General features: G+C 39.0%; 1 long non-coding RNA gene across 1 annotated transcript; it reads right to left on the minus strand.

The window, feature by feature from the left end:
• Positions 1–5330: 5330 nt before the first annotated feature.
• On the minus strand, positions 5331–44578 carry LOC139710721 (uncharacterized). Its single transcript, XR_011709474.1, has 3 exons — positions 44451–44578; positions 25280–25400; positions 5331–5477 (listed from the first exon to the last, which is right to left on the minus strand). It is a non-coding gene; the product is annotated as an uncharacterized lncRNA (long non-coding RNA).
• Between the last annotated feature and the right edge of the window lie 27511 nt (positions 44579–72089).

Raw genomic sequence — 72089 nt, forward strand, 5'->3', positions numbered from 1 at the left:
TGAGCCCTTCTGAGAACATGCACCCTTTCACTCACAATTAGAATTGCATATCGTTCAAGATGTACATGTGCTTGGAAAAAATATTGACAGTGCAGCCGTCGACTGAAAGAATCAGGTGCTCAACAAGTCTACATGTATTTCAAGACGTTCTTGTTTTTATATGCTCTTTAAATTTACATTAAGAAACCCCAATGAATAAAAATCGCAACAAAAACTTTTACTATTTTGCAGATGGCACGTCTCAAGTATAGTGTACAAATAGAACAAACATAATACTCAGAGTATAGGCACACTTTAAAAACATACTGTCCCATAGATATTCAAAAGCATATTGTAGACATGTATACAGATGTATAAATTTCCTTGACAACCGAAACTCAGCTTTGATTAGATGCAATGTTAACACAGTGTTGTGTAAACTATCTTTGCTATCAAACTCCAGGAAGGAAATGTGCATTTAGCAGACTTAGGGGAAAGGAGGAGTTCACGGAGCTATGCATTATTCGGTCAAATTTTTTTGGAGGGAAATTCAGGGGTGGTATCTAAACCCCAATGCTCACTGGATAACTCCAAACGATTTGACCTTGCAGGCGGGGAAGAGATAACACTTAAGATCAGAGAGCAATGCGGGTGTAATAGCTCAGATGGAGGGCGAGCTTTAAGTTCCGACACCACAAAGATTGAAATCGGAGATGGGGAAAGCCCCTGGGGATCTCATGGGATAGGATCCACATAGAAGGGAAGAGGGAGGAGGGGTTTACGGAAAGGCGGAAATAACGGCTCGGTCGACGCCATTCGAACTCCGATGACTCCGTTCCATCATTTTCCAACAAGATACTTCGAGCCTCAAAAAGCACAGTCAAGAGAAAAAAATTGATGGGAAAAGATCAGACGGGTCTGAGAAGACCAAGGCAAAACCTGCTCAGTTTTCACAAGGTGATTCTCTCTTCTTACCATTATCAGAGGGAGTTCGGATGAAATACTAACTCAATAAGTCATATTAGCTAAAATATTTGCCAAATGAAAATGCCTCAGGTTTCTTCAAAGTATGGGCATGCTTTTAATAGTCACTGAACATCTATATTTTGATTTCAGTAGATTTATTTTCAATAATGTGTGATTGATAAGACTTTATTTCCAAACACCTACCACAAAAAAAGAAAAAATGTGGGTTCATATTTGCTGAATTGTTCATAATGCTTAATTGTTAAACCAATCTTGTTGTGTATCATCTAATAGATTTTAGTACACTGTAGTCCTGCCTTACAAGACCTGCATATACATGTCTCTGTCAAATTATCATGATGGTTATATGATATCAGAGCAAAGTCATGCGGAATATATAATATTAGTTGAAACTAGACAAACTTCAGTAATTAAAAATAAATGCACATCTTAAATCTTGTCTTTTCCACTTTGAATGCACCAAATTTCTTTCAGTTGCCCATAGATGTGTCACTGGGCATCAAATGTACATTGGGAGAGTTTACATACCGTAACCTTGGAAGATTTTCATATTTTAGTAACATTTCTGAGAGACCCCTATTGACTATACAATGGTATCTCATGAGGGATAGAAACTAACACCATGGTGATGAACCAGTCATTTTAACTGGACAGATCAAAATGTAACAATTGGATAAGTTGCAAAAAAGGTATTATTACTTTAGACTCTGAAGCCCTACAAATGATGAACTAAATTGTGCACAAATGAATGTACATCAATGGCCATAACTGATGAAGGATTAAATATTTCCAAAGCTGGGTTGATATGCAAGGATCATTTTTTTTTTCTCACTTTAATTATCACGAAATGATAGGTATGCATGAACATTGTACACATAGTACAGGTTATTATAAGAATAGAGATTAATACTTTTACATGTATGAGTATTACATGCATACTGCATCATATAGATGTGATGTAATACATAACCGTGTTCTATCTTCATATTTTTAAGGCCTAGATCACCTGTCAAGACTGGATGCATACTGATGCAAATTCTTGTTGACAATATAACTGATTTGAAAAACAATTATTAGAAAAATTAATGTACATAATGTCTGTTACTTTCTCTATCAATGTGGGACATTTACAATTAAAGGGGAAACTAGTAATGACAGAATCGACAGAAAAAGGAGACATTAGTCCAGAAAAAAAATGGCAGGTGGTAACACAGACAGAAACAACTGTCCGATACGATGATCAAATTTAACACTATATTCAGGCATCCATAGTCCGTACTCACGTTAAGGCGTACTACTGCATTACTTTTCTTTGCTCCATTTTTTAACTCGCAAGTCACATTCTATACACACGAAGCCACAACTCTCCTGTGGCTAAAACACCCACATGCCCTGAAGAGGTGAGGTGAGTACAATAGCAATTGTCCAAAAGTGCCCATACCAGGGGGGAATCAGTTACATAACAGTACCCCTCACTGATTACCCCACCCCAAACAAGAAAGAAAAAAGGCAAATTGGCCCTGATATCCCCACTCCTGTAGTGCCCAGCTACTCTAAATCATTGACTAACAATCTTTTGTTGGCACTTCATAGAAGAATCAGTATCAATAGAATACTCTAAGGGTTTCCATTAAGGGATCAGTATTACCACGGTACATGATTATCCATAAGGCAAGCTTTGGTGAGCAGATCCCCATGAGGCATCATCGATGGAGGTACAATAGCAGTAGCAGACTAGTACGCCTTGTTTGCAAACAAGACAGGCTGGGGCTTTCAAAACAACTTTTGACACTATTTGAGGGAAATTTGTCAAACCCCTGAATCGCATATGGCCAGGGCCATAAAGCCGATTTGACTCTAAATCCCCTGCCGAGGAACCTGTGAATCATTTAATGAAATTGTGAACTGTTTTGCTATTTCTTAATACTTGTTTGGATTTCTTGTTACAGGATTTTGGAAGTGTTCAGTTTGCCTTTGACTGTTTTGGAGACTTTTAGTAAAGTTTCCATGGATTATCATATTTTGAGAGAAACACCAGATCCAAATGTCCAGTTTCCTAGATTAACGATGTTTTGTTATTCATAAACACTGAAGACAAAATCCAAATTACCACATAAATGTCTTGCTAAACATAAAGTACAGCACATAACACCTGACATAAATCTTTGTTGTCCCTGGCCAATGCAAGGGTGTGTTCGAGAACTCTCTAAAAGTGTGATGTACCATATCATACCCATGCCAGAGGAGTGCTCAAAGGCTTCCAAAGTGTACCACACTGTACCATACTGTGCTAAAAGTGGACCACCTACAATGTAAAAGCATATCGTACCATATTGTTGTCCTGTGTCAATGAATGCTTGAATGCAAACTTGTCCAAATGCGCAATGTACCAGGAGTTCGCATATGAAGAAGAATGTGGGTAACGCACACTACTTCATAATACAAAGGTGTGATTCTCTTTAAAATGGACAAGTGTACATACAACATGTATGTATAAGAACATAAAGTGAATGACCCCCACTGCTACAAAACATGTGACCCCTCTGACTTGAGTCCAAAAATAACTCATGAGGTACTGTATACGCTATAATTTTCGCGTACATAAATTTTCGTGAATTGCCGCTTTCACACATTTTCGCGAGTGGTTAAATTCGCGATTGAGGGACCAGAGAAAATATGAAGTGGCAGAGAAAATAAGAATGATACTAGTTATACACTGCATGAAAAAAAAACTCACCAAACGCTGCGAACTAGTAAGTTAGAATTCAACATTTTTGAAGTGGTTAAGTCCTTCGCGCTAGATTTCTGATGAGTGGTCCCCTTGCGATAATGGATTGGCTCTCTACAGAATTCGTAAGTAGACGTGGACGTGCGGAAATGAGCTTTTAATAGCCAGTATGGTCTGTTCGTAAAGCCATGACATGGTATACTAGTACTGAAATGTTCGTATCATCAAGGCAAGGGATTCATTTTGGAAGGTAATATTTTCGCGTGTTGTTAATTTCGCGAATAGCTCCCGACTCGCGAAATTCGCGAAAAATAAAACCCCTGTGAAATGTATAGCGTATACAGTACACTACAAGTGTCTCCACAGAGTGCTTGAATGTTTCCAATCTGGCATGATATGGCATGGTACAGCATGGTACAGTACAGTACGAAACAAAACCCAAGATGGCAGCACTTTCAGATGCATAGAGGATAGGAATATCTAATCAGCTCCACTGAATGAGAAAATTAACACACCAAAAAAAGAAAAAAAAAGAAAAAAGCAATAAACAATTTCTCAAACACGACTGCCATATGGAAATGTAACCACTATCATGCACGACTGGCTTCCAGGATGGCAATCTAATTATGAACATTCATACATAACATCCTTGTCTTCCAGTTTTTTGAGCACCAAAGCAGTACTTCATTAAGCTGTAATTTGCATTCATACACTGGTAAAATGTACCTAGGACTCTTGCGGAAGAATGTGTGGCATAAATGCATGTATATCAGATGTATTAGAAATACGGTACCAAAAAGCACAGAGACCTATAAAAATATATGCTGTGAAAACAAACATGCTGTGAATACACTTTGAACATATGCTGTGAATACAAATATTTAAAAGAAAATCATACACAGTACAAGATGATTAAATGTATAGTGCATTCCAGGGCAACTATGGGCATTCATGCTGCTGGTCTTAAATTCTTGTGAATATTGGAAGAACAAATGCTAATGAACTACAATTTGAGTTAAAAGATATTGAGATTGGCCTTTGCAATTTCACCATCCTAGCACAAAGGTACAAATGAAGATCTTAAAACTGAATATCTCTCTGCACAGCATGGATAGAAATATAATTTGACATACAGTGCTAGTTGCTTCCTTATTTCTATGCTGCAGATTCCTTGGATACTTTCAATGCAATGGCAGTAGCTATATATCTGTCACTGTGCATGAATACACCTACACTTTAATATACACATGACACCTGTCATGAGGAACCAGCATCTTGTAAAAATGTTGAAAACATGAAAGAGACAGATCGTACATTTGTATTAAAGGAAATTGGGTGTATGATATGACAGTTTCATCCGACTGATTACATGCACTTAAAAGCTAACATCGCTTGCTCTCTCTGCATATTTCTAAATGCAGCAGCTCATATGGTTTTTGATTTGATAATGTATTTAGCAGACTTTGGTTTAAGCTCGGCAAAGCATGTATGAGGCGAGCAGAGTCTGTAGATATTGTCAGGTAAAAAAAAGCCCTGCAGTTTCCCCCAGATGCAATTAAGTGACTGTGACAGAAATGATCGCACGACAAGCTGGAGCGCTCCGACACTTGATATCGCTTTCAGGTGGGTAGTCGGGAACTCTGGCGCCTAATCATTTCCGACTGATGCAGGAGCAGAGATTACGCTCCAGCGCTACTATTCTCACCTTCATTCAGAGCAGCGAGGAACAGCTGTCGAGGGCAGCACACACACAACAGACGGCCACCACATCGTGCAGGTTGGCCTGGAAATGAGAACGAAAATTAAGAGAGCTAGGTCAGATGGTGAGGGATGGCTAGTTGGTTTTGGGGTAACACAGCTCACCCACATTATGAAGAAATGATCCCTCTGCTCTTAATAGAACATGCAGTAACTGGCCGTTTTCATTAACCATAAAGTTAGAAACAGCATTTTTGGTCTCACATCAACAAATGCTCCATGAGATTCACAATTATATCATGAATGTTGGCCTGGAAATGAGAACGAAAATAAAGAGAGCTACACTCTGTATGTGAGATGGTGAGGGATGGCTAGTTGGTTTTTGGGTAACACAGTGCACGCGCAGAATGAGGAAATCATCCCGCTACTCTTAATAGAGCATACAGTTAGTGGCTGTTTTCATTAACCATAAAATTGAAACAGCATTTTAGGTCTCACATCAACAAATGCTCCATGAGATACACAATTATATCATGCAGGTTGGCCTGAAAATGAGAACGAAAATTAAGAGAGCTACAGTTGTAGGTGAGATGGTGAGGGATGGCTAGTTGGTTTTGCGTAACACAGCGCACCCACAGAATGAGGAAATCATCCCTCTACTCTTAATAGAGTATGCAGTTAGTGGCTGTTTTCATTAACCATAAAATTGAAACAGCGTTTCTGGTCTCACATCAACATGTTTCCATGAGATACACTATCATAGTTTGATGATGATTCATTTGAATACAAATGCCCCCTCAAAAGAGTAATAATACACAGAGAATAGAATAGAAGTATGTTACAAAGTGCAGCACTAGGTCAATTTGAAATAGTGTGTCTGATTTTCTGGGTTGCACACTGCACTTTAAGGTAAAACTACCCTGTAGTTCTCCTATGCCAGCAGAAACAGTTGATTTTTGCACTAAACTGGACACACATATATATGCACAAATATGTGTGAAATAATGCTACAATACGATTTCTCAGTTGGGTAACAATGAAAATGTGAATTTTTTGCCGAAAAGGTACGCCAACAATATTGTACATTTGTAATCTGAAAACATATCTGATCATGGTTGGTACTTAATGTTTTATTTGGAATCAATTACAGTGTAAATCACTAGTGGACAAACCAAGCCACAGCTGCATCCATCAATCTTCCACACAAGAGTGAATGGCACTAGAAGGGGCTAGAGTGGTAACCTGGCTTGAATGTCCCACAGGGAGAAGAATGGGTTTACACTGAGTCATCATCGTTACCACATTATTTTCATAACCCTCATTATATTACATAATTACTAATAACATGATTAGCATGTATCATCATCATAATCATTATCATTACCATCGGATCATCATCCTCATTATTTTGTATTATATTATTTTCATTATTAATGTCATTATTTCATTATCATCATTTTGATACCCATCATTACAATTATCATCATCATCATTGCTAACTTTCTTTCTTAATTGTTAATTTTTAACATGGCTACCAGTTATATCACGATTATCATCAACATCATTACATTTTAACTATCATTTACTAATTTTAAATCATTTTTGTTACTACACAAACAAATCAAGATATCCTATGACATTGACAGACTCAAACTCTTTAGGCGCGGTCAGACTGGCAAAAGATCAAGAAGTTTAAAATCGCGAAGTTTGGGCCATTGGTACGCGCGCAAGAAAGAGTGCGCCGTCCGATGGCTAGTGATTGTGAAGTAACAATGCACATCTGTACATGACAATGGTCTCGCGCTTCGGAGACACCGGCCGCAAACAGATCGAGAAGTTTGGCGAGAAGTTTTGCGGGAAGTTTGCGGTCACACTGGCAAAACTTCGAGATCTTAAAGATCGCGATCTTAAACTTCTCGATCTTTTGCCAGTCTGACCACGTCTTTTGTGACCCATTTGGAAGGAATTTGGACTGAACTAGGATTCACTGCTGTATCATTTGCTTTTGAGAATACAGGCCTAACGGCAGAATGGATTGCATTCTGTCTATGGCAGTAAGTTCTCATCTCCAGTAGATTTCAAGGTTGTCTGCCATTACAGTGACAACAAAAACAAACCTATGAGAATCCAGCAATATCAAGCAGAAACTATCCTGCAAATTGTAAAGAAAAAATCATGAACTGGATTAAAAAGAAATTGTCATCTATTTTAAACAAGAATTGGTAGAAAGCATGAATTTAAAAACCTCCCAGCAGCCAGGAGCCAATAGTTGCTGGTTTTATTTGCACATAAACACAGTCCACAAATACCGGTAAAGATCTTTTCTTTTTTCTTTTTTTTTTCTTTCTGTATGTATTGAAGTTATACAATGTATATAAACATCAGTAAAGATCTGTCATAAATACACATGGATGAAGTAAACAGTGCAAGTCAGTTATCACAGCAGATCCTAAAACTTAACTGAACATATCTTGCAATGTACAGATATGAACAGGACAACCTTATTTGTACCTGGAATAATAAACAGTAATAGGGTATCCACTATAAAAGCCTTTGCAGGGGCCTAATTCTCGGCTTTTGTAGGTCATATAAGTGACAGACAAACAGTGACTGTTTTTCTTTCGCTTCATAAAAATGTTTGAGATGTCTGACCCACACACACAGACATGACTAAACACAAGCACATGGACACGACTCCCCTGCATACCTCTACGGTAGGCCGACGGGAACTGTTAAAATACATTTAGCGCCCATGATTTATTTCTATCAAGTTACGATTTCGCCTCCTGCATTCCCTGCGTCTCCCTGCGGTTTGGTTCGCCGAGCGGCCAGAATGCGGCAGCAAAACAGGAGAGGGGAATACATTCCTGGCCCGGCAAGATTTATTTAGAAGCTCGCCAAATGGCCCACACCGGATCTTTACCACTGCAATGACAACTACACAATGTCATATTTAGGAGAAAGACAAGATGGCTGACGTCAGAAAGGAGGACAGTTTCTCAGTACCATCACTAGAAACATTTCAAAGAATAGAGACTGTGAAAGTCCATTGCTGAGACGCACATTTCAATAAAAACAAAAAAGGAAAGCCATCTCAAAGAGAAAGTTTCTTTTGAAATCTTCTCTATTGAAAGAAGATGAAACACTGAGCTGACATTTAATGAAATTCAATGCCAGTATGATAATCATCACATTTTTGTGTCCATTTGGACAAACTTCAAATTTCCAATGAACATCATGGGCCATTTACTGCAATTTTTTTTTTTTACAACCAGAACACAAACTTTAACATTTCAATGGATAGAAATTCTCAGTATCACTGCTAGAAACATTTCATAGAATAGAGACTCAAACTTAAAGAAATGCCATTGCAATGCACACTTCCACAACAAAAAAAGAAGAAAAGCCAAATCAAAAGGAGGTTTACTTTTGAAATCTCTATTGAAAGAGGATGAATTAAACTGACCTTACATTTTATGACTTCAATGATAGTATGATAAATCATTGGACAAACTTCAAAATTTCCAGTGAACATCAGCCATTGCAATGCAATTTTTTGTTGTCATTTTTTACCATAGCACAGAACCCTTTACATCTCAGTTGAATTTTTCACAGCATGAATGAAATATCACCCCATCCAAAATGTTATCAATCCTGCTTTTTGATATTCCCTTGACACTAGCATAGCCACTTGCCGGTCAGAAATATCTAATATACACCGCGGTGCAATGTTACCAGCGTCAGGGCTCTCATGCTTTCAGAAAGTGATGTGCTCAATCACAGAGGATTTGCTCGGAGATTGCTAGATAGTTTCCTTGCGTTGTGTCGAGACGTTCATGCTTCTTCTGGTCTTGGAGAAATATGATATCACTTTCTGTCGGACCGAGGGCCGGAGATGTCACCCCCCTGAGTTTAGGGGGGGAAGAGCTGAAGGTGTCGGGTAATCCACACCTGGCCGAGATCAGATTTGATTGGCAATACTGACAGCCTTAAAGTAAGGTATTATCTGAATAATCATACACTTTCACCTGAAGACTGCCTCCAGTTAAAGAGTCCCCCCTTTAAGATTAAACAGCATTCCTGGAACTCTCCCATCTTTCTTCCACCTTCCGACCCCCCCCCCTTCTTCCAACCTCATTTTATGGTATGCTGACAAGAACTGAAATACCTTATGGAATGTCTGTGAAGTGATTATTGGCAACACAGGAAAAACATTTCGAAAATTGTATTAAATGTTTGACTACTTAAATATTTAGAGTTAATAAAAAAACAACAACAACAACTATAACATATTTTGGTACATTTTCTATCACCGTGTCTTCTTATTATCTCCAAAATGCATCTTGGTCATGTGACTTTAAGGGTCACCTGATACAAATCCCTCATCTGTTGTGTTCATAAAATGTAATTTACTTCTTTGCTTCTCAAAATTGTAATTTCATTTGAAAACACATTGTATGAGATTTGCCAAGAACACTGCCCTTATACATGCTACTAGATCATAAGAATCAAATTTCGTTCAGCAGAAGACTACAACTCACATATTTCTAGCCTTTCACACTGTGTGAGGACAAAAAGGCAATTTAGTATTATTTGATGCAAGATAGATGTCACATTCAGTACATAAAATCATGGAAGCTACTTCAGCATGCTCATAAAGACCTTCTAATCACATAGATCCCTGATCAGTTTCACATATTTCAAATTTCCATTAACTGGTTGCTTCCATCACCTGACCTCTTACATCTTTCTCTTGCAAAGCCTTAGTCTAAAAGCTTCTCCATTATTGATAACAAGAAGTTTCAGTTTTAAGAAATGAATATTTCACAAGCTGCAAACAGCAAGGCAAGATTGAAAATAAAACTTAGAGCCTCATTACAGATCAGTGTCTTCTTTCTCCCGTCTCCCATCCAGATATAAAAAATACATCAGGATAAATTATTAATGTGAACAGGGCAGTGTAGAACATTAGTTATGACTGCAGTTGTATGATTGATGATGTGTCAAGCATGTGAACAGTTGTACTCAATCATACCACGGCGAAGGGATGCATTAATCCTTTGTTTGCTTTTGGTGCCAATTGACACAGAGAAGCCCATAGCATTGTACACACTGTCCAAAATCCATTGCACAGAAACATTAATGTTCTGAAGCTTTACTGGAAATAAGAGTTGCATTGAATTGTACAGAAAACTTTCATCAGTTGGAAAAAGGGTTGTACTTATAGGGACTGTACAGTACTGGTTGAGGTGGGGATTCATGTTTTGAACATTTCTATGTGAGATAACGAGAAACCTTGAATGAGATATGAAAAAGCATGTAATTTGAAGAAGGATTCAGTGTTTATTTGATGAAAATTGGTTTTCAAATGGCTGAGATATCCCAAAAAAAAGTGATAACGATAAAAGGCGACAGGCCACGCCTTTTATTAAGATCTCTTTGTTTCACCTTGTTTTTGGATATCTCAGCCATTTCAAAGCCGATTTTCATCAAATAAACTTTTGATACCCCTTAGAATTGCATGCGCTTTGACATCTCATAGAGTGGTTTCTGAATATCTCGCAAAACGTTAAAAGCTAAATCCTCACCTCGACTAGAACTGTACACACTCTTTAAAGATATGAAACAAAATGCTAACAACAAGCCAGAAAAAGGTGGCAAAACAACAGTCCTCTGCAAACTCCTTGCAATCATTTTGATTTAAGACCTGCACTGGACTAGATTAACTATAGTGCTGCTCTTATCGCCAAAACTGTTGAAATTTAGGTAGCACAGAGTCAAGTCTTTTTGATTCAGCATTCTCTCTATAAGAAAAGAATTCACAACTTTTTGGGTCATGATTAGTAGCAAAAGAGCTAACCTGCGCATGTTATGAATGGTGTGCTTACTAGTCTACATCTCAAGGTCAATTCAATATACTGCAGTGCCCCATAGCATGGTAAAAATAGCAAGGAGTAGCATGTGCGGTGCATTGTGGGATATAACATTTCTTTTTTTCTTTTTTTTTTGCAGTCACCATTCTCACTGAAAAACTGCTGGTCTTTTTGCAAAAAAAATGGACAAATTTCTATGGCAACCCACATTTTGCAAAAAAAAAAAAATCTATCCTCAGCGTAAAAATTTCAATATTTAGATCGTACCCTGAAAAAAAGTGCTACTCTTAGTGCAATGAGAATAGTACATGACAAACTAAATGAACACAAAAGGGCATAATCTACACTGAACTATCCCATCTATTCAGCCATTGCTGAGCATTCCATTGATACCGGCACAACATTCCGTGGGATGATGTCCACATAATTGACTCAAGACACATTGATATTTATGGTCAAGGAATTTCAAAGAGGAGATAGAGACTTTGGATTATATGTGTTGTAACCACTGATCTCTACACTGCAAAAAGTCCGGTGTTAAATAGTGAACACCGAGCTGGTGTTAAATTTTCGGTGCTCATTTATGGTGTTAAATTAACACCTCCGGGTGTCATTTCAAAATATAAAACTGTTTTTTGAAGAGTTTCTTAGTAACTGCACTTCTTGTTGATTTTTAATTTAAACAAGACAATCAAGAATTTTACATTAAAATGCTAGATTTTTGAAAAAATGTGAAAATAAATTTACACCACAGTAACACCAGCTGGTGTGGTCTCTTATTGAAGCTGGACGGGTGTTAAACCATTGATATTAACACCAACAAATATCAAATCAACACCATGTGGTGTCATTTTTGAATTAACACCAGTACAGTGTCAAAATAACACCAGGTACAGTGTCAAATTAACACCACGAGGTGTCAGGTGAACACTTTTCAACATCATCACAGTGCATTTTCTACACCTGTGGGTGTGGTCCTCTATTGAAGTTTGATCGGTGTTAGATTTAACACCCATGGTGTTAAATCTAACACCGATGTTTTTACTGTGTACCCTGAATATATGCCCCAGTGATCTCAAAGGGCCTCAATACAAGTGTTCACAATACATTGGGTCCAAGTACCTTTTAATAGCTAAGCTGTGAAAATGCAGACTGTCGAAACTTTGATAAACAAAATGACATCATCCCCCTCCCCTTTCAGACAGAAGAAAAACCGCTCTTGTAATCATGATTGTAATCTGTATTTCCGGAATTATGGTCATAATGGAGATGTTTCAAGCAAATTGAGGTCCGCAGGTATTTTCAAATCTTGATTGGCTAAATTCAAGTGGTGCACTTACTGTCTGAAAGGCTTGACCTCAAAAACATGATTGAGGAGGCTTGGCTTGACCATCTATTTCTTAAAGATAATAAAAAGTTTTGGTACCTCAAAAGTTTCCTTGAATTTCCTTGTCTTAGTTTGTGTTTCAGGTTAAAGTACCTTTCATATAACTAACACTGTGAGACTTACTCGCCCCAAAGTGCTCTCATTCATGCAATTAACTGCGACCAGCAGCCCCATACGCATAGCGACCAGCAGTCCCATACGCATAGCGTAATCGGGCTTCGCATTGTAGCATTCAGGATCATGACAGAATTAGTATCGCAGGATAAATATCAACTTAAAATCCCAACAATTCTTCAATTTGAAGACTTACCAATTAAGGTGAAGTATTGAAAACAGGCTTCGGGCAACGTTTGGTTCTGCCTATAGTCCCTTTCTGTTCGAATTGATGACTGAATGTGATTCGGTCGAGAGGACCTTGGGAGAGCTACCATACACTGAATACTACAGCCAGTGCATGCGAACACATCACATGCGCACAAATTTCAAATCCATCAACGGATAAGATGTTTGTGTGCACATGCGCTGGCCGTAGTAGTCAGTGTAGTAGCTCTCCCAATGTCCTCTCGACCGAGTCACTTTCAGTCATCAATTCGAAAAGAAAGGGACTATTGGCAGAACCAAACATTGTTCGAAGCCTGTTTTCAATACTTCAACTTAATTGGTAAGTCTTCAAATCGAAGAAATTTTTGGATTTTAAGTTGCCATTTACCCGCGATACTAATTCTGTCATGATCCTGGATGCTACAATGCGAAGCCCCATTACGCTATGCGTATGGGGCTGCTCTGGTCGCAGTTAGCTATACGTACAATGGGCTGCACGCTGCTGGTCGCAGTCAGTGGTTTCGTACAATATTTATCGACGCCGTACGGCGACGGCTCTGGTACGAAACCATTATTGCATGATTACTAAGACATGAGAGCACTTTGGGGCGAGTAATTCTCACAGACAACGTACTTTAACGTGAAACACAAACCAAGACAAGGAAATTCAGGGAAACTTTTTAGGTACCAAAACTTTTTATTATCTTTAAATACTTATGCCCATAGCCAGTGCTAGATGTAATGCAAATCGTAAAGTATGCACTACCTAGTGCATACATGTACTTTACGAGTTTGACTGACAGGTCAGGACACATACATGTGCCTCCAAAACTCAAATCAACATTACAATCAAGATTCATACACATAATTACAAGAGATTTTTCTATTAAGTCGGAAAGAGCTCTCTCTTCTTTTTTTTCTTTTAATTCGAGCATCTGACCATTCTGTAACTCTAATCAAGATCACTTTCACAATTCATAGGTTATGACATGGTTACAAGGGAGATTTTTTCATTGGATGAAAGTTATCTCTATTTTCTTTCTTTATTTTTTTTTTACATCTGAAAATTCCACGACTCAAAGCCAAGATCACAATCACGATTCATGCACATGTTGTAAGACAGATTTTTCATCGTCTGAAAGAGTTTATGAAGAGATGTTTAATACTTTGATTCATCCAAAAGATCAACAGAGATTTCATTCGAGGCAATCCTAGCATTTCCCACAGCACAACTACTGACAGCTCTACAAGAAGCTCAATATGAAACTAAAGTCACAGTTGCCACACTTCTTCAAGAAAAGCAATTGTACAGAACAAACAATATATTCACAAAAAAGATAGTAATCTTACTAGACTAATATGAAACATAAGTAGGATACATTCACATTACTCACAATCTATATTAAGAAATCACCCTCCAAGATCTTACCAAGATCTTTTTGAATGCTGACAAAGGCAAGTCAACTTTCACATACTTTCATGTTCTGTGGACTCACCCTTTAATTTTTCCATTCAATAGGTGATGATTAGTTCACAGTACAAAAGTATATCAACGTCTTGTATGAGACAGAAACTGTCTAATGTTAAGTTGTGGTAGGCAGACTAAATAAGAACAAAGTTAATCACTTCATGTACAAATACTAGACACCAATTAGTAGAGACCAGACTGTGGTCACTACTTCCTTGTTTTAAATACTTGACTCACAATAGCGGCTGAACATCAGGCTAATGAGCGCTCATATTTGGGACTAGTCTGCCACTTATCAATGCGGTATAAAGTTGAACTGTTCACTTAAAAAGAAAAGAAGTGAATATGTAAACTGTTCTATTGTCACGTATCAAACTTAGCAGTGAAACTTCCTCCCCATCATAACAGAGACAATCTGGAAACTAAGAGCAGCTCTGTTGTAGAAAGCAGTTACCTGGCATACATTGTACCTCTGCCTTTTCATGCAACTGCTAGGTGTATCAATTCAAATTTACACCTCCTGAAGTTTGAACTTTGACCCTTTTGGATGGCTATCACTAATATATTGTGCATCCTTCAAACTACTGTAAAACATGAAGTATATTCGCGGCATGAATTTTTCGCGAATTCGAGCCGACGGCCTTTTTTGCGGCATGAAATTTTCGCGAACTGCCACTGGCATTCAACGCATATAGTGTAGACAAGAACTTTCGCGTGCATTTTAATTTCGCGAATCTTTCCGCTCGCGAAATTCGCGAAATTGAAATGCACGTGAACATTCCTCGTTTTACAGTACATTCCCACGACTTATTCCTGCGGAAGTTATGACCGTGAGATGATGATGTGAGCCAAACTTCTGACACTTTTGACATTACACTACAATCTCGCATTCTTGGTTGTGGCTGGAAAATGAAACTACTGGTAAAAGTATGGTGATCCTGTCTTTCAATTCCAATAGTATTCCAATTCCAATTCCAATAATTCCAAAAGTACATGCCTGCATAGATTATTGTCTAATTTGTATTCTATTACTGCTATAACTCCAAATTAACATTGGGCATTCATTATAGGATTACTGCAGTTATGGCTGGAAAATGTCATTAAAGGCCAATGCACTGCGATAACAAGATCTGGGTGTATAGATGGACAGTAAATAGACCCTTCAACACAGTCATTGAGCAAAAGCTTAATCAAGCAGCATCATGGTTCTGCATGGGGGGGGGTAATTATGTCATCACCTTGGCAACCTGCTTATGTACAAATGTCAGTGACAATTTGGGTTTACTAGAAGTAAAGTAATAATCTTCACTTTTGTACATCCTTCTTCTTTTTAGGCAGACTTCAATGGTGCAGTGTGCAGTTGACAACAGTCTTGTCATCCTTACATCATACCCACTTCCTTTGTCTGTTTTTGCTATGAAAAATAAATTGTTTACTGCAATATTTCTTCTCCCACTTCTCCGTGCGCGTGTATGCATGTGTATGTATGTGTGTCTTTGTGTGTGTGTGTTGGGGGGGGGGGAGACATGGTAAAGGTGTATAGCATGTGAAAATGTGTGTAATTCTCTGCCTATTTCAGCCCAAAATAGTGTACAATTTGCTACTTCCTTCAGTGGCAGAAGTCACCAGTATTGCTAGAAACATCAGGGTGGCAAAGAAAGAAAACCTCGATACCTCTTTTTCATTTCAGTTTGTGTTATCTTCTTCTTCTTCTTTATCTTCTTCTTCTTCTTCTTTATCTTCTTCTTCTTCTTCTTTATCTTCTTGTTCTTGTTCTTGTTCTTCATCTTCATCTTCATCTTATTCTTCTTTTTTTTCTCCTTCTTCTTCTTTATCTTTATTTTCTTCTTCTTCTTCTTCTTCTTCATCTTTTTCTTTTTCTTTTTCTTCTTTTTTTTTCTTCTTCTTCTTCTTCTTCTTCTTCTTCTTCTTCTTCTTCTTCATGTCTCTCTCTTCCAAACTGTTACATGGATTTCTGGTCATTTCACATTCCGGAAGAGCTGAATTTCTCCGGGAGTGGGGTGATAAATACATTGCATCAGGCATTCCAAACGGACAGGGAAGGGAAGAGAGCAGGCAGGAACCAACAAGAACGAGAGCCACATGTCACGTTTGATTTGAATTTCAGTTTTGTGGGAGTGGGTGAATGATAGATCAAACTCAAATACAAACCTGCAGTGCTATAAATTCCATCAAACTTCACTGATAGATCCCCATGTGTAGTCATAATCTAGCAGTAAGTTTGTGTGTATATTCAAATTCAATCCTACATTGTACCATTACATGCTAGTGCTTTAAAGGGATCGTATAGTTTTGGTTGAGACCTAATTTCAGGTTTCTAACATTTTTTGGTGAGATGATGAGAAACGTCTTGTGAAATATGAAAGAGCGTGTAATTCCACGAGGAATTCAACGTTTATTTGATGAAAATTTGTTTTGAAATGGCTGAGATATCCAAAACAGAGCGATTCCAGTAAAGTGTGGGACCCACACTTTATTACGATCGCTTTGTTTTACTTTGTTTTTGGATGTTTCAGTCATTCCAAACCCGATTTTCATCGAATAAACTTTGAATTCCTCCTAAAATGGTATGCACTGTACTATTTCGTAAGTGTTCTCTTGGTATCTTGCAAAAAGTTAAAAGCCCAGTTCTCATCTCCACCAATACTGTACCATCCCTTTAAATAAAGAGGAAAATGGTCTTCTGCAGTCTAATCCTATTGAACAGGCAAAAATTCCATGAGCCTCTGAAATGCACAAGATGTGTGTGTGAGCAGAAGAGGGGGGGGGGGGGGTGTACCAAATGTATACGTGCAGTCCTCTACATGGGCTTACTGCAGTGTGACATGTTTATCGACATGTGCTGCCCTGATCAGAACAATATATCTTATGAATGATTATATTTTTACACATATCGCAGCATCTAGATGATAACTCTGAACTTTTGGTGAGGTGATTATATCTGGGGAAATTTCACAATGCACTGAATACAATGTATCTACAATGTAATGCACATTACATGTAAATCCCACAGATTATTGGACAGAATGTTTCTGGGGCTAGTGACACCCTAAGAATTCATGAAGAAGCCTGTCCTTCTAATAAAAGAGGAAATGATATGTTCACTTTCTTCTTTGGTATCTCTTTAGTGCACTACTGAGAGCAATTTCCAGAGTCAATTGCATTCCCACTACCTTTCCTTTAATATTTCGGCTACATAAAAAGGATAGTACTGCCTTATCTACAACATAACTTTGCACTTATGGGACTAAGATGCATAGCAGGGACCTCATCCCAGAAAGATACCAGGCACTGATATGGTGATTATCTTAGAACAAAAGACTTCATCAAAGTGACTGAGGAAAAAATCAATCTCATACAATCTACACATCATTACGGCAGTAGGTTTTGCACTCCAGCCTGAATATGTCACTATTTCCCAAACATACAACACATAATTCACATGCATACTTCAATCGCTTTCTAAACTCTTTCAGTGGTTTGGAAGTTCATGCAGCATCTTTTGCAATATCTCCTTCAGCTCAATCAAGTGTGATGTGGAATAATAATAATAATAATAATAATAATCAAAAATTTTATCTTGGAATGTTCCCTATGCGCTTTACAATATCATAATAAAACATACAATTAACAAATTACTTTCAATACACACACAGGAATGCTGTAATATTTCCAGTGAAAATAACTTTCTTTCAAAATGCTGGATATCACTAACTTTTTTCAAGACTACAATGTATGTGTGCTACTAACCCTTTTAGTACGTAAACACTGCCACTGCCATATTTCACGAATTATTCAGATCTCAGCCAAGCATATTTCACCCAATGAAATGTCTTCATTGCAATGAATACTACATCTAGTCAATTTAGACAGCCCTGAAAAGGCTTCAAGACTGTCATGAAAAAGAAAGAAATTGACAATCATATTTTTATCTTGTTCTCCTTTAATCTACATACACAGTGTTCCAGACTGTAAAAATCTATTCTTAAATGTGGCTGATTCAATGCAAAGGCAAATGTTGTACAATTGAATGAGGGAAAATTAAGAATGGTGCTACTATACAGGATACAAGCGTGTATGTGCACATAAAACAAAATTACACTTAAGCCTCAAGCATTCAAGCACTCACCATGACTTCAAACTGCATAAAATCCAAAGAAGCTGCTATCTTAACAAAGGACTTGAAAATATTCAAGAGAGATAGAAAAAGAAACAACGTTATACATGTCACTTCTTCCATGGTACATTGTAGCCGCAGAGAATTGAATACCCATGCAACAGCAAAAACCATCTGACATTGCTGATACAAGAACTGACATAGTAAAACCACACTTCTAAGGCTTCATGTGACGCATAACACAGCAAAAGTCTTTGTCATTACTCCTGAACACAAGAACTTCAGGATACTACTGTAACATTGTGACACACTGCAGTCTGTAGATCAAAGGAAGCCATGCAACATTCACCGCAAAATGCCCCATCTGGGCCCTGTCTCCATGGCAACCCTCTGTAGTTTCTCACCCAAGTTCCACTATCTGGAAGGACTCACAGTTTCTGCTGTCTGCAACTTGCTGTGTTCATTGAAGGGAATTTTGTTGCAAATTTAGCTCTTGACTAATCCTGCATATTCTTTTTTTCTGGGTCAAGGATAAATGCAGCCAAGTGCCTGTGGCAATGTTGCTTTCACAGTGCCAATCACTTCAGAAGTCATTCACACAAGTTCACTAGAGGCTCAAAATTTAACAAAGGATTCAATGATATTTCCCTCTCTTTTTAATATTCCAAGGAATTAGCAATAAATCTATGGTTTGAATCTGCTCTAAAACTAAGCATCATTATGAAGTTTCAATACAAAATGTGACAGTGTCCCGTGTTTATATTACAGATTTACATCTTTATGGATTCATCATTTTAATTACATGGAAATGTAAGGATTCGATTCAGATTGACTAGGAACAAAATTTTCGGTCAGCAGAGATCAAGCAAGAACAATTTTGTAAAAATTAAACAGACCCTCACTCTGACCAAAATAAGTGTTATCTATATTCTGATTTACTAAGTCTCCACCAACTGATTTTTTTTTTTTCACATTTCACACATTTTATAATGTTGAACTTTATGCACCTAACCACTAAAAAGAAAATTTTGGTCATGTTCCCTCAAAAATACTGTGTTCAAATCAACCTCAAACTGTATCAAATTAAATCCCGTAACATGCAAGTGATTGTCAGGGTATAATGAAATCTGATTTACTTAAAATCAACATCATATCTTTCGAGGTGTCAGTCACACAAGATAGAAGAAAAAGAGGAGATGAAATTTTGAATTTCATTTTTCACTATTTTGAGAAAAATACAATGATAATTGCTTTATATATCTTGTTGAAATTCAATACTATTCTACGAAAAATACTAGGGTGATTGCTTTAAACTTCTTGTCCGCCACACCTCCTTGACGTTGCTAAGAATTATCAAAGTTTTGATTGGGATCTTGTCCAGAATCACTTTTTCTTTCAGTTCTTTAACACAAAACTATTGAAGTCACAGTTTCCTTGTTCATGCTGCACGCAATGCTCAGGAAACAACAATGACAGATACATGTACAGTTCGACATTGATTCCGGCCACGTCGGGACCAGCGCTCATCCGGATAAGCGAATTGGCCGGATATGGGAGACACAATGTCAATGTACTAGTATATAGCTGCCGTCCAAGCTGCCGTCCCAGTGCACTGGCAGCTAGGCAGGTAGCGTACCCCGCAACGGTGGTGTAATCTATGCTAGCCTGCGCAAAATTGTAGTACCTTCTTCACAAAAATAAAGTATATCTTTATCTGAAAATCATACATGTTTACCTCATTAGATATTGAGAAACCTATCATGCACATCTTATGAAATTAGTGAAATATATCCATGAGCTGCTTTTTCTCAATTTTTGGATGAAAAAAAAAAAAGTCCTTCAATGCGTGAACGCGTCCGGATAATAGAGATTTCCGGATAAAAGGAGGCCGGATAATCGAGGTCGAACTGTATTTAAAAAAACATTGCACCGATTTACTGCTTTTGTTTTCACTTTATCCTGGTTTCAAGTAGTAGAGAACTATTTTTGTTGCTAGATGATACATGTAATTTTGATCTATAGGGAGAGTGCTCTGAATGACTGTAAATAGTACAACACTAAAACTCCCATCTTTTGTAATTCCATTTTTCTCTCTTCTTACTGAAATCTCGATCATATATCATACATCAGTTTCAGTATTCTTACAATGTTCACATCTATTAAAATATAAACACCAATGATATTTGGAAATACTCCATATTTGATAGGTATTTCAGTTTCACATTGTTTCATCTCTCCACTTAAATATGAAATCATTATTGCTCATCAGCTGCAATTCTTCTCTCAATATCTATAGATACAATTGTATATCAATCTATGTATTCATAAACCTCCCTACAACATCACAGACTATTTTTTTTTCTATCTTATCACCATATATGATTCATCTGTCCATCTATCCATCTATTTTTATGCATGTACAATTGTGTTTACATGTACCATGTATCCATTCATTCACACAGTATCCACTAACTCCAAAACCTCTTTGTTGTTGTTTCTTCTTCTTCTTTTTTTTTTTTTTTTGGGGGGGGGGCAGTCAATGTTGGGTTTATCATTGTGTATAAAAATGGGGGCAGTATTCACATTCAGACTTCCTTCTGCCAATCAGTGACTAATATGTACGCACTGCAAATTTTGTCGCAGCATAAAGTAAACTGCTCATTTTCTGTGTATCACAGCAAACTCCTCCTGCATATATGCTGGGATAAAGACTAGGAGAATTACTGTTGTACAGTTGATGGAAATCTTAACATTTTCTGAAAAACTGCTGCCCATGCTACTTAGATTTGCTAAGTGTTGTAAGAAACAACCGCCCCCCCCCAAAAAAAAAAAAAATAAAAAAAAAACACAACAACAACAACAACAACAACAACACGAAAAAATGTGATTAAGTGAAGCCTGACGAAAAGCAGAATAGTAATATCAAAGAGCCTGGTACAAAGACTACTAGTCGAACTTCAAGGACTGTCGGTCATTATGGCCGTTAATTGGACCATCTGCCAGACACCTTAAATCAATCTGTGCGTTTAGTTCCTTCACAACAGATAGTCATCAAATCCCCGCCTAATCTATCCTGCCTGTAGTAACAACGTGTCAGGATTTAATTTGGAGATGTATGAGAAAACAAGTCCTCCGTTATCTCATGGAAGATGTCCAAAGTGAGAGGTGAAGAGTTCATGATCATGACACCATTACCACGTTCACACAGGACTCTGTCTTCGTGATTTATACCCTGAACTGGGATTGTTCTATCTCTTCAGTGCAGTGTGAACACAATTTGCAAATACTGTTCAAGGAGCTGGTAGTGGACAGCTCCACCTTTTGTACAGCACCAAATTCATCTGTTTCATTCCATGGGCTACAGGAGTCTTGGCAGATTTTAATAGACATGTGAAAAGAAAGTTTGGGCCATTCCAGTTTCATAAGCAAATCTGCAGTGAGGATAGTGAACTACTGTGGAAGTGGAAATTTTCATGATGTGGAAACTTTTTCGCATTTCCTGCTACCAGACACTAGCAAGAAAGTAAAAGCTTGCAAGTGAATATTTTTGCATGTCATATATATGTTCCAGTAAATAAGGTCCTGATTCCGTGGAATTAAAACATGCAAAATTAATCTTACCTAGCTGAGCACTAGAATATCCACTTTTACAGTATGCCCACATCATATGGTCTCTTTCATGTGCATGAAACCCCTCAGCATTTTAAACCAGGATCTGGCGAATGCATACCAGACCTCCCAACCTTTCTGACTGAAAAATAGGGATGATTTGGCTCAAAAGACATAGCTATTCCCAAAGGAGTGTGTGGTAAAATTGTAAAGAAAAATGGGAAACTCAGGACTATTGAAACAAGAGGTGGGAAAGGTCAAAATTTGGATTCTTCTGTCCAAATTCATAACAGCTGGCAGGTCTGCAAATGATACTAAACGAGATAGAACTCTGTTACCGGGCAGTCTGGGTGGACTCAGACAGCATTAGACAACTTCAATCATTTCATGAGAGTTGGAAACCACTGGGCACTTCAAGTTTGTAGCACCACTAAGGTACATTCCTCACAAGAGACCCTGCATCACAGAATCTGAAAAAAGTTGCCTGACATGGATTCTGAAAGAGCAGACTCTTCAGGCTTTAAAATGACAAATACAGTAATTCAATACAAATGGGCTTTCCAAACCCATCTAAATAATGAAAAGAATGTACACACTCAGAACCAAGTGTTTACTGAGAAAAAGAGGCTTTAAAGTTTAGGGTCTAGCTAAGTGCTCAATTTCACCACACTCTCTGCAATGAATGGAACAAAGAATAGGATATAAAAATCCATGGCAACCACTATTAAGAGATAATTAAACTAAACTGAAAGTTTGCACATCATGAAGTACATTCAATTCATGACTGCCACGTAAACCTCCAACACAATAGCATCATTCTTGCACAAGTTATTAGAGTTGAAAGTAAAAAGTGTTTGAAGGGTTTATAATGCTCCAAATTCACAAATGCAAATAAGGCTAATCAGACTGAAACAAAAAGTTTGAATTTCTTTTTTATAAAACCCAGGCAAAAAGACAATTTCCCATTCAAACTTCAGGAATACATTGAAAAGGAATTGCTCTTTCAGGAAATATTTATTAAAAAAAGAACAAGAAATGACCAGTTTTTCCCTTGTCACCTATTTTGAGCTTCGTAGAAAAGCAGGTCATGCAACTTTTGAAGATTTTGTGATGCACGGACACATTAAGTTACATGTATGTACCCAAGTTATTTACAACTGCTTGAAACTATGAAATAAATTTTTCTCAAGCCCCTGAAAACACACAGAAAGTGGTTAACAGATGGTGTTTCTTTATATCATCATTTTATTCATTCATTGTTAGCATTTCATTAGGCAGGGTAACAAATATACATCTTTCATGACAGTCTTTCACTGTTCATAGTCACAGGATATCCTTAGATTAAAGAATTTCAAAAGCCTGCAACATGCTGAATTTAAAACTGGTTCTTAAATTGGCAACATATTTGTAAAGATTTAATGGCAGTAACATTTCTCCCTCAAATTGGTAAATTTTTTGAAACTCCCTTAATTGTGATTCTGAGTGTAATGCATTGAAATTCCACAGTGTCACTTCAATTCATGATGACAACATGATAATTTCTTTAAAAAAGATAGTTTAGTATTGGTGGAGTTGACGATTGGGCTTTTAACTTTTTACGAGATACCAAGAAAACACTAATGAAATAGTACAGAGCATACCATTTTAATAATAATAATAATAATAGTGTATACTTTTATAGCACAACAGTCCATCAAAAGATGCTCATGGCGCTTTCAGTCCTAAGTTTAGGAGAAGGAAGAAAGACAGAAAGAAAGAAAAAAAAAAGAAGAAGAAATGAAATTATGTGACATCTTCACTTTTTTGTTTCCTAGCAACATATTGAACAGATATGAGGAATTCAAAGTTTATTTGATGAAAATCGGGTTTGGAATGACTAAAACATCCAAAAACAAAGTACAACAAAGCAATCGTAATAAAAGGTAGGTCCCAACTTTTATTAGGATAGCTGTGCTTTGGATACACGTGTTGTATATCAGCGATTTCAAAGCCAATTTTCATCAAATAAACATTGAATTCCTCTTGAAATTACATCCTCTTTGACCTAATTTCATAAGAGGTTTCCTATTATCTCACCAAAAATTTTTAGAAACCGGAAGTTAGGTCTCAACCAAAACTATGTGATACCTTTAACTTCACTGACTGGAGAGTGGTGTACAACAAAACTTACTAGGTACTCATCTTAACTGCCATATGTGGCAACCCAAAGATCAATTTGATATGAGTACTGCAGAGCATACCTTTAAAAAACTCATGAAGCTCACAACGCCTGATTCCCAAATACCATATCCCCAAAAAAATAGATTAAAAGACTTGAAATGCCATTTCATATCATGCAGACAAAGGAAGATAAAATAAAATGAAAATCCTGCTGGGAGATAAGTTTGCAATCTATACGAGACCAATCCTTTCAAATCAAAGCAAAAAAAAAAAAGATCCACAGAAAGAAATCATTGTAATACAGCATGTACTATGAATATGAAAATCAGTGCCGGTGGCCTATCCCAATCTCAGTCTAACTACATTGTATGATGCAAACAGCTGGTAATAAGTTCCTTGTGAAGATCATATCTTAAATCATAATTGGGGGGGGGGGGCAGTTACCAAGATGGTATTGGAGTTCTGTTCATATCTACTTCAGATGCCTGTCAACATTCCCATAAAACTCTGGAATTCAGTATCTCCTCAGGTCAAAGTACAAATTCCTCTGAAAAGAACTAAATCAGAAGAAAACAATGTGGTATTTTCAGCAACAACAACAAGAAAATCCTCATCATCCCCCCCCCAAAAAAAAAGGAAAGAAAGAAATCTTCTAGTGGCAAGATTTTTCATTAATCATTAATGAGTGTATCTCTACAATTCCCTCTTTGTTCTCATTCTTTACATCCTGTGTTATGTGGCTGTGTTATGTGGTATTTCACCATCTCACTACTTAATGATACAATGCAGAGCAAATATGCATCCACATTTCTATAAACCAACATATCTCTTACGCTAAATCAAAGGAGATTTAATAGTTAGCATACACACACACAAAAAAAAGATATCTTATTGGTATGAGACAAAAGACTGCACTATTATTGGTACATACCAGCAGTGGATCTGAGAATCACCTGTAAAGCTTCCAACAGCTCCTAACATTGGACGGCAGGAGTTTGCATCACAGAGCAGAGTGAGAATCACATCACAGCAGAAAGTACTTCCTCAATCACCTGAAGAATGAAAAGGAAGAAAAAAAGATGAAGATGATGATGACATTTTCCTCAGGTGATGAAACTTACGTCTTCATCTACGAAGAGGTCAGAAAATGCTCTTGAGATGTCCGGAGGCAAACGACAGTCATCTCTTCGCTTTAGGCTTTACCTATGTTATCTTAGCTGCTCCTTGGATTAGGTAAGCATCCAACCTGACTGAGAAAAATGCAAGGCCCACTGAAACGGGGTGTGATGAGCTGCGGGGAGAGGGGCTCCGAAAGAAAGCGAGACAGAGGAGGAGGAGGAGGATACCAATACTGCGGAGGAGCTACTCTCTCATACAGATGGGAAATGCATCATCCGCATTCTACCATCCGCCGGTGAATGAAGGCTGAAGGAAGAAGCCGGCATGAATGGTAATACAACTCTTTGTAGCTTAGTCTGCGGTAACTAGGCCACGTTTGCAAGAGCTGTCACCAGTCAGGCTGGGGCCGTTCTTCATCAGCCGCCAGGGACGCAGCATGAATAAAACAGCTTTCACTCCCTTTCCCTGTCTCTCCAAGCACCTCTCTTCATCCATCTTCATTTCTCTCCTTCTTCATCTACACTCTATCTCTTTACTACTTTCTCTATCTCCATCAATAAAAATGATAATAAAAATAATGAATATCATTTATAAAGCGCTTATTACAAGGTTTTTAAGTGCTCAGCATCCCAGAGAAAAATTAGAGAGGAGAAATTTAGTCATGGAGTAGATAGTAAGATGAAACACAGCACATAATACATACTACAGACATTGTACATTGTAACTTATGGAACTAACATAACATCAATCTATCTTTAACTTCCTCTTCATCAAGCTATTAATCCATTCTTCTCTTTTTATCTCTCTAGAGGTCTTTAAATAAATGTTCTCTCACTATGTATCTTTCTCCTTTTCTTCATTATCAGCTTTTCCCTCTCTTCCCTTTTCTAAATCTTTCACTTCATTTTGTTTCTCTGAGCTACAAATATTCTACTCTCAATCACTTTCTTTCTTGTTCATTCTTTTCCTCAATCTATCTCCCCATCACCTTTCTTTTTTCTGCATTATATCTAAATGCATTTACACTTGTACTCATTTCATATTGTTTTTCTCAACATCTCTCTATCTTTTTATTTCTTTCAGTGGCATTGTTGAGAGCGATGCTGCCAAAGCTCCTAAAATAAGTTCTGTTTGGGTTCATGTGTCGCCATGACAATGTGGATTTGTGTCTGCCTTGTGTGCCAGTTTCAGATATCGTTAGAACATATTGCACTGCGACAAAGATAATCCAACCATCATCCTGTAATACACACAAATATTAGAAAACTGTAGTCTCTATTGTCTACGTTTCACAAAGTGGGAGATAAGGGACAATTATGGATGTTTTAAGGACACCTTAAATCATGGTTTCCTACCTAAAACAGCACAAAACTAAACTGTGACTTTTATATCTACCACATGGACCTCTTTGGTAAATTTGGTTCTGAAATGGAAATACTGCTGTATTACATGTCAAACACTCAATGAGTTATTATTTAATGACAAATTGTCTTTAATGTGATCCTCTCTCTCTCTCTCATTCATTTCTCTATTAATGAAATTCACCTTTTTGAGGCTCTCAGCCCTTTCTACCACAACTGGCAACATATGCTACATAAAAGATTCATTGCCTTGGTTAAATATGCATTAAGAATTGTCCTTGATTTGTAACGTATTTGAAAGAAATTAAAACACCAGATTACTTTTTACATTCTAAACCTGATACAAAACACATTAGAGTCTGAAAATAAGACTATATTTGAGAAAAATGAGGCATTTAAAAACATAACAACAGCCAAAAGTAACCTCACATGTTGAAGGTCAAGCAGTACTCATCTTGTGTCAGTCAAGGATGCCATCTGAAGGGTTAAACAACCCTGATGACCATGTATAGTCTTCCATCTAGCACTTGTTTTGCAGAAAAAAACACAACTATAATGTACAACTGTATTAAAATTATAGCATTTTTGCCATCCAGGTCAAAATGCAGTCCTGAGCAATGCCTTCTATGCTAAACCTTGAATAGGGTAACAGATTTGTGGTTACAGGTGCACAATGAAGTTTGAAAAATTGTATGTTCAGTAGCCAAGTGGACAAGAAAATTCTATGTCCTTACAGTACACTCGTTTCGATGGAAAGCCTTAAATGTGAGCAGGTTTCCCGGACTAAGGCAAAATTGAAGGGAAAGGCCAATTATCATATGTCAATAACACTAATTATGTGAATGGACACTTAATGACCAGTTTGCCTTCATCATGGTCCTTTCATCTCACACAAAGTCTTGATCAGAATGAGAGTCAACTGCAAAAGATAAAGTGAAGAGTCACCTGTTCATTATCTGTTAAATAGTACTCAGCCTTAGAATCACCTTCCGTAAAATTTGCTATAAACTCCATCACCATAAAATGTTCAGGTGATGGCAGAATACAATTTAACCCTTTCAGTATCACAACGATAAGAATACCAATGACACCATTATGGAAGATTACTGCCACGGCATTAAGAGATTTAATGGGATGTAGATTCTGGGTAAAAGCTAGGTGGACATGGGACATGCCTTGTAGAGGTCAGGACTGGAGGTGGTGATAAAAGACTGGTGATCATTTACTCATGACCCATTACCATGTGCAGCATACTGAATACGCCATGTATTTGGCGAATTTGAATTTTTTGCGAATCAGGACTTCCCGACCGTTTCATGAGTGGTTCAATTCACGATTACGGAGCGCCGTACTGAACAGAAAAATGTATACTTGTGCATCACATTCAAAATCGGATCAGAGTCATTATTTTCAAGTGTCTTTAATTTCACGAAGAGCACCTGACCCGCGTTATTTGCGAAAATAAAAACCTCGCGAAATATTCGGCGTATACAGTACTGAGGACAACTCAGGTATTACTTTCTACAGGAATGAATTACCACGTACATTGTATGGGACTATTTTGCCCTTCGTTGGGACCGTTTACCACCTGCAGTCGCTTACTACCTAAGAATGGGTAGAAATAGAAAACAAACCGTTTTTTTAGTATAAAAATCCAAGCAAAAGCTGCAAAACGAAAGTTGCACAACTCTACCTTGCTGCATACTGAAAGATGGGACATTCTTTCTCACATTGAATAGAAGATCAACATTGTGAAGTGAAGGAATTCTAAACAGGAATGGGCTGCAACTTCAAGAGGACTAGCTGTCCCTTTAACACCTTGCCCAGCTTACAAATCCATCATACCCATGGACACAGAGTGACGACAGTCTCTTTGTATCAAAGACGATAAGGAGATGACTGGAAATATCAAGCTTGTTCACACATGTACTGAGACATTAATATTTTGGCTGTACTTTTGCATTCATATAAAGTGTGTGAATGCAAAAACCAAGATTACTATCACCAGTAGTTAGGTAAGGTTTGCACCTATCAAACCTCCCTGATTAGCATGTTTTACAAACCACATTGACTTGTGCATTTCTTCTTTGTAAATAGCCAGTTTTGCTTTGTTATTTTGTTTGTCTGTTGTTGTTTTCCCCATGTGTGAACACTCCTCTGGTTTGACTTTAATACAAATGTTTCAATCCTTTATGCATCAACACAACATACAGAGGGAAGTCAAGTGTATTATACTGATATGCCATATAATTCGTGAGTACATTATTTTCACAAACTTTACAAGTTCCGAGTGTCATTCACGAATACCATTCTAACATACGAAAATACTTATCTATGGCATATGTACCAGCAATTACAAGAAGCAGTGGATCACGCATCCTTGTGACAGATGGTGAGATTTGCTCTACAAAACCAACTATTGTACAAGCTGTTATTTTCGCAATGGTTTAATTTTCATGATGCTTTAATTTTCACAAACTTTGCGAATCACAGTTGGACCCCAAATTCAGCACGTAAAAACATCACCATGCGATAAAGTATAAATAGTGCACCTAAGATGGCCTCTGTGTCAATTCGCGAAAACAACATCTTGCAAAAAAAGTCCATTAATAACCTCCTCACTTGCGAAAATATCTGTATATGAAAATAACAGCGCATACAGTATTTCTGCTTGCCTGAATGTATGTAAGAAAGCATTGTTATTCAGACCTTGGCTTTACAAAGCAACTTTGGGTGATTTTTTTTTTCACCAAGTTCGATCTTCACTATTTCAACACTGAATTGTTTGCTTCTAGGTTTAAGGATTGCTGCTTAGAAGAGTGGTCCAAAGCCCTCACCCTATGGCATAGATGTAAACGAGCCTATATCTAGACCAGGCCAGCTAAATGACCCAATGGCAAGCAGTGATTGATGGCATTTTACTGGGGAGACTGAGGACACACGACCCTAGAAAACTGACCGTCCACTCCCAATCAATTACGGCCAATAATCCCTCAATGGACAGGTCCACCACAGCAGCCATTGGAGAGCTGCCAATCTCTAAATATTAACCCTGACAGCATCATGGCCTCAAAATGCCATTGGTGTTGCACACAAACAAGTAGTCACTTGAAATGAGAGAGAGAGCAATAAATGACAATGCATACATAAATGTATGCATGTGGCACAAAGAAAGTGAATAAAACTAATGACATTGAGGAAAAAATATTCATTATATAAAATAATGGGATAAATCATTGGTTTCAAAGTAATTAGAGTATGCACACATAGTGCTCACACTTAATCAAATTTCAGAAATAGATTTACATCTATTAAAGAAACATTTTATTTTTTGATGATAACACATGTACACTGTATTTTCAATTAGTAGCTGACAGCTCTACAGATTGGTCATTGATTTCAGAAGTTTTATAAGAAACAAACAAATAAAATGAGGATTCCAAGGGCAATCTAAAAAAAGCCATATACATTTTTTATTCAAGCGTAAACAAATGAAATGAGGATTCCAAAGGCAATCTACAAAAAAGGCCATGTAAATTTTCTATTCAAGTGTGTCTGTCCTTTGATGAGTTGACAGTTCTAGTAGTAGTAGTTCTAACAGTTCTAGTTATAATGATGTGAGTGTAAACACACATCACACTGAATTCAAAACCATCAAAATCACAAAGCTTAAATTCTCCATGGTATTTGTATTTCAATAAATATTTGACTCCTACCAAACTTCTTCCCTGACGCCATGTACATCATATCTAAAGAAACTCTACATTGTAAATCAAAGTTTCTTTTCATATCTTCCTAGTTAACTTGCTCCAAACATGTTTTGATGAGATGTTTTGGCTAATAAATTTCCAAGGGAGCAATTTAGAGAGTCAAATGGCCCTCCATGGACCTCATTACGCCTACAAATGGGTGGAGTTATCCGCAGTAGATGGTGACATATTGGGGGGTTTAGGTTCGTTGTATGTTTGCACAGGAAGAGAGAGGAAGACGGGAGACTCCACAGCATGTCTCTGCCATCCAAAGATATTCTATTTCAGCAATAATGTGACAACGGTTCAAGCAAGTAACAAGAAAATGAATAACAGGGCTTGGTGATGAACCTTGCTTTGCTGACATCCTGTTTTGTTTTGTTTTTTCTTTGACTCTTTTATTTGGGGGGTGGAGGGAGGGTGTGTATATTGTTAAAGAGAATTTTTTCACTGAAACTCATGTTTTTTTAAATGGAAAATCTTCAATACAGCTAATGTGCAGTTTGATGCCAATCTATGGCAAAATAATGAGCAATAGACATTGAATTACAAGCTAACAAGCACTACCCATTAATACCCAGTTTAACTAACTGTAAATACCAAGCTGCTTTTTTTTGCACCGGGGTAATTCCAAACACAAATTTTAGCAAGACAAAATCATTTTGGTGTGATAATTTATGGCCCTGAGAATGTGAAACAATAAGGGTCCAAGGAAACATGATTTCAGCACATTGACAGTTTGTATCAAGACATATTTGTATCTGTACAAATCACTACAAGCAAAGCATTTAATCAGATGTGAGTATCAACAGTCAAATGAAACACAAAGGTGAAGAACCAGAAGTAAATTCAGTCAGAAACTCCCTTCTTTTGCTGAAAAGTGCAGAATTAAACCTAACAGATACCTGCCCGTTATCATGAAAATGTGTTTTTGTATAAACCATGTGGCTGGAGCAGTCTAATGTTTGCTTAGGAGTTTGTGGATGAGGTCATTTCTAGGAAATGGCGGCATTTTTTTCCCTCTGTAAGTGACTAAGAGGAGGCGTGTCTTTAAGAGACAGAGTGATATTAGCATGTTACATCACTCAACAAGGGACACTTAGGTGCCTTACGATGTTGCGTGTTGGAGCTATGGAGGTGCTAAATCCCCTCTTTTGCCTTCTTCATTCACTCCGAAGTTGATAACATCAGGGAATGTTGTATACGCACCATCTGTGAATATGTATGTCTGGTATGCATGAGTAAAGGCAGCGATCTTTCATTCTCATACCACTTACAGACATCAGGGACAGCGGCAATCAATGAAAAAAAAAATCTCTGTGATGTACAGAGCAGTATTCATCTGCTTGATCTCCTACCCTGAAGAAAAAATGTACTTTCTAAACTAGAAAAAATTGAAAATGGAAAGACGTCTTGCTACAGAAAAAAAAAAAATCACAGCAGCATTACACTATGACAACATCATTCAGCACCGTGTATTTAGCCCCCCCCCCCCTTTTTCAGTATTATCCTACACACATGTACAGGTAAATTCCTGAAAATATATTGTCTCGTCATAACAAGTGAGAAAGAAAAGTTAGTGAAGTTTACTGTCGATATACAGTTTTCCACTAAGATGACGTGCAGTACAAAAGTGACTATTATTCTTTGAAAGTACAGCAAAGCCCCTCCTGGGGGAAGTACCGGTACACAGCAAATGTTCTATAGTATCCACTGTATGCCCTTGATCTGGGGTAAGAATGAGTGCTAATAAAATATCCTGTTCAAGAGTGTGCCGCTTTATTTTTGTGTGCTGCCCTCGTAAGGCACTGAATTACCAATCGGTTCAAGGCCTGGGGGAATTTTGCTGCAGAAATGAGCACCTTGTCATCACTAGATTGGCACCTCTGCTTAAGTTTATCAAAATGTTGCAAATTTGGGACCGACATATTAATGTTGCCAATTCAATCATCATCCATAAATTTAGTGATTTACAGATCCATGTGTAATCATCCTGCTATCAAAATAAACAATGGTATATGACATGAATGGGAATCAAATGAGAGAAAAGTTATTATTCTATCAAATGAAATACTAGAATGAATGATAGAAATTGCAATTATAAAAGATACAGCATCAAACCATGAAACTGGGGGAGTTCAAAGGTTAATGTTCAGGAAAATTTGAGATCATCCTGTCTAATAATGAGCTTCCATTCCTTGAGGAGAAAACACGGCTAAAATGGGTCATTGGGCTACGGGCAATTGAATTAGCACTGATCAGTTGCGACGATCCACCGGGCAGCCAAGCGGGCAGCGGCAAGCTTTCAAAACATCTGTGGGGCAAAAATAGTCCGCAGATGGAGCACGGAGAGTACAGCGAGCATTCCATAAACACAGATTTAAAGGGTAAATGTCATGGATCAGCCTTAATTTCTCAAAGCTCTCTTCGCTTTCATAAGATTTCTTCTAAAATAACACTTTGCAGCAGAGCATAGCTCTGGCGAGTTGAACTGATGAACTGACTGTATAATTTATCTGATGTGTTTTGTGATCACTAAATATCACAGACATGATAATATTTGATCCATACAAGGACAAGACATATATGTGTCCTGTTTATCTTTGGGAGCAGTGATTTAAAAAGGTGCAAGATATCACGTGGTGCATACAGTACTGTAAAACATGATATATTCGTGGCATGAAATTTTTGCGAATTGGAGCTGACAGCCTTTTTCATGGCATGAAATTTTCGCGAAGTGCCACTGGCGGTCAATGTATATAGTGTAAACAAGAACTTTCGCGTGAATTTTAATTTCGCGAGCATTTTAATTTCGCGAATCTTGGCGCTCGCGAAATTCGCGAAATTAAAGTGCACGCGAAAATTCCTCGTTTTACAGTATACAGTATCTGTCGGTCAGTTGTGTCACAAAACATCCTGTCATAATAAAAATGTTGCAATAAAGCCTATAATATAAGGAGACATCACTGTTTTCCTCAATAAACAATAACTGTAGACGGTGTAGTCTGGAAAGATTTTTCTTAAACTACTATTCACATTTTGTATAATACTCAACACTGATTATACTGATTCAAATTTTTACATTGGTTGTTCCTATTCCAAAATCACATTTTAGAACTATTTTGAAGCACTAATGCTGGGTTTTTGTATCATCTGCAAATGGGAAATTGTGTCTTTAATATTTGAAACTTGCATGGGAGAATAAGATCACATTGGTCAAGCAAACATATAAAACACAACAGATAATAATGACAAAAAGAGAATGTTGGAGTCTCGTACAGTCACTGTCTCATTCAATCACTGTCAGCTAGTCATTGTTTCTTTTGTTTTTCTTGATTGCACATTGGTAATATCGCCTGATAAAGTGACAGACAAATATTGATGACATTTGCAGGATACACACATACAATTGTAGATCAGTTGTGGAACAGGAATGTGTGATAAGTTTTTGGTGGTAATTCTGTTCACAATCAGGATCTAGGATTTCTCTAATCAAGCACCCATTCCCAGCTCTACGATGTTGGTGATCCCATGGCCTCAGCAGAGATTTCCATTGTACAAGACTTGTAGTTTCAACATACCTGGTACATCCGTATTTTACAATATTTACACACAATGAAAACAATTACATGTACAGGCAATACAACCTGTTAGTGTACATCATACACAATACAAAGGGGTTAAAAAGACCCTGGGATAAGAAGAATTCAGTTGTAATTCTCTTAATTATAAAGTGAGGATTCAACAAGCACAACTATTATAATGTGAAAGACAAGGTTTTTCAGATTATCGGTCATCACACAATTAACTCTATCAACTCTTTATGCGCCACGTTTCCACGCCTAACTCAGTATTTACTTCTCCGCAAATGCACAAACGCCCAAACTGATCGATACATCGCTAAATGCCACAGTGCATTGAAAGCGTTTCTCATGATTCCATTTTTGTCATAGCTTGCATTTTATATGGTGACTGACTATGAAGCAGTATTCCTTGAGAATGGATTTGCTAGTAAATTCCAAGTTTCTGTCACTGTTTTGTGTGCAAAGGTCATGGCTCTACAATAATGTAGCTACCAGTCATTTGAAAGAAAAATAATCATACTGTACATTTGTGATGCAATTTACATGTATAGAGGCAAAACCTGGCAGTTTCTCTACAATTTCGCTCATTACATGTCCAGGTTAACAAAAATTTATGCAAGTTACTTAAATCTGAAAAAACAGAATGTTTTCCCAAAGCATGCCTGCATTGCTGTCTCAAAATAATGTGGCAAACAGGGGGTTACAGTACAGCACATATTAGGAGTAAATACTAGGTCAGAAATAAACAATACAAGACCACAGTGGAAAATGTACTTACACAACACATTTTAACCTTCTAGACCATACAATCAATGATCTCTCAATCATTGGGAATGAATCCAGCCACATCAAGTACCCCCCTGCACAAATGTCTGGATTTATATACAATATATAACAAAACAATACAACATACCTTTATTTCTAGAATATTTTGTATCACTTACAGTATAAAACAAGCATGCACCTGTACTATTAATAAACCCTTTTCCTTTGAAATGTTGTATTGTAATTATCCATCTAGATTTAATACAAGGCATGATCTGTTCCCATTTAGCAGTGGTCTATAAACATGTAGTATTTACCAACCCATAGAGATCCACAATAAAAAACAAACGGTCAAGAAAGGAAGCCTCATCAAATATTGATCTACTTGTCCTTGCAGGGCATTACAAAAGATATTGCCCCCTACTTGCACACCACAAGCAAAGCAGCTAGGCCCTGTACTTTAATGAAGCAAGCACCATTTCACACTATTTGCCCAATGGTAAAGTTTGGCTGCCCAGGGCAAGCAAACAGGTGAGTTTGTAGCACCAGGGAGGTGAGAACCTCCCTGCTAGCATCAAGATACCACCTTGGTAGCACCCTGCCTTGGATATGATATAACCATTTATGGCTGCCAGTTTACAGTACATCCATTTTTTTTTCCAGGTGGGAAGAAAAAGACTGGTCAATGCTATGCTTCTGCTTCATATCATAGCAACAGTAGAAGGAAAATCTCAATTTCTTCGGTTTGAAATTACCAACTCTCTTGCCAGGTCTCATTTCCTTCTTCCATCTCTTCTTTCATCTTCCATACCAATTTGTCCTGTCTATTCTCTTTATTTCTTACTTTTCTTCTTATCTCTTTCTTACAGATGGACCTTTATTTTATAATTCAAACCATGTACATTGTATTGATAAGCTTTTTCACACAGTAATCTTTTTTGGGGTGGAAGACGGGACCTACAATTCAAGCTGTGCTTTTATAGGTCCCCCACAATTCATAATCAATTGCATAGTCACCTTTTGTTGAATTTAAAAGCATGAATTTTGATTAAAATATCATTTACATCATAAGACACAAAATGACAAGGAATTGTAATAAATCAATCATTGTTAATCAGTTATATTTGTTTCTTTGTTTTTGTGAACATAAAAGTGTAAGGAAATTCCAATCAATCAATTAATCAAATTACATTTAACCAGTTGAAGACATGAATATAAGAACGACCCAAGTCCAATTTTTGGCCAAATTCAGTTTGACATGGGAAATTGTAGCTTATGCACGGACTCATCTTGTGTATAAATGATAAATCCTAATTACCCCCGGAAGTGCCTGAAATACACGAGTTAAATCTTATATGAATGTAAGAATGAAGGACTTGGGTCATTCTTACATTCATATTAAAGCACCCTCTCTCGTCCTTCTCTCATCTCTATAGCAGAATATCATATGAATCAAAGAACGACCCAAGTCCGTCACACAAAATGGCCTCTCCACAATTAATGTAAATGTTAATTGTCATAATAATATATGTTCTAATTTGTATATACAACGTTGCCTTCCCATCACAGTTAAATAAAATATTATTGGACCAATACAAAAGATATGAAGTTTTTTTAAGTTTACTCGAAATGGTCTTCCATGGACTTGGGTCCTTCTTATATTCATATACTCAATTGTGGAGTGGAGGTGCTTTCCAAATGTTGTGTTTGGCTCGATTCTGGGTACATGCACTACAATCTGAATGGTTTAACATCTAAAACATGCTAGAGAAGGCAGAGCTTACTACATTGTGTGACCTTCTTTCACTGCCATTGACAAACCTTATAATATGCTTTTTGCATTTGCTCTTGTACGTGTGCATATTGGGAAAGTACTGCATGTTCAATAGACAAGACATAGCATTTGTGACACAGCTGTCGTATAAAATAGTCATTGCTTGCAGTTTTATGGTCGATGGGGGACCCATTTAAGTGTCTAAACACTCTCTACAATATAATTCTAATCATGTTTAGAAACATACTTCAGAGACATGATTATAACAGAAATTCCCCAAAAAAAAATATTGGAGTGTGGCTTGAAATTGTTCGACACGAAATTTACTATGAAGTAATGCGATAGAATTAACAAGAATGTATGCCATTTTCTGGCTTCAAAATGCTAGTGTTGCATTTTTTTCTAACCCCTTGAGGACAGTTTGATTTTGCTACAACACGCATCCCATAGATGCTTGCCCGAGTATACTTGGGACTCATCCTCAATGGGTTGAAAGAATTCAAATTAGTTTTTAATATCACCCTGCACTATGTTTGACATCTGAAAGTATGATACAGCAATCTATCATGGTCAGGCAGATTGTGGGATTACTAATCAAGAATGCAATAATATATTTTATGTCAATAAACCAAGTTGGAAAAGATTTGTGTGTGTGGGGGGGGGGGGGGGCAAACTGACCTATGGGCACCTTCTGCCATAATAGAAGTAGCTGCCTTGATGGATTGAAAGACTGAGAGGTCAGGAGACTGTTTGGTGTAACCATGGCAATGCATCATCCTGACTACCCCTGGGGTGCAGTGAAATCCACACCCTCTGGAACTATGCACAGTGTTCATGGAAATATGTACTCTTTCTGACCTCCCCTCCAACCCTACTCTTTGCAATAAACTGCATGTTCACATGCCATGCCAATCAAAGGCTAAAAGTGATACTGAGGACTTTGTAGAAAGAATAAACATTGCACGTGACCATGATGACTTAAAAGTATACAAACAGTGAATGGTCACAAGTGCAATGTACACAAGGTTTTGCATGAGGCAAAAGACAAGACAATTTTCAAATGAAGCAAATCCGAGTTGAATACTACTAGAGCATCTCATCTTTTACCAAATGTAAAATCTTGCTTCATGGTATTAGTAAGGCTGTTCACTATTTTGTTTTCTACAACACTTTGGACGTCAATATCCAAATGTGGCCTACACCAATTCCTGAATATAGTGCAGAAATAACCCACTAACAATTTTTCAAGAAAAGTAAATGGTTGTATCAAGGAACAGTCGGAAGAGGAAGTCATACGCTGGAATCGTTGATTGTTTATCGATGACTGTGAATGCACTTCAGTACTTGTAACTGCTTTTAAAAGTGCACTGCAAAAATAAGCATTAATAACATCAGAGGAGTATGATTGATAGTGCAAAACTATGAATTTATCATGGAAGTATTTAAAATGTAGGAACCTAAAGGGAGGCCGTCAGAGCATATTGGGACAATTACCCTGCTACCCCTGCTAAATACGGTTAGTGACTGGGTTAGAGTAAAGATTAGGGCTAGGGTTAGGTTTAGAGTTACGTTTGGGGTTAGAATTTAGGGTTAGGATTAGGATAGGGTTAGGGTCAGGGAAGGGTCTGGGGTAATTGCCAAGGGAGTAAAATTTGTCCTAAAATCCATCAGAGTTCAATATCTAATAACTATGACAACAAATTACAATGGTACTTTTTAGCAAATGTCACTTGATGAACAATCGACCAGTCGGTTGGCCAGAATATTTGTAGGTGTATTATAAAGGGGCATTAACTCTCACAGGACAATTATAGAGTAAAGCATGATAGACATTCTACTGTATGCAGTCTAAAATTTCAGCGCACAAAAATCTTTTGAATGGACATTAGCTTCATGTTGACTCAAAGACAAAAATTGCACTCACAGTCAGCCATAGTGTAAAATCATCACACCATTTGCGAATTCATTGACAGAGGAGAGTTTTTGTTATTGTTTTTTTTTGCTTGTTGGATGCTTATAAAAATTACATGCAAAGGGTCATTATGTCAAGAAATTAGTCTTCAATCCAGATGCAACATCATCATCTTGAGAGGTGCCACATTGTATCAGTAATAAAGACATGCAAACATCAAGAAATCTTCAATTACCTGTAGCAGTCTTTTTTTTTTTCTCTCTCTCTCAAATACATTAGAATCAAACTGTTGGCTTCTTTCACTGATATGCGACATTCTCCCTGTTACCTGAAGTTGTAACTTTAGTCCATAAAAATGGACAAGAATACATAATACTGTACTCAGACCATGACACCAGGGTTCTAATGCACTGAGCTACATGCATGAATACACAGAAATGGATACCGACAATGGTCGATAAGCAACAAGTGTGAAACAAATCCTTCACTGAACCTTTCATCTAGAGGTATAGGAAGATCCCTGCACATCAATTAATTGTTTGGAACTGACAAGTGACTGCAAGGAGCAAGACTTACAAGTAAATATGTCCTGATATGACTGAGCCTGAGAGGAGTATCTTGTTCCAGCACAGAAGAGTGGGAGCATTTGAACAGATTTATAGCTGTATCACCAAATAAGGATCAAAGTAATTACGCTGATTGAGGTTTCCTAGTCAACAATATCTAAACATACTGGGTACAATCTCTCCCTCACTGTCTCAAATCTCTCCCCTTCTTTTTTTTTTTTTTTTTCTCTCTCTCTACACCACTATCTCACACTCTGCCAAATTACTCCTGTTTATAGTGTGGGAATTCCTACTTCCATGTTTGCACTGCAGACATCTGTTGCTGCCGTGCAGACTGAAGATCAATAGACAAATCTGATTAGAACAAAAACAGTGGTAATGAGAGGCGTGTGCACACACACTGGAGGAATATGCTCTACTTAAGTGATGTGTATGTAGGATCGTTTAATATGTGTGATTTAGAGTTTGTGCTGACATGTGCTTGGGTGTGATATTACAATAAAACACACAGTATACCGTTACCGCATTAGAGCAGTGGAAGCTACATCAAAGAAGAGCTATTGAGCATTGGTTCACCTACCTAAATCTCACTTTTGTACATCTGTATATCCAGCCAATTATACTGAATCATGATAACTAAAACTAGCAAAATAACACATGGGGTAAGGTCAAAACTTATGCAAAAAAAAAAAAAAGTCTTTCAATCCACTGTGAAAAAGGCCTTTCAGAGCAATATGAATTCTACAGAAGAGAAAGAAGAAGAAGAAAAAAAAGGAGCACCATAATCAGCCCAGAAGTATTCATGAATAATGAAAGACAAAGGTTGAAGGCAGGGCACTTTACAGTATCAAACTTTAAAGGAATTGTACAGTTATGGTTGAGACCTAATTTTAGGTTTCTGACATTTTTTGGTGAGATAGTGAGAAACCTCTTATAAAATGTGAAAGAGCATGCAATTCTATGAGGAATTCAACGTTTATTTGATGAAAATTGGTTTTGAAATGGCTGAGATATCAAAAAAGAGCAATTCTAATAAAGTGTGGGACCCATACTTTATTACGATCGCTTTTTTTTACTTTGTTTTTTGATGTTTCAGTCATTCCAAACCCGATCTTCGTCAAATAAATTTTGAATTCCTCTTAAAATGGTATGTTCTGTACTATATCTTCAGTGTTTTCTTGGTATCTCGCAAAAAGTTAAAAACCCAATTCTCATCTCCACCAAAACTGTACTCTCCCTTTAATCTAAATCATAGAATTTAAGAGAAACTTGTAAGTTCATTCAAAATAACACAATCTATGTCTACTGTTTACTTTTACACAATATTTTTGCGGCATGAAACTGGCAAAGAGAACAGGGAAAAAGAAAAGTATAAAAAATGTGCTGAGAATCCCAACGAAGATGTTACTTTGTCTTAAGATACGGGTATTAACAGGTAGTAGCTGCTACTTTAATTGAATAAAAGCTACATGTAGAAACTTGTACCGAAGAATTTGAAGTTACTTTCCTGAAAGCCACCGACATGTTTTATAATTTCTATACACTGGCTGCACTCTCATTGTCTCATCTCAGAGATAAATCATTAAACAAAGTAACATGATCACCAAATCAGAAGATATAAAGGTAAAGATGACCTGTGGGTATGTTACACGTATACATGTAGCACACACTTACTACTCACAGTTCTAAACAAAGCTCAAGGTTGCTCGGAACAGATTGGAGCACACACTCTGCTCTATGGAATAATGCAGTCTGACCGAGAGCCTGTCTTAAAGAAAAAAGAAAAGTATTCTGATGTTCATTCTCCCCTTCCCCGTACCAACTGTCACTTTACATGATGTTTTCATTCACAAATCATAGATACTGTAATTACAATTTTATTTTTGCATATATACAGATATTTTCGTGCATGAGGAGTTCGAGACATTTTCGCGAGTTGTTTTCGCGAATTGACGTCGACGCCAACGTAAATGCACTAGCACCCGAGCACATCGAGACATTTTTGTATTTTGTTGAATTTGCAATCCAACTGTGATTCGCGAAATTTGCAAAAATTAAACCCTAAAATTGAATCAAAATGAAGTTAATTAAAATGGAATATCAACATAGATCCACTGTGACCTTGCAATGTTACTTTTTCTGCTGACCATGGTCTTGGTAATAGACTATCAGCAAGATATTGGAAATGATGTCAGACATTTTAACAGTGTTTAATTTGAAAATCAAATAAAAAGGTAAATATTTACCTTTTCTTTGCAAACTGAACTCCGGGTCAACAGTTGGGATAGCACTAAAGTATTTACTCATTCTCCCTACAGTTTGTCACAGAGAGGCAGTATACCATTGTACAGCATGCAAGTAAATGGGCAATGGTCAGAAACAATTTCAATCTGAAATCAGTTGAATACAAATCAAAAGGGGGACTCATTGTGTACAGATTGCAGTTTTATGTGTCCCCAACATGTATAATGTACAGTTGTAGGGTTTTACTAGAGGCATGGTATACGTGCAGACACTATCGCTGATTTAACGGCTGCCGTGAGGTGACAACGCTGTGAAACGAGTCATAAATGACACCGTTGGAGGTTTCTGGAGAAGGGCGGGACAATAAGGCTGCGTTTCTCTGAACTCAATGAAGCGTTGACAATGACTGCATGAGGCTATTGTGCTCCAAGCGGCAGAGTGCAATTGCGGGCAACCTGCTATCATGGCATTGTGGCAACCGGCCACAGAAGAGGAGTCACAGTATGATATCAACTTGATATCACGACATTATCAACTATCTGAAACTGACAAATAACCCTTTTATTCTCATCATGACAATATTACATCAACAGAGAATGAGCACAATCAGTGTAGTGTTATACAGTCTGGAAAGAGGAGAGCACATTACTCTTATCATTATTCATCCTTTCCAATGTTCCACACATACAACAAATACACAGGATAGATGGGTCGTTTTGCATCTATAGAGCTTTGCCTGTTAACATATGCTGCTGATGATGCGGTTTAATATGAAATATGTGTGTGTGTGTGTGTGTGTGTGTGTGTGTGTGTGTGTTTTCAAATTGACATCCAGAGTCAGAAATTAATGTATTTGCTATGTGTGATGGTCTAGAGAATAACAAATCCAGATCAAGTCTGCATTTACAGCAATTCAAATGTGAGCACGTGCAGGCTGTATAATGCATAATGCATGCTCTGAGGTGAACCACTGAGTGGTATAGGGAAGGAAGTACATACTAGTCCGGGTACTACAAACTACATGTATTATTTGAGGATATTTTCATCAAACAGACAATAAGACGTACAGTATCAGAGCATACAAACTTATAGAAGTATGTAAACTGACGTGACATATGTCCCTGTCCCACATTTACATTGTGATAGTGAATTTGTAAGAGTCTATCATTATTACCATTATCAAATTATTTTATCATCATCATTATTATTATTCTAGAAGTGTCTAGTTGGGATTTGGAACACAGAATGAATATGACTAGCACAGCCTATCATCATGGTGCTTCACTGATCAGTCTGTCACTGAACTTGAAGCCAGCTAGCTGGATGGGAGCCTTTTTATCGACATCTTTAATACTCTTCGTAGATTAGTGCAAGAAACTAGGTCTTGCATGCTGGAGCTTTCAACAAAGTAGAAAGCTCAGAAGAGCTAGATAATTCATACATGTAGGCCTAATTCTTATCTACATCTCCCTCTATATAGGCCTAACGTTAGAGCAAATATTTACCAGCATCCAAATCCAAAAGTACTTTGACATTGCTCCAAGACTCAGACCAGGGAGGTGTATAAGAAAAGGAGATACAACTCCTCTCCTTTGAATGATGCGCGGCACCGCCAAGAAGTTATGCGCTTAACTACAGGTGGATATCAGGTGCTTTGACAAAAGAGAGCATCAATAATTGGGACTAGCGCTCTCACATCTAGAAATACTTGCCCATACTGCATTTCGCTCTCTCTCTCTTTCAATAATATGATGGCAAAAATGAATTTGTGTACAACGTGGAGCAGCGAATCAAAATGCAATGTAAAACTGACAATTTTAACAGCAAATAGTTTAAAAGCACGCTGGAGCACGCTTCAGCGGAGTACATTATTTGAAAGATCAAAATATCCCAGATTAAAGGATAGAAAACTATGCAGGAATGTGCGCATTATAGAAAAATATTAGGTTTTTAAGAGGGCCTAATTTTCATTTCATTTCGATTTGCGCGTTGCGAAGAAACTAGAAATTCATGTTTATAATATTGAATTCTTTCCTAAACTACTCTTAATCAATTCGAGTATTCCATTTAAAATTTTACAGGGGAATAAAGCTTGTAATTCAAGGTAATTCAATGAAAGGTGAAATGCGTTCTACGTCTCTGAGCTTCGCCTTGCAACTAGAGCGGTACAGAGCATGACATCAAAGCGTATGGTGGAATGATAGACATCCCATTGTATTCCACACTTTGAAACCAAACATGTGTTTGCATGAATTACGAACGAGTTGTCTCTCCTTTTCTTATATCTCCCTGCTCAGACTGAAGCTGGATACAGACTCATGAATTCCTTCCATAAACATGAAAGTCTTTCTCAGGGCCTGGACCATGAATTTTAATGTTTTTACAGTTAAAAAAAAAAATAAAAAAAAATGTCACTTGCATTCGTCGCCGAGAATTCCGCCCATAGTATAGTTTGCACATGGTACAGTACTCGTGAGTCAACAATCTGAGGTGGGGATATTTTCTGTCTTGAGTGAAATGAAATTTAGTTGAAACTGAGGCCCTGAGGGACATTTTCTAAGATTCACAGTAGACCCCCTAAAGTTGCAATAACGTTTTCATTATTTCAATCAAAAAGTGGTCGATGAGTAATAAGAAGGTTCAAGAATATCTAGATCTACCGGTACCTGCTACTATTTTACAACCCATAGGCTATAGAAAGTAGATCTATTTATTTACCACTAAAAAGAAAAAAAAAAGAGTGAAGAGTGAGCAAGAGGATTTCGAGGGAAAAGAGGGCCTTGGGCTTGGTCTTTGTATCGTACGAATCTGCTAGTGCAGTGCTACGTGTACGCAAGGCCCACCGGGCCGGAGAAGCGAGCGGGACGGCCGGGCACGGGATCGGGAGCGGCACGGTGGACCCGGGTGTACTGCTGACTGCTATATTACAATGAACAGCGAAGCATTGCACCAACAAAATCCCACTTTCAACGAAAGCAAAATTTCACTTTCAACCACCCATGCAAGAAAGAAGCATTGGTTGTCTTACCTTCCTATCGTAGAAGTTGAACATGAACACTGCAATCAGCAGACAGCGATTGATCAGGAGGTAACAGAATTACGAGATAACCGACTTTCTAGTACGGGTAGCTTCCCGTTACTCGGACGCCATATTGGTTGGTAACGTCTGATCTAAGCGATCGGAATGGAGCAAAACTGCCGCGGTACGCCATTGGATAGCGCACGTCAAACAACGCTCATGATTGGACAATTGTTCAGACTGCCACCTGTTTCACCTCTTTTGCCAAAGTTCATTAGAGCGTGGTCGTGCGAAATACCAGGACAGTGTACGTTGTACATGTATGTAGTTTGCCGGAACACAACTCACAATTTACCATCACATTGAGTTCAGTGTCTACATCTAAAAGTAACATAAACAAGTGGTAATGTGAAATCCGGGATGTAGGATCCCATTGCAACCCATGGCAATCTTTGTTACATCCTTTAACATCGAAGATAAAAAACTCAAAGCGTGCGACATTCAACGTTAACTATGGTGCAGGTGTCATCTATAGAGACACGCCCTTGTTTGGGCCGGGACAAAGTTTCGATTTTCGGATGATGAATCATAACGAAAGCGCATAGCATCGAATCAGTTTTCAGAATAGCTTTCATCCCTAATATCTCAGCACATCGAATCCTGAAAGAGATTCCGCCGCAGATATAATAAGCATGTCTTCATTTTCTTAGCACCTGTGAATTCAACTGATATTCTTTATTAACGAAATTCATTACGAGTCAGTTAAGTCATTAAATCTTCACTAACTAAACGTGTCGAAAAAATGGCATTTACACATTTTAGCAAATCTTGAATCTTATAAAAATACTTGCAAAATTACGGAAAAGTTATAAATTCAGGAATTTGGATCATTCTGTAACCAAGACCGAAATGAGTCATCAGTCATGAGTCATCATCGGTATCAGAATCATAAAAGACAATCTGTAATCCACCTTACGAAACACTGACAAAGATAGTACATGATGATATGAATAAACAGGGCCAAAACGTTTTTGGTATTTGATGGGTTAATGAAAGCATTTCCGTCACTATGCATGTCCATATTTTCAGAGGAAATACAGATCCGTAGAATATCAGATTATACAGTATTGGAGTCTTAGCATTATCTGCAGTTTTTATTTGTTTATTTTTTAAACTGCATATTTTCCATGGTGTTGACTAACCGCTGGGGATTCATTTCTATGCATCAGGGGGTCAAAAATGTATGTGAATAATGTTTATTATTTTGTCCAATATTTGTGAATTTCAAAATGAATTTTTCAATCTTTCGTAAGGTTCTTATTGAGAACGAATCTTTGTAATGTGGTTGGTATGTTATCATGATGAACCGGGTTGTACGGAAGCTCCCTAGACCCCCAAATATCTGAATCGTTTATCCTAACTTTATAAGTGGTCGGATACAGAGGTCGGACTGTATCTCCTTGCCTTCTCGAGGTGAGAGATGGCAAGAGGGCGAGTTGTGAGATGGCCTGATAAACCAGAAAAGATATCGGTGGCATTTACAAGCTTCCGTGCAACCCGGTTCATCATGATAACATACCAACGGGTCTGGGGCAATTACCCCCTGGGCAATTACCCCGGACCCTTCCCCTGGCCCTAATACTAATCCTGATCCTGAACTTAATCCTAACCCTAACCCAAACTCCTAACCCTAACCCAAACTCCTAACCCTAATCCTAACCCTAACCCTAATCTTTACTCTAACCTTACCACTAACCAGTATTTAGCCGGGGGGTAAATGCCCTCTCGGGATAATTGCCCGGACAGGCACCTTGTAATGTCAAATGGGTAGAATGATTAAAGAAAATGAGGGGGTTGCAGACTACAAGCTCTGCTTTTAAGCAGTCTCCTTCACTTCTAAGAACTGCAATGACTGTACTAAAAGTTTTGAATGGATTATCTGATTTTTTTCCACCTTTCATTGATGTGTTCTACCGACATTGCTGCATTCACTCAATCCACATGTAAATTAAGGTGGACTTGTCCTTTAAGAGCCTAGAGCCCTATTCAATAATAAAGTTTGAACAAAAGGGTGTGTGCAGTTCTGGTCGAGGTGAGGATTTAGCTCTTAACGTTTTGCAAGATATTCAGAAACCACTCTAAGAGATGTCAAAGAGCATGTAATTCTAAGGGGTATATATCAAAAGTTTATTTGATGAAAATCGGTCTTGAAATGGCTGAGATATCCAAAAACAAGGTGAAACAAAGATATCCTAATAAAAGGCGTGGCCTGTAGTCTTTTATTATCATCATTTTTTGATATCTCAGCCATTTGAAAACCAATTTCCATCAAAATAAAATAAACGTTGAATCCTTCTTGAAATTACATTCTCTTTCATATTTCATAAGAGGTTTCTCATTAGCTCACTTAGGAATGTGAAAAAAAAAAAACTTGAATCCCCACCTCAACCAGTATTGTACAGCCCCTAAAGGTGGACTTGTTCTTTAAGAGTCCAGAGCCCTATTCAATAGTAAGGTTTGAACAAAAGGGCTTAAACTTTCAACCGGGCTTTACAGTCCTGCAATGTGTGATCAGGGAGGTGGGTAGCCAACGTCAGTGCTCAGTGTTGAAAGTCGTACTGTAAGTCTGTTCATGGCTCGCAATTATGGCAAATCGGGAATAACCGTCCACTTCGGTCTGCAAACAGTTTTCTTTTTTATGATTGAAAGCTGTAGATCAATTACTTACATGCCGAGAGATAATTAACTTTCCACGATGTCACATGAAGCAATGAGAACAATAGCAACATCCAGTCTTAATTCTGTATAATATGGACAATATTTCACAATTGCAATGGTGGTTTTCGTAATTTGCTATCATTCCACACAACAAAGATTTGACAACTTATAATCGGAAATTCAGAAATTTCCATTTAGTAAGCACAGGATAAGATTTGGACACACTAAAAGTCTCAAACCAAATATGATCATTATGTTCTCTTGTTGTTTTCAGTTTTACGTGTAGATTGAAGTTTATGATCTTAAAAAGCACACCAAACGTCTAACTCAAGAACTACATCCATGTAAGCACCGTACGCCTCTCTAAATCATTTGATAATCAACATGCGCAAGGATATGAGTGAAGAAAGGCGTGAGCTGAGGTTCATCCTGGTAGCACTAGCAACCATTTTTTATTCAAGGCAATATGAGTGAGATCGCCTAATATCCGAAGTCTGAAAGCAATGGACACACGGGCTTTCTGAACACTGGCCACAGGTGGCGCTGTGCCTCGTAAAACAAATTGATGAGCGCCATTATTCTATATACCCAAAGAGGTTCTATATGTAACCTCTTTGTATATACCTCAACGCGAGGACATAGGCCTAATCTTTGAAAACAGATAGATTTCATGTTCTGGCCAGCATATACGCCAAGTTAGTGCAATTCCGCTCCATATGCCAGCTAATTTTGTGAACAATGTATGTCTACTTATGTTTTCAATGTGATTAAAGGGGGTGGTGTAGTATTGATGGAAATAAGGATTGGGCGAGATATACCATAAGTAAAGAGGAATTCAAAGTTTATCATTAATCGTTTTTGGAATGACTGAGCTATCAAAACAAAATAAAATAAGGTGATAGTAAACAAAAGTTGGGTCCCATCTTTTATTCGGATCTCTCTGTTTTGGATATTTTAGCCATTTCAAACCAAATTTCGTCAAAATAAACGTTGAATACAATACATGCTCTTTAATATTTCGTAAGAAATTTCTCATTTTCTCACCAACATGATTGTGTTAGAAACCTTTTTGAAGATAGGTCTCACCAAACGCTATGTAATTCCTTATCGTCGCTGAAAAATATCATCTATTATAATCTTCCTTTAGAAGAAAAATAATAATACTAAATCATGTTGAAAAGTTCTTGGTATCGTTTACAACAGATATGTCGTTTACAACAAATAAGCATTGATACGGTGTTAACACGTTAATAATGTGTCTCCTTCAATATCTAAAGAAACTAGAATATCTTCGATAAAAAAACCTTTGTTTGTTTCAACCTTTAAAAGCTTTAACTTTCGAATGAGTTAAGAATATGATAAGTTTTGATTGATTCTGTAATCACTTATGACTCCCCCTCTAGATGTAGAACTTAATAATTTGCGATATCAGAATGAATCAACACTGTGAAAATGGAGGAAAATCTCTCAAAGTTAAAATCTGTCATAAAAAGTGAACGTTCCCTGAATATAATAGGCTGGTTTCTGATGCTATGTGAAGGCAAAGTATGATGTTCTCGATGGATCCTGAGGAGATCAAGTATATAGTCACGTGCTCCAGGTCAAGTTCTCTTAAGTTTAATGTCCAATACGACCGTTTTGCGAATTTCTTTTTTCCCCTTCTTGTTGAATCGTTGTACTGCCGTAACATGATATCTCAAAATATGAACTGTTAAAGTAGGGTTCCCTTGAAAGCGGGCGGCACATGATCTAATAATATGAAAAAAAAAAGATTAGAGAATAAACATTTCGACCAGTTTAGTGTTCGATTTCCTTCAAACTTTGTATTTTCTTTGTAATGTATTTTTAAACGAAATTACCGGAGGCATATGGTGTTTAAATTCTATAAAATTGCAATTTTTCCATGACAGCAAGACTGGCATGATGATGGAGTAATTCAACACACAGTATAGAGTTTGTGCAATATTTAGATATATATGAGCTTGAATTTGAGAATTATTTGATTCAATCGAGTCCTAATAGATCCCCCCCCCCCCCGTCGCTTTAGGAATTTGAATAACAAATTACCTGTGGCAACGGGACGGCAGACTCACACATCTCAGGAAGTGAAAGAATTTGTGAAAATAATAATGTTCTTTGGGTATTGGTGGCGAATTCCATTATTTGATTCATGACAGCTTTTTGAAAATACTCGTTCACAGGCGCTTAAGACTTTTCTACAAACACCCAAACGTATTGCAATGAAAGACATTGGTGAAGATGGCAAAATTGTCTAAGGAAATTAGATTGCTCAATATTTTGATATGATTAATCATGTTATTATTAAAACGGTATCAGAAAGACAGTCAAATGACCTTTTCATTTTTTTTTTTTAATATGACCACTGAGGATAATTTAGCGGAAACTTTCTCAAAGAATTAAAGTCTTTGGTATGGTGTCAGGAGGTTTATTTTATGAGTTCGTGCTTCAGTGATCAACAAACCGTATGGGCGCGTGCCTGTAACCCTTTGGGAATTAATGTATGTGTTTTTTCAATCGATATGGATATCATTCATGCACATTTACGAACACGTACTTGTAAGTTTACTGGTACAAGTACTTTAACCATTTTTTTTAATGTATCGTAAAATGAGTTTAGATTTTTTTCTGATTGCCAATTTACATTGCTTTCAATCTGTATCTTAACATTCTTGTAGACCGTCCTATTTTGTTTTTGTTAGTGAACTCGTATATATTACCAGGGAGGTGTGAGAGAGAACGAGTCTCTCTCACACCTCCCTGATATTACCAAGGAGGTTCAAAAGAATGGAGTCACAACCGTCTTATTTCCTTTACTAGATGTTCGATGCCGCCGCTCAAAAATATTTGAAGCATGTGCCAAACAGGATCTGCCACGCAGATAGTAAGACAATTGACTCGTGTCTCATTGCATAATCACCAGCCACATTCTAAGGTAGATATGTCTTTGCAGGGGCGTCACCAGCTTTTCTTCAAGGGGGTGCGTTTTGACACTAAAAAGGGGGGGGGGGAAGGGTGTGGAAGTGCCTGTTGTCCCCCCCCCCTCCTCCCACGGTGAGAACTTTTTGCATTTTGATGTTGCAAATGGTACAATTTGATGCAGGCTTTTTGCGTGTCACTTGTTTAAGGTAGCAGTACATTTTGATGGAAATTGTTGTTGAACAAATTACTGGCAGCAATATCAGGAGAATGGCATAACGACTACATGCGAGCGAGCGGAGCGAGCGAGCTTGAAAATTTTGACATTTTACAGTAAAAAAAACCTGCCGTTTGTAGCTATATTTTTTTTTTTTCGCTTTGGAATTTAAGGGGGGCGCATCGTGCGCAACTGCTGGCATTTACTGGCAGCAGTATCAGGAGAGCATAACGATTACATGCGAGCGACCGGAACGAGCGAGCTTGAAAATTTTACATTTTACAGTCCAAAAACTGCCGTTATAGCCATATTTTTTTTCGCTTTGGAAGTTAAGGGGGGGGGGGGACACCGGGCGCAACTGCTGGCAATTACTGGCAGCAACATCAGGTGAATTGCATAGCGATTAAATGCGAGCGAGCGAAGAGAGCGAGCTTGAAAATGTTGATATTTTACAGTAAAAAAACTGCCGTTTGTATAGCTATATTTTTTCGCTTTGGAAATTAAAGGGGGGGGGGGCGCACCCGGGGCGCAACTGCTGACAATTAGAACTGGCAGTAACAGAAGAATTGCATAAAGATTAAATGCGAGAGAGATTGCAAATTTTGACATTTTACAGTCCAAAAACTGCCGTTTGAAGCTATAGAAAGATCTTTTTGTTTTCGAAATTAAGGGGGGCGCACCGGGCGCAACTGTTGGCAATTACTGGCAGCAATATCAGGAGAATTTAAATGCGAGCGAGCTTAGCAAGCGAGCTTGAAAACTGTGACATTTTACAGTCCCCAAACTGCCGTTTGTAGCTATATTTTTTCGCTTTGGAAATTAAGGGGGGGGGGGCGCACCGGGCGCAACTGCCGGCAATTACTGGCAGCAATTTTGCGACTAAATGCGAGCGAGCGGAGCGAGCGAGCTTGAAAATCTTGACATTTTACAGTCCAAAAACTGCCGTTTGAAGCTATATTTTTTCGCTTTGGAAATTAAGAGGGTAGGGGGGGGGAGCCTGGTGCGCCCCTCCCCCTGGATCCGCCACTGGTAGTCAAGGGTGTCGGTTTATGTTCATGACTGGGGGAGGTATGACCAGCGAAGTGGCGTCGAAGTGACCAAGCGGGGGAAGGATGTCCAAAATCTGCTCTTTAGAGCATCCCATAACTGTGCGTGTTTGTTTGTGTGTGTGTATTATATACATGGAAAAGTTGGGAATTAGCCCAGGTCAAGTCTTTCTATTGGCAATGCAAGACATTTTTATATAGAATACTATGTAAAGCAACACTGCAAAATCAATGATCTAGCTTTGATATAACGAAGCGTAAGGTACAAAGGTGTACATACATCACATTGCGCAACATTGTAGCGACTCTTTTTGCCGTTCGGATGTTCTGAGTACACTGCGCACATCCTGCTTACTAATATGCAGAATGCCACAACCAGGAATCACGCTGATTCACAATCTTTTGTCGGGTCCGGGCTTTTTTAACAATGTTTCACACTATATACCTATTTTATTATGGTTAAAAGAAATCATAGAAAAATATCTTATTTCTTGATGACCCTTTCATTCAAAAGCAGTTTACTAACCCTTGAATTACTATTTTGGTAAGTCTTTTTTTTTAACCAGCGGATGGGGGGGGGGGGGGACGCACCCCCCCCCCCTCCGTAGTTATGCCACTGCTTTTGGGTGAAATAATTGGACAGATTTCTAACAAAAAAAGCAAGAAAATCTTTTCATCGCGTTAATTATGATTATGTGGGGTGGAGCAAATGTTGCGCTTGCCCTCCAATATTTTTATGGGGACAACATTTTGTTTTCTTTCAAAAGCAAGAAAATCTTCTCATTTCGGGAATCATTAACAAGGGGGGGGGCAAAATTAAAATATGCTTGCCCCTCCAAAATTTTCATGGGGGTAACTTTTTGTTTTTCTGTCAAAAAAAAAGGTAAGAAAATCTTCTCGTCTCTGGAATTATGGAGGCTAAGGCGCACTCTTGGGCTGGCAATATGGATTGGTCAGAAGTAACGTATAGACCCTACATACTTGTAAGTAGCATACGTACACGCAAACGTGTACGTGCTCCGTATCGTACGGATGTACAGTACGGTTGATATAGTAAACACTAGATAGAATACTAGTAGATATGTATAAAAAAAAATCATTGCTGCCAGAACCAGGGGTGCGAATTGTTTTTGCCCACGATTTTTTTTCTTTTTTTCCCTGGTGCAAAATATAAAAAAAAATAGAAAAGAATAATTATTTAGCGTCCGGCGTTGAGGTCGCTCGCAGACTGAAGTTTTTTTTTTTCTTTTTTAGGATCTGAAGGGGGGTGCGTTCGCACCCAACGCACCCCCCCCCCCCCCCCCCCTGGTGACGCCCATGCTTTGTGATGGTAATTACTCTTCGCTATCCCTCCTTATAAAAGATAGGTGGTGCAGACACGAGGATGTGCGAATAGAAATTGCGCAAAAAATGCTGAAATAAAGATGAAAATTACTCGACTGGGCATACCCGGGCACTAATCTGATATATCTATCAATAAAGAATTATACTTGAAGATTATTCCATGCTAGTTTTATTTGTCGGAATTAAGTGGAAAAGTGATAAAACCGGCTTTCCAGGATGGTACAGTTTTAAAAATTTTCACATGATACAGCTCTGATCTACACTTTTGAACAGATTTCTGCACGGGATTGACTTTTGTTTTGTTTTTTGTTTTGTTATCATTAAGTGAAATTTCATTTCATTCATAATAAACAAATAAGCAAGATATGGCCAATATTATGTTAACGTTCAAATTGAATCTTCAGATTGCTCAGCAAGACGGCGGCTTCGAACATCGATCATCAAAGGCACAAATGCACCTGTGAAATTCTTTTGTACATCAATAGAAATCTGACAACTGTTTGAATAATTTACAGCCAGTTGGAACTCCAACTTTTAAGCCTCCTTGATAGGACTTAGTACCCCATGGGCCAACGGCGTAAATCCGTACTGAGGAGTGGGGGGGGGGGGGGTGGTCACCATCACCACGATTACAAGCCCATAACCGGACCGGCGCAGCCTTAGGGGGGGGGGGGGGCACCCACACACACCACACACACACTTCGGATCGGATGTCCCACTCTTTTGCATGAAATATAGGAGAAAAGTGGCAGCAAAAACATGAAGACTCTTTGTTATTGTTGTTGCTTTTTTTTGCTTGTCAGATGTTTTTCTACGAAAAATCAGACCTTAAAAGTATGAAGACATTTTTTGTTTTTGAAATATCTGTGAGAGGGAGCAGAGCGACCGAACGGGGGGGGGGGGGGGGGGAGGGTGTGTATGGGGTATCCCTTGAACCTTGAACCTTGAAGTAGTAATCCCTTTCAGCAGTTCCTTGAAACTATCCCGGGATGGTAGAAGTGTCGTGCGTCAGTGAGAGGTGACATGGTGAACAGGATGATTTTAAATGTCACTAATGTACAATAAAAGTGACGGTGCATAGTGCTAGTAAAAAAAAAACATGCATCTTTTCTTAGAGCATGTGTGACCCAACAGGAGGCTGCATCACTCGGATGACTGGAAGAGCAGCCTCTCTGAATGTTAATGGGTTGGTAATTGTGACCACAGGTCCTGGCAGGTGGTTCCAGGTTCTAACAGCTCGGGGAAAAAAGGAAAATTTAAACACATCTATGGTCGCGATTGGGATTATGTACTTGAGCTTATGATCATGCCTTCCTATGTAGGTAGCTGGGAAAATCACATGTGGTAAACGTAGAAGTTGACAGTAGTGTATCTTATGAAAGAGGGTGCACTGTGCAAGGAGGCGTCGTGTGTGGAGACTATCCCAACCAAGAGCCGAGACCAGCGTTGAGGAAGATGTTGAATACCTGTAGTCTCCATGTACAAACCGAGCAGCAGTTTTCTGCACCTGCTCAAGAGAGTTTACCATTGTAGCTGTGTGTGGGTTCCAGGCCTCTGATGCATATTCTAGTTGGGGCCGGACAAGTGCGGTATAGGCTCTGGCCTTTACTTCCTTCGTGCATGGGGATAATGTTCTGCGGAGAAGCCCTAATGTCTTGCTTGCTCTGTGTCTGATGTTCTGGCAATGTTTGTTCCAGCTCAAGTCATGAGTGATTGTCACTCCCAGGTACTTGTATTCCTGTGCCTTAGGTATATGGACATTGTGGAGATGATACTGGAAAACGGAGGGATTACGTTTCCGGGTGATAGATAGGACGGCACATTTCTTCACATTGAAGCTCATAAGCCAAGTTGAAGACCACGTGGATAATTGCAGGAGGTCTTGTTGTAGTATGTGATGGTCTGAGATTGCATTTATTTCTCTGTAAATGACACAGTCATCAGCAAAGAGGCGGATATTAGACTGGATATTATCTTGTATGTCATTTATGAAGAGGAGAAAAAGAGTTGGTCCTAGTACTGAGCCTTGGGGCACTCCAGACGTGACATTCTTCCATGTGGACTTGGAACCATCAACAACCACAGCTTGCTGTCTGTTGGTGAGAAATGACATAATCCAGTTTAGTGTGTCCCCCGTTATGCCATAATAGCGAAGCTTGGTACACAGACGTTGATGGGGCACCCGATCGAAGGCCTTCTGGAAATCCAAGAAAACAGCATCAACCTGGCTACGCTTCTGGATGGTGGAGGACCAGTCATGTAGTGTAGATGTGAGCTGAGTGGTGGTGGAGAGTCCTCGGCGGAAGCCATGCTGTGCATCTGAGAGGATGTTACAGGATGCAAGATGCTTTGAAACTTGGCTAAGGACAATATGTTCCATTATTTTGCAACAAATGCAGGTTAGTGAAATAGGCCGGTAGTTTGAGGTCTCGCTCTTGTCACCAGACTTGTGTACAGGAGCTACGAGGGCCTGTCTCCATTGTGATGGAACTGTACCATCATTGTAGCTCTGTTGGTATAGGAATGACAGAGCTGGGGCTATCTCATGTGCAATAAGCTGCAGGAGTCTGGGTGGGATCTCGTCTGGCCCGCTGGCCTTGGAGGGGTTTAATTGCTTTAGTTGCTTCTCCACTCCAGTCCTGTGAAAGTGCAGGTGACCTATCGATGCATAATCAGAGTGGCCTTTAGATGGGTTCTGTTCAGTATTTTCACTTGAAAACATCTCATGAAAATAATCGTTCAAAGCCTCTGCTTTTTCAGTAGCTGTGGCACACAACTTGGATGTAGTACGAAGAGATGGTATTCCGATGTGCTCAGATCTGCAGCTTTTGACGTATGACCAAAAAGCTTTGGGGTTGTCTGCCAGACTGGTCCCGATTATGTCATTTACATAGTCACGGTGGGCCTTGTGCACAGTTTTTGCCACTTGATTTCTAAACTCTCGGAACTTCCCCCATGTGGCTGTACTATTCTGACGAAGGGCACTCTTGAAGAGGCGGTCCCTCTTTCTCATCTGCCGTTTAATTGCTGGGGTGATCCATGGTAGATGTCGCTTACCTTTGGTCATCTTCGATGGCACGAGTTCCGTCAGACATCTCGTCAGGAAGTTTGCGATGATTGTCCAGTTTGTTTCCACATCTCTGTTTTCAGGGTCAGACTGAAGGAAGTGAGTTGAAAATTCTGCAGCAGCTTGCTTGAGTTCGTCAAGGTCAACTTTGTTGAAAAGGTGGATTTTTCTTGGAGGTTTTGATTGGTACTTTGGCCTAGATGAGATGTTGGATGTCAGGATGTGATGGTCCGAGATGCCAGGGTGTACTTTAACATCATCAATAAGAGCGGGGTTAGACGTGACTATCAGATCGAGGGTGTTCCCTGAAGAAGGGCGAGTAACATCTTTCACCATCTGAAACAAGGAATTACTCAGTAGTACATCCAATAACTTCTGATGCGTAGCAGCAGTAGCAGGATTTGTTGTAGACTGCGTGTCCCAGTTTATGTCTGGATGGTTGAAATCCCCAGCTATGATGACATTTGGGTGTTTACGACAACTGCTCATCAGTAAGGACAGGGACTCTCCCTCTCCCACATGAGGAAGATTTTGCATTTTCAGACCTGAAATTCAGCGATCTGGTGCACACTTTTTTCTTAAAGAAAATAAGAAAACGAAATATTCACAAAATATCATTGAATGACTAAATCGTGGTATTTCAGCTCTTGCTCCGCATGTGCGACATCACTGTGAAGGCCTATTATACTAAATAGTGGGGCCTGTCACCAGCGTATAAAGACAGGATTTGATCTTAGGGGAGCGGTTATGGATTGTGCATGAGGGAGCGAAGCAAGCGGGGGGCCCGGGGGGGGGGGGGGGGGGGGAGGGTATGGTAGGGGGTTTCCTCCTCCCACGGTGAAATCTTTTTGCATTGAAAGTTCTGACATTTTACAGTCCCAAAAACTGTCGTTTTTGGCTGTATTTTTTCGCTTTGGAATTCGAGGGGGGCCGCACCGGGCGCAACTCCGGTCAATCACTGGCAGCAACATCAGGAAAATGGCATAGCGATTAAATGCGAGCGAGCGAAGCGAGCGAGCTTCAACATTTTGACATTTTACAGTCCCAAAAAACTGCCGTTTTTGGTTGTAATTTTTTCGCCTTGGAAATTAAGGGGGGCGCACCGGGCGCAACTGCTGTATAACACTATGGCATGCAGTTACTGGCAGCAATATCAGGAGAATGGCATAACGATTAAATGCGAGCGAGCAAAGCCAGTGAGCTTGAAAATTTTGACATTTTACAGTCCCAAAACTGTCGTTTGTAGCTATATTTTTCGCTTTCGAAATAAGGGGGGCGCACCGGGCGAAAACTGCTGGCAGTTACTGGCAGCAACATGAAGGAGAATGGCATAATGATTTAATGCGAGCGTTAGTTATAATAGTGAGCTTGAAAATTTTGACATTTTAAGTCCCCAAAACTGTCGTTTGTAGCTAAATTTTTCATTTTTGAAATTAAGGGGGCGCACCGGGCGAAAACTGCTGGCAATTACTGGCAGCAACATCAGGAGAATGGCATAACGATTAAATGCGAGCGAGCTTCAAAATTTTGACATTTTACAGTCAAAAATCAGCCGTTTTTAGGTACATTTTTCGCTTTGGAAATTTAGGGGGGCGCACCGGGCGAAAACTGCTGGCATTTACTGGCTGCAACATCAGGAGAATGGCTGAATGATTAAATGCGAGCGAGCGAAGCGAGCGAGCTTCACAATTTTTACGTTTTATCATACAGTCCCAAATCTGCCGTTTTGTAGCTATATTTTTCGCTTTGGAAATTAAAGGGGGGGGGGGGGGGTCACCGGGCGCAACTGCTGTCAGTCACTGGCAGCAACATCAGGAGAATGTCATAGCGATTAAATGCGAGCGAGCGGAGCGAGCGAGCTTGAAAATTTCGACATTTTACACTCCAAAAACTGCCGTTTGTAGATATATTTTCGCTTTTGTTTGTCCCACTTTTATGGGGAAACCATCTCCCCCCCCCATCGGCGTCTCTGCATATGAGGGTGTTTTTGTTAAGTGAAAGATCTGCTGCGCACTCTTTGATAACTTAGGGAAATATACGTCAATCTCAAAGGTGTACAAAGTCTATCGAAAGGGATCCTGTATAGCAGAGTTTTTGCATGTTTATGATTGCAATACAACGATCTGGTGCATAGTTCTGGCGGTATTTGGACAATTTTCCATTAAGATTTGTCCTCATCTCGGGAATTGCTTGGGGGATAAATGATTTGTCTGCCTAAACACTTCCGTAGGGGCGGGGCAAATGCCCCTTTGCCCCCCCCCCCCCCCCCCCGATAGATTCGATGCCCCTGATCTTCCCTGGGTATCCATAGTCCATAGATGTATCCTGACTGAGTCATCAGTCACTGTCGTTTCTCAGGAATGATTCAGGAAATGGAGGGGGTTCAATTATGGCGATATAGTTTTGTTATTGTTTGTTTGTTTGTTTTCGTACATATTTTGCAGATGGTCCCAACTCGCGTCATAGCATGTTTACATGTAGGCCTATACTATTTGACGTTGTCAACGCCTGAGCCATACCTTAAAGTGTATGTCGATGTTACTTTCTTCGAGAGCGAGCGAAGCGAGCGAGCGCTTGAGAAAAATATCATACATTTTCCGACAAGATAGAATACTGTTCAGCTCTGTTTGTCGCTGAAGGCCGGCTTACAAACGTCATGCAATATGCCAAAATTAATACAATCACATTTCTACTTCCTCCATTTTTTTCCCTCCAAAATTCAGGGGGGGGGATGATTGTACAGGCCATCCCCCCTCCTCCATTTCAGGGGGATATATCCCCCCCCCCCCCCCACCCCCGGGATGTACGCCCATCGCCATGGGCATGGATCAAGGTGTATTCCGGGTTTTCCCCACTGAAACACATATCAGTGGTTTTCCCCACACTCTGAACAGCGGGCGCTATGGAACGCCATTAAGGAAACAATACAAAATTCATTTCACTCCAGCCAATATTCATTTCACTTTTAACAAATACATTTCACTCACAAACATTGATTTTACTTTTTATAAAAATACATTTCACTTTTCACAATAATACATTTCACTTTTAAATTAAAATTCATTTCACTTTTCACAAAAATACATTTCACTTTTCAATTAAACTTCATCTCACTTTTCACAAAAATACATTTCACTTTTGAATTAAAATTCATTTCACTTTTCACAATAATACATTTCACTTTTACATAAAGATTCATTTCACTTTTCACAAAAATACATTTCACTTTTACATAAAGATTCATTTCACTTTTCACAAAAATACATTTCACTCTTAAATACACATTCATTTCACTCTTCACAAAAATACATTTCACTCTGGCGTACCATATCACTCAGACGAAACCATTTCACTGCGCTAAAACCATTTCACTCTGATAAATCCATTTCACTCCGATAAAAAAAAAATACGTTCCTCTTTTTTCTCGGCCAAAAGGTGGCGCCAGTCTGAGAGGAGTCACAGTGCCATGGCACTTAGCACTGAGCTGAGCTGAGGTGAGTGGCCGGCCAGCTGGCCGGCTGGCTATGCAGTACCTAGATTTAGCGCGCTACGCTGGCGCGGAAGCGACGCGAGGCGAGCTAGCAGTCGACGGTCCTCGTCTCGGCCTCACTCGTACTCACATGCACGCTCGTTCCGTTACATGCATACTACACCGAGAATTGAATCTACGCCTGACGACTTGCTGAATGATTAACGTGTGTTTTACAACGCTTTTCAACAGCGATGTTGTGGGGTAAGTTTGATGTCTGACTTCTTGTGATCGACATGCTATTTTTTCCGGTTCAAAATGAGTATTTTTTTGCCGTTTAAATAGTATCTCGAAGTTGACATAGTATTTTTCCTCTTTCAAAACATTCCCGTGTTTATAGCTGGCTGCTGACCCATCTAAAAAGGGGATTGATGTGACTTTTTGTTCATCAGGTCGGCAATACTTCGTGCTTTACGCAGATACCAAGATCGACGGTGCCCTAGAAGCATAACTTGTTAAAAATTAGGCCTGAAGATTGCATTCTTAGAGGCCAAATAATGTATTCTAGTCCTCCGGAAGGTCACGTGATCGCATCTAGTGCGGAAGGGGACTTTTTCGGACCGTAAATGCACCGTTAACGATCTCTGCGGAGGTGCAGGGTCAGTCCCATATATTGAAATTAGCGCTGTTCATTCTGTAGTGGGATTTGGTTTTGGGGGATGGTTGGTTTTAACTTCCCCTCCTATCTACTGTACCTCACGACCTTAACCAGACCCGGACTGTGACTTTAACCTGACTAGGGGGTCACCTGACTGACATATCCAACTCTGTATCAGGTGACAATTGACCCCCATGACCTTGACTTGATGCTGATGGACTCACGGTTTGGGAAAGGAAAGTACTACAAGGCATACACCTGCATTAATCCACCCGAATCAAGCCCATCGTCAGCCTGGCGTAGTTGGTAAGTTGATATTCCCTTGAAGTGGACCTAACTCCCACTTTATTGGCGTAGTTCGGCAGGATTGCTGGCCTATTTGCGCGAATTTTGCCGATTTTAATCAACCGTATTGGTTGGGCTGCGAGGTAAGTCGCAGGGCAATGGCCGCGTGAATACATTATGTGTGTGTATTAATGTTCGCACATTACGCGTTGCACTGTGTGTATAATTACTGTACTGTAAGTTGTCGGTTCGCGGACCGGGTCGGCGCTGACTGCAGGGAGACGGGGATTGTCTCAGGGCGGTAGCGCTGAAAGGGGCGAGCGACCGGCGGGGAATCAATAGTGAACGATTGTGTGCGAACTTACGTGTTGATTGTTATCATCGTTGTGTTTTGTGCGACGTCCGAGCGAGCGATTGGAACGATATTTTTGATTGCGAACTCGTGTTACTGTTTAGCGTCACATTGTATTATTTGTCAAATCGTCGTCTAAGTGAGAGATAGATTGACGTTCGTAAAGGCAACTGTTTAGTCAGACCGTCCTACTCTAGCTGTTCTACGTTACTGTTGTGTGTTAAATTTTCCTGGTATTTTTGTAGACCTAGTCCTAGATTTGTTTCTCTGACTCTAAATAGGTTTGTTGAGTGTGGGTGTGAATACAGTCTGTGATTGTTGTTTCATGTGTATGACGTGCCCACCCAGCTAACGTCTGGGGAGCCGCTCGGGGTTGAAGAAAAGGAAACAGAAACAAGAAAAAGAAAAACGAACAAAAACAAAATTAACAAGAACACTTTTGCCCGAGCGAGTCATTTTGCGAGTCGATTCGTGTTCGGTTGCGTTTGCGTCTCGCTTGTGTTTGTGTTTGTTGGTGCTTTTGTATTGCGTTAAGCTTAACACGCGAATATCAGGAACGCCAGCCCACGTTTAATTAGGTCTAGTAACTGTTCTGTTTGTAGTGTTACTCTAGCTTTTGACGTAGTAGACCAGGACCTACACTCCACTTGGTCTAACTTATACTTTTGAGTGCCTACACACGCTGCGCACTGTACTGTACGAGCTAGCTAACTTTAGATCCGTACTTGTAGCTAAGGTTGGTGGTATACTGCGCGCTCATTAGTTTTCTGCGAGTGTGTGTGATGTGCTACATACACTGTGTTGCAGCGCGATTCGCGGTCGCTTAGCGCTTACTAGTACTGCACACTGCATCGTTATTCGCGGTCCAGGCAGTTATAGCGTAGGTTGCATAAAACGGAGTACGGAACGCCGATCTGTTTCGCATCTCGTGAGCGTAGTTTGCACACTGCAGCTGTGTACCATTCGGGCGTCGCGGTGTACGTTGTGCTAGGACGCTGCATTAACCGCATTTGTGAACACAGTATTCGATCTCCGGCCGCATTGTCCCTGTACTGTACTGTACTTGCCTCTAGCGGCGTGTGTTGAACACCGCGCAGTGTGAATGAACAGCGGACAGCCGTTCCGTAGCGGAGCATACTAGTAGCAGTCTATAGTACGCCAGCTGTGACTCTTCGTGCGTTGTCAGCTGTACTCCGTATTCGTTTACGTGTAATTTGTGGTGCACTCCTGTCATACTGTAACATTGTTACTTGTTATTGTTCTGTTCTAGTGTGTTCTATCTTTGTCCCTTTCCTCCCTAATTGGTAGGGGGTTGGATCGCTTTTGTGCAACCCACATAGCTCCCAACATTTTAATTGTTAGGTAGGTTTATAGGTTTATTTACTAGACAAAGGTCCGGTTTGGAGTAATAGTTGGATATTTAGTTGGTATTAATATTTAATTTATATGAGATATTGATTTGGTCAGGGATAACACTTTTGATAAAGGAATAAGAGGAAAAAGTGGTTAGGAAATATGATTAGGAATTATTTGGAAGGATAAGTTAGTTTATTAAGGAGGTTAGATAAATATTTGTTAAAATAGTAAGATAATTGTGGGGATTTTTGAGGTGAGATTGTTTTGGTTAATGTCTTACCTCAAATAGGTTGTATTAAGATATTTGAGAGAATCTGGTAAGATTTGATAAAGTGTATGATTTGTAGGCTAACTGTTGAATAGGGAAATAATTCTTCAGGTCAAGTTGAAGAATTAAATAAATAGAGTGAGTATATATTTTAATTGAGTAGGTTGGTTGAGAAGTATAAAGTTAAAATTAAAAGGAGATATTTTGGGATTTAGTGAGTGGAATTTATTAAGGTAAGGTGAATTGTTTTGAGGGTATAGGATTTATTGTAAGATTATAAGTTGTGAAAGGCTGTGATAAAGTATTTTGGTATATAATTGTATTATTTTTGGTAGGTTTGGGATGTTAGTACAGCCAGTAAAGGTGAATTATATAGATTTGGGATGTATACTCCTAGTGCAAGACCAGGTTCGGGGTTGGCCAGCCATGTCGCCACCCCAAGTTATCAGGTCTTGGAGACGGGCCCGCCCTGTCCTTTAGGAGGGCATCCATCAACAGAGGGGGAAGTAGGACAACATCTACACCCCTACAAAAGCTATCCACACTCTTGGCGTGGAACCCATGTAGGCGGACGTGCAGGTAGCATTCCGTTAGGACGTCCACGGGTATCGACCCCATTACAGTCCCTTCCTACTAGGTGTTACCCACAGGGTCAAGGGGGTAGGATTGATAAGGACAGGTTGGAGGAGCAGTGGTATAGTTACTCTGCACCTCAGTCCACAGGGGACAGCTCAATCCCAAAACCTTATGTGGAGGGATCAACCCGCTGTGGGGTGCTGCATTCTAGATGGCAAGATTTAGCAAACATGAGTCTGAGTGGGTGGAATACCTCTCAGGAAGTGGGGAAGCTCCCATCCTTGCCCAGGTCAATCTCATTTGACGGGAAGGGAAATTGGGGAGCATTCTATGCTAAATTCACTACTTTCGCGGACGAGGGTGGTTGGTCTCCCATGCAGCGACGCGACCAGATGTGGTGGTGTCTAAAGGGGCAAGGGAGCGATCACTACCGAAGGCTCCTTGAGAGAAACCCTCTTGCTAGTTACCAGGAATTGGTGCTGTGCATGGAGAAGCAGTTTGGTGCTACCGATTCACCTGAAATGGTTCAGATGAAATTCTCCCAGGCCAAACAGTCTGAGGATGAAACCACCTTACAATGGTCAAGGAGAGTGGTATCTCTTGCTAATAAAGCATTTCAAGGAGTACCAGAGCCCCTCGTCCAGCGCCAAGCTGTTGTCCGTTTTTGTCAGGGTTGTCGCAAACAGGAGGCAGGCTTGTCTGCTCTTAGTTCGAAACCCAAGACAGTGGAAGCTGCATTGGAGTTAGTCACCTGGCTGGTATACTCCCGACATGCGGTATTGGGACAGGGTTCTCAAGGAATTCGCAGTCACAGGGAAGTGTGCAGTGCTTCTGTACGTTGGGATACTTCCCAGCCTGCAGAGGCAGGTGGCCGCCAGGTAGATGTTAGTCCAAGGTCTCCCTGTCAACGTTCTGGTGAGCTTGATAAGGTTGAGATTGAGCAGCACGCCACACCTGAGGGACCGACGTCAAGTGTGGGGCAGCGAATACAGAGCCTAGAGCAGAAGTTTGTTTCTCTCCAGGACACTATAAATCAGCTGTCAGCAAATGTAGCCAAAGCGCTCTCGAGCAGTCCATCTACCAACCCATCCGCAGCTGACCCCAGCTATCTGTGCGATCTTTGCGGGGAATTTGGTCACCCCGAACAGGACTGTCCGGAGATGGACAAGAAAATGGCTCTCGAAGAGGAGCTGTCAAACGACAGCGGGCCAGAGGAGGAGGCCACTCCCTGGCCCGAGCAGGATTTGGCCAGTCCCAAGAAGGATCAAAGGAGCTAGGGGATATGGCACCTGAAGAGATCAAGGTAGCTTTTACCCAAGCTCAGGAGTCGAGGGTTGTCGATCAATCTCGCTCTTATAAAGGTACATGTATGTCAATCAAGGACTCAGAGCTGTTGAATTATTTTCGCGAGTTCATGGAATTTGTAGAAAATATCAGTCATACAGCTCCAACTACAGATAACATTGAGGAAGAAGATGCGAGCTCAAGTTATTTGACTGGCAACTTCATTTTACCTGTAACGGAGGGGACACAGGAGAGTCTTAACCCTGATGGATTCACAATGGAGGATCCGCGTGATGAAGACTGTGGAAACCCCGATCAGAGCTCTGAGCCTGATAAGTTGGGAACCACTCCTGCAGACCCGAGTGGAGTTCTTCTGTCAGTTCCAGATGACCCTCCCAATACCATCCAATTACCATGGGAGAGGTGGAAGGACACGCAGAAGGGAGATGCAAACCTTGCAACTCCTCAAGAGTGGATATCCACTGGCATAGAGCCAAGGGATAAAACAAGAATGGTGTGGGACCCAGGTGGGAGGTGACGGGGGATACATGCGACAAGTCCCGCATGTCACAGCATTGACGTTGGATCGCCTTCAAGTGCCACGGTGCGACTCCAGAACCAATGCAATCTTAGGAGGTGGGGCTGGATCATCATGTCCGCCCAAGACCTTCATAGCCCAAGAAGGACTCCAGAATTGGATCCTCCTAGTGGGTGTGTGGATCCTAGTCACCAATTCCACTGAATTGATATGGGCAGCTAGAGCATTGCTCCCATCACCAGCGGGTCCACATCCAGTGCTGCCAACTGGCTGCAGCTGAAGCAGTGGCGTGGAGGAAGGCGTTTCCACATGCCTACTTCAGTTTGAACACAACAGTTTCCCGTATGGGAGCTGAATAGTGAAATGCCTCGGCGGGTGTCCCACTAAGTCAGCTTTTGCTAGAGTTGTATTGGTGGCAGAGGGTAGGCAGGAGCAGGTGGCACAGGGCATTGATGCCACCAGCCAGGACAATGCCATCCCATTGTCTGGACCCCGCTAATCTGGCGGCAGATACCAGAGGTGCTATGCATATAGGCCTCCGATTAAGTGGAAGTCGGTTCCAGAGGTATTTATTTATATTGTGTTATTGTTTCTATTCAATTTCTTATGGGAGACAATTTTGCACATGCTTGATTGCATTTGTGGCAAAAATAATCTGGTAATCTTTGATATATTTTGGAAAGTATTTTTAGAGCAAATTTGGTTTTTGTAATGTAGGGAAAACCTCTGGATGCCGAGGGGACCTTGGTCTCCAATTATTGTTGGAGTTTGCAAGCAAAGAAAAAAAAACAGGGGACTAAATCATAGTCCGGGATGACAATTAAAAATCAATAGGTGTGATTAAAATGTTTCACTGTTGTTGAGCATTTGGGTCATTGTCGTTGCTCAAGCCAGTGTTCTTTTAATGTTGAATAGGGACATTTTGTTCCCAGTGTTTATAAATTGTTAACTGTTTTTACAGTTGTCCACGGTTGGACGTGATTTCCCCCTGTTTGTGGGATGTTTTACGTAGGCATAGTGAAAGGTGATTTTTACGGGATTTAATTTGGGTTTGTTAATCACAGTACGGGGGCTCCTCCTATTTAATAAAACGGGGGAGACTGTAGTGGGATTTGGTTTTGGGGGATGGTTGGTTTTAACTTCCCCTCCTATCTACTGTACCTCACGACCTTAACCAGACCCGGACTGTGACTTTAACCTGACTAGGGGGTCACCTGACTGACATATCCAACTCTGTATCAGGTGACAATTGACCCCCATGACCTTGACTTGATGCTGATGGACTCACGGTTTGGGAAAGGAAAGTACTACAAGGCATACACCTGCATTAATCCACCCGAATCAAGCCCATCGTCAGCCTGGCGTAGTTGGTAAGTTGATATTCCCTTGAAGTGGACCTAACTCCCACTTTAATTCGCTCAATTGGAACTTCGTGATATCGTGTGTTGTGTACACTTCTAGTCTACTTCTACGAAGATACTCAGCAGGATCCATAAGTCAGGATGTAGTGCTAAGGAGTTGAACTTAGGTGCTCATTTGCAGTGCATGCTTGTTGGTGCATTAAAAATATATGGTGCGAGTAAAAATCTAGTTCCTCAGTCTAGATGCTGAGTGGAAGAGCTCCCTTAAAGGCCTCCAATGAAGTGGCTTCAAGGGCGTTTTTAGGAAGCCCATTCCAAGCAGTTACTGTACGTGGAAAAAATGAGTTCCGATAGAGTTGGGTTCGGGTAGGAATTGCCAGCAACTTGTTTGGATGGTACTGTCGTGTGTTGCTAACAATCATGGGTGATGTGTAGTGCTGTGCATTGATGGCTGCCATGTTGTGCTGAATCTTGTACATGAGGAAGAGGCTAGCAGCATTTCTTCTCCTCTCCAGACTTTCCCATTTAAGTTGTTCAATCATGGCAGAGACACTGTCTGGACGGTAATACCTCTGGAGGGTGAATCTTGCTGCTCGCCTTTGGATGGCTTCTATTTGGGAAATGTGTTTGTTTGTATGTGGGTTCCAGACTGAGCTGCAGTATTCTAGGTGTGGTCTCACTAGGGAGAAGTATGCTTGTTGGCGGATCCTTTGCGAGGTCTTTCGTAGGTTTCTGCTGACTAGTCCTAGCATCCGATTGGCCCGGGATGTGATGTTGTTGATGTGACTTTGCCAGGATAGGTTGGATGAAAAAGTGAACCCTAGATACCGGAGATCTGATACAGATGCAAGGGGAGTGTCTCCCAGGGTGTATGTATTTCTGATGGCTTTGTGTCCAGTGTACAGTGAGTCAGTGTAGGCCGGTGGCGGTAGGCCTACAATTGTATGTGGCGATGGCAATTTGTAAATTTGAATTTACAACTTATTCACAAAAATTGTACAGTGTACAATGTGTATGCTGTCTATAATAAACAGGGTCTTAGTCTTCATCTCTTAGTAGTTAATTATTATATGATTTAGGCACCTACTCATCACTTAATACAAACAAGAACAGTATAGATTCAATATTATTATTATTATTAGTTTTTTTCTTTCGCATGGAGAAAGAAGGCACAAGAGCGATTCTAGTATTTGATGTAAACATAATTTTCATGACATGTTTAAGAGTTGACCCGGCTGCAATGTTAACACTAATAGAGTACCAGGCTATTTGAATTTTTCAAGTTGGTATACAGGTTGTCAGTAAATATAGAGATGTATTATTAGTCTTCCGCATCTACAATTTGTAACAATAAAGTTTACGAGGATGTCTGAATGAATGCAATTATTCTCAGAATAATATGAAGAGTTTGTTCGCAAAAACCGATAAGTCCATATTTGCCAAATGGAGATATTTGCGATTAAAGGTCAGGAAAAATAAAGAGAATACTAAGAAAATTTTTGCTTCTTTTGACCATAACTTCAAAAATGCCCTTTTATATTTAGTGACCAATATCTCATTTAAAAGGTGTTATTTTGTACTTTATGACAGAGACCGTACTTGAAAATCTTCAAAAATGGACTTATCGGTTTTTGCGAACAGACTCTTCATATGTTTACCATAGTACAGTGCATGTCTGTAGTTTCTCTCTGCTTGAATTGGGATTTACTCCAACATAATGTTTTCGGACATGTTATTGTGAATAATGGTTTATAATATCATCTATGATTAATTTTCTCTATTTGTGTCACATTGTATATGTAGGTATCCCCAGTACCTGACATCACACCGATGGAACATGCATATTTAAGGTGATTCTCTTCTCTGTGGCCTCCAGGAAAATCTGCATGACATAAACGAGAAGATCTACACTGTCAGTTCTATAGTGTATTTTGTTTTCTTGGATGCACACGTACCATTCAATCTCTGACAGATTTTTATCAAGGAGAGCACTGCTGTTTTGCAAGCGCTGAGTGACTTCCTCACAAGAATAGAAACAACTGATTAGTACACTTGTCAACTTTTTCATTTCATTGAAAAACCTAGAGCAGTATGTGATCATGATAACCTACCTCAGAAAGGTGCTAAATATGTGATATGATACAATAGGAAGAATGAAGTTGATATACAATTGTAACATATTACAGTATGTTACTGTATATCAACTTCATTCATCTTTACGGTAACATTTTTAGTAAAGAGGATGTACATGTATATTCTTTGAAAAGCACGGTTGTTGTAGTAAATGTGAAGTTCGACCATTACAGATACATCAATGTGTGGAACTATGCAAGATAGTATATGTTAAATTATGTGCATTTAAATTACTTTGGAGTTTGTACAGATGGCAGAATTATGAGCCCTGATTAAACTAAATATTATCCTTCATGATATTCTTGATAAATGTTATGGAAGCAAGTACATTGTACAGTATGAAGTAGTATCTGGACGTACAGCCATTACTCAACAGGGGCATGTCTTGTTGCTGAAGGTATGAATTTAATTTGTACATCATCACTGAAGCACTATAAGAGGTTTAGTTAGTACATGTATGCATGTTTTATTGCTAATATTTTGGTTGTGACCCATTTCAGAAGAGGTTTCAAAGATATAAGAATTCTGTTCGATCAGGAAGATACACAAGGTATGTCACCAAAAGGAATTGAACGGTCAAGAAGGGATATTAAAAGGAAGATGAAGATTTTGACACTACAGTTAGATAGATGATACATTACATTAGTACTTCTTCCAAATCAACCAAAATTTTGAACATGTTCGCATTGAACGGGCATGCTCTTATTAGATACCTATAAAGAAAAATTGTGGACCTTGTGAAAGGTAAGATGAGCAGATTTTTATAACACCTGGGGGGTTTCATGTTGGCCTGTAGTCTACCCCAGGGTTGTCGAGTGTTGTTACTGGTAAGGGGTTCGAATACACATTTGTATCATTCACTCAGTCATAACCATGAAGAGAGTGACACACAGATATTTTAAATGTGTATGATACTGCTTGTGTACATGTACTGATACATGTGTATTCAGTTGACAGAGATGTTGGGATGATTAGTTTGCCTTTTGACATTTCAGATAAGATTATATACAGTCAATGCTAAAGTTGGGAATGAAAGATTTCTTCACATAGATGTTTTGCAAGATGCTATAAGGCCAAATCTAATCTGTCTGCTTCGATTTCCAGTAATATTGATGTTTTAAAGTTACTTTAAAGGTAGGGAATCCCATTTGCATGCCTTAAATGAAGAGTTGTATAAATACAGTGGTATGTTGAAGAGAGTATCATTTTAGAAACTCCCATAAAGTATTGGAAGTGGAAGGTAACATTTAGTACATTTTTATTGATCGTTAGATTTTGAATTGAATTCTTTTCGGGGCTCACCGTAAATTCCAGTACATTACTAGGCTACCTTTGCAGACCCATGCACTGCATGTGTGTCCATCATGTATATTTTGTGAAGAAAGTTCATCAAAACTTACAAACATTTGTATATATATACATTCTTGCCACACACTCTATATGCTATTACATCAGCTCTTATACTTTTAGATTTGTGTTTATAGATTAAAAAATACAGAAGACTGCAACAAAAAGGCTTAAGTGTGGCTGACACACAGAACTACTGAGTAGTTGAGTTTTGTGCATTATTCAAATTGTAGATAACTGTTGACTTCAAAATTTCTCAGCAGTTACCTAAACAAGTCCCCTGAGGTTCATATTTAATGTTTTGCTGCATTTTGGGAGGTCTGTAAAAGGTATCCCCTACCTTTAAATTTTTTATCTGTTTAGTTTCCAGTAAGTGTACTTCATACATTGGCGGATCCAGTTAGGACCGCAACTGGCGCACGCCCCCCTTTATTTTTTGTTTAAACAAAAGAAATTAAAAGAAAAAAATGGGGGGAGGGGTGCATGCACCCCCCTTTAATTTTGTAAATGCGTCCCCTCTTTACAGAATTCCTGGATCCGCCCCTGCTTCATATGTAGTATGTACACTTCTGAATTGTTGATGCAGCTGCCAGTTCATGTGTTTGAAACATTGGCAGTGTGACCAATAGATACATTGTACTTGCCTTCAAAGTATTTAAGGGCATATGTACACCTTCAAAACATTCTCTGCTGTTTGGACTGTCGATGAAGTTTATATATTTTGTACATGTTTCATTTTGTTTCCAGTAAGTACACTTCATATGTATACATGTACACCTTCAAATTGCTCATGCAGCTGCCAGTTTACTGTCACCCTCTATTCATTTGTGTGAAACCTTGGCGATGTGAATACTATAGTAGATACACGTATGTGTACCTGCCTTCAGAGTACTCAAGGGCATTTGTACACCCTCAAACATTCATGCAGTTTGAACTATTAATGAAGTTATCTCTGTACATGTATCATTTGAGTGAAACCTTGCCAAAAGTGTAGATGGCATGTAATTTACAGAGTATTGCCTCAAAACATTTGTGGTATTCTTGCTTGATTTTATTCACTTACATAACATTCAAGCCATATTCACAACTGTTTCATGTTTGTGCAACATCGGTATCAGTATAGTTTGTTTATTGCCAGTGTCAAAATTTGCCGGCATTTTATTTGTACAGATCTGCTCCATACAATGTAGCTCTGCAATTGTTCAAACTACCTGGTACATTCATTTGCTCTTGTCTTATTACTGAGCTTCACCAGAAGAATTTTTTTTTTGAAATGTTCACTGTACATCACTGTTGTAGTCAAGACAGACTGATCCTACTCGCGTTCCTACATGTACTCACAAGACCGCTGACAGTTGTACCTTTTGCAGGTCTCTTACATGCCACTTGGCTGGAGACTGAGTCCAATACCACCAAAAAATAAATCAAAAATAATTAATAAATGGATGAATAAATAAATGAGTTATAAATAAAAAAAATAAAATGATCTAAAACTGCATTTGACTATACTGCTAAAAAGTAGATAAAACCGTAGACTGCTTATGCAGCTCTTACTTTAGGTATTATTATTTTTTTTTGTTATGTGTGTGATACATTGTCATGAAGATTGGTGGATACCTTGAAACTTAACTGCGATGTAGTTCTTTCAACACTTACATGTAATAAATAAATATATATATATATATATATATATATGGAGATGTATATACATTTATAAAGAAAAATAACTTGTGGATTGTGCTCCTTTCTGTTGTTATTAATGAAAAAAAAAAGGTATTTTATTAATTGATGAGAATGGCACGTGCAATAATGTATGTAAATTTCTCTGCCTAGTTAGGTAGGCCTATAGTAATAGAGTGAAGTAATGTAGTGAAGTCCTTGGGATCAACAGCTTTCTTTTGTTATATCAAAATGTTGTTAGAACCAAGCATGTAAAAAAAAAAAAAGTGGATAATGTAAGCGGAATTTCGATATAATGTAACTGTGTTCACTTTAGCGGAGTGAACGGTATAAGTAGTGGTTATAATGTATTTGAGTGGATGCTTAGGATGCTTTGAATTGAGAGAGAGTGATGTGAATGATTGATGGCAGAATGAAACTGAGAATCAGACACTTCCTGTTGACGAAATCAGAAGGGTGGACAAAAGCAAACAAAGCAAACATACATTGTATTATGAATAACAAGAACAAGACATATAATCAAAAAAAGAGAGGGAGAGAGAGAGAGAGGGAGGCCCAGCAAGAGGCTGTAGACTATTAGTACGTAATGTCTAATGACAGACACAAGTACAGTGTATCACAGCTAGACGCTCGAAACTGACCACGTGTATTTACGCTGGGGTCGCTCATACAGTTAGACACACACGTACAAAGGCATCGAGGACACACGTCAATTTCTATATGTGGGACAGTACAGTACTTCGCGATTTCGTGCCGAGAAAAAAAAGGAATGACATCCCTATGATATCAGCTGGCTGCTGACCCATCTACAAATCATCACATTACACTTTTAGGTATCATCTTAAAGCTGAATAAATTTCCTTTTACATGATATAACTTTTGTTGGTGCGCCACGATGAAAAAGAAGACTTTTAGGAGAATTTTAGAAGAATATCTGTATCCATTATTTCCGGAACATCTGCAATTAGTTAGCCACGAAGTTGATAATCTTTCATGTCGTTCTTGGAAAAAT

This window comes from Diadema antillarum, unplaced genomic scaffold (assembly GCF_040938485.1).
Source record: "Diadema antillarum isolate AM-2024a unplaced genomic scaffold, OU_Dant_1.0 seq00001558_RagTag, whole genome shotgun sequence".
NCBI classification, from domain to species: domain Eukaryota; kingdom Metazoa; phylum Echinodermata; class Echinoidea; order Diadematoida; family Diadematidae; genus Diadema; species Diadema antillarum.